At 43.2% G+C, this 72,089-nt stretch overlaps 2 protein-coding genes across 3 annotated transcripts in view; both read left to right on the top strand.

Annotated features, from left to right (window-relative positions):
• LOC106593452 (intersectin-2) overlaps positions 1-38,891 on the top strand; it is an 82,961-nt gene extending 44,070 nt beyond the window's left edge. The window contains exons 16-27 of the mRNA XM_045695265.2: positions 13,735-13,815; positions 14,795-14,934; positions 20,523-20,727; positions 20,818-20,966; positions 21,504-21,599; positions 22,311-22,366; positions 22,603-22,769; positions 26,081-26,114; positions 26,378-26,499; positions 26,948-27,044; positions 34,464-34,642; positions 35,095-38,891. Coding sequence (XP_045551221.2) covers positions 13,735-13,815; positions 14,795-14,934; positions 20,523-20,727; positions 20,818-20,966; positions 21,504-21,599; positions 22,311-22,366; positions 22,603-22,769; positions 26,081-26,114; positions 26,378-26,499; positions 26,948-27,044; positions 34,464-34,549 — 1,233 coding nt within the window. The 3' untranslated portion in view covers positions 34,550-34,642; positions 35,095-38,891. The remainder of the gene's footprint in view (positions 1-13,734; positions 13,816-14,794; positions 14,935-20,522; positions 20,728-20,817; positions 20,967-21,503; positions 21,600-22,310; positions 22,367-22,602; positions 22,770-26,080; positions 26,115-26,377; positions 26,500-26,947; positions 27,045-34,463; positions 34,643-35,094) is intronic.
• Positions 38,892-42,475: 3,584 nt separating this feature from the next.
• On the top strand, positions 42,476-47,660 carry LOC106570990 (uncharacterized). Of its 2 annotated transcripts, none has more exons than XM_014143608.3 (2): positions 42,476-42,660; positions 45,509-47,660. In XM_014143608.3, exons 1-2 carry the CDS (start codon positions 42,597-42,599, stop codon positions 45,979-45,981), a joined length of 537 nt encoding a protein of 178 aa, XP_013999083.1. In that variant the 5' UTR covers positions 42,476-42,596; the 3' UTR covers positions 45,982-47,660. The 2 variants fall into 2 exon arrangements, with proteins under 2 accessions (XP_013999083.1, XP_013999081.1); XM_014143606.3 differs by having other exon boundaries at positions 42,476-42,753.
• The last annotated feature ends 24,429 nt before the right edge of the window (positions 47,661-72,089 follow it).

Genomic DNA, 72,089 nt, shown 5'->3' with positions numbered 1-72,089 from the left:
AGTGCTATAGGCGTCACCTCAGACCCTGATTCGATTCCAGACTGTATCACAACCGGCCGTGATTGGGAGTCCCATCGGGCGGCTCACAATTGGCCCAGCGTCATCCAGGTTTGGCCAGGGTAGGCGGTCATTGTAAATAAGAATTTGTTCATAACTGACTTGCCTAGTTAAATAAAGGTTAAATACATTAAAAGTGACTATGGATAGATAATAAACAGCAAGTAGCAGCAGTGTAAAAACAAAGGGGTGTGTCAATGTAAATAGTCCGGGTGGCCATTTGATTATCTGTTCAGCAGTCTTATGGCTTGGGGGTAGAAGCTGTTAAGGAGCCTTTTGGACCTAGACTTGGCGGTCCGGGTACTGCTTGCCGTGCGGTAGCAGAGGGAACAGTCTATGAATAGGGTGGCTGGAGTCTGACACTGTTTTGGGCCTTCCTCTGACACCGCCTAGTATATAGGTCCTGGATGGCAGGAAGCTTGGCCCCAGGAAGCTTGTACTGGGCCATTTGGACTACCCTCTGTAAGGCCTCACAGTCGGATACCAGGCGGTGATGCAACTGGTCAAGATGCTCTCGATGGTGCAGCTGTAGAACTTTTTGAGGATCAGGGGACCCATGCCAAATCTTTTCAGTCTCCTGAGAGGGAAAATGCGTTGTCGTGCCCGACTGTCTTGGTGTGTTTGGATCATGATCTCTACAGAGAGATCTACAGAGAGATCATGTCGTGGAAAATTGTCTTAAGAATAACACTTTTTACAAGAACTTGTAAATTCAATATAGACTTTAATACAGAGTAATAAAGCCGAGCCGGTCCGCGGACAACAACTGCCTTCCTTAGGCCCCGGCTCTGCTTTTATGCATATACAATTCATAGGTCCATCCTTTATGTAAATGAAGTAAAACCCCCTATGCGTTCTGCCACCATTTTCTTTCAACCCAATGGATAACGCCCTCATCTGCTTTTAGCTCTAACATTGTAGTGGCTGGATAACGCCCATATCTGCTTTTAGCTCTAACATAGTAGGGGCTAGACTCTCCTCATATGGATATGAAAATAATGCATGCATTGCAGGCTTACGCTTGGCATATATTTAGTCATGGCCGTACATACAGCTTGCCTGGCCGTTCCATGGTTCCTACTTGGGGATGTATGGCCACCTGTTTTCTCCACTCAGGGTCACTGTCAGTCTCCTCTTTCGCTAGCTAATGTATTTCTATTTTTCTTCCCTCAGCACGTCTACCTTTCTCCCACAATCACAGATCTACAGAGAGATCACCAACATCATGATGTGGACACCAAGGAACTTGAAACTCTCGACCCGCTCCACTACAGCCCCGTCGATATGAATGGGTGCATGTTAGGCACTCCTTTTCCTGTAGTCTACGATCAGCTACTTTTTCTTGCTCATTTTGAGGGAGATTATATTATGTTGTCCTGGCATTACATTGCCAGGTCTCTGACCTCCTCCCCATAGGCCGTCTCATCGTTGTCGGTGATCAGGCCTACCACTGTTGTGTCGTCAGTAAACTTAATGATGGTGTTGGAGTCATGCTTGGCCACGCAGGCGGTGGGTGAACAGGGAGTACAGGAGGGGACTAAGCACACACCCCTGAGGGGCCCCTGTGTTGAGGATCAGTGTGGCAGATGTGTTGTTGCCTACCCTTACCACCTGGGGGCGGCCCGTCAGGAAGTCAAGGATCTAGTTGCAGAGGGAGGTGTTTAGTCCCAGGGTCCTTAGCTTACTGATGAGCTTTGTGGGCACAATGGTGTTGAACGCTGAGCTGTAGTCAATGAACAACATTCTTACATACGTACAGTTGGAAGTCGGACGTTTACATACACTTAGGTTGGAGTCATTTAAACTAGTTTTTCAACCACTCCACAAATGTATTGTTAACAAACTATACTTTTGGCAAGTCGGTTAAGACATTACTTTGTGCATGGCACAAGTAATTTTTCCAACAAATGTTTAGAGACAGATTATTTCACTTATAATTCACTGTATCACAATTCCAGTGGGTCAGAAGTTGACATACACTAAGTTGACTTTGCCTTTAAACAACTTGGAAAATTCCAGGAAATGATTTCATGGCTTTAGAAGCTTCTGATAGGCTAATTGACATCATTTGAGTCAATTGGAGGTGTGCCTGTGGATGTATTTCAAGGCCTACCTTCAGACTCAGTGGCTCTTCGCTTGATATCATGGGAAAATCATAAGAAATCAGCCAAGACCTCAGAATTTTTTTTGTAGATCTCCTCAAATCTGGTTCAGCAATTTCCAAATGTTCATCTGTACAAACAATAGTACGCAAGTATAAACACCATGGGACCACGCAGCCGTCATACCGCTCAGGAAGGAGACACGTTCTGTCTCCTAGAGATGAACGTACCTTGGTGCGAAAAGTGCAAATCAATCCCAGAAGAACAGCAAAGGAATTTGTGAAGATGCTGGTGGAAATGAGTACAATAGTATCTATATCCACAGTAAAATGAGTCCTATATCGACATAACCTGAAAGGCCGCTCAGCAAGGAAGAATCCATTGCCCCAAAACTTCCATAAAAAAGCCAGACTATTGTTTGCAACTGCACATGGGGACAAAGATCGTACTTGTGGAGAAATGTCCTCTGGTCTGATGAAACAAAAATAGAACTGTTTGGCCATAATGACCATTGTTATGTTTGGAGGAACAAGGGGGAGGCTTGCAAGCCGAAGAACACCATCCCAACCGTGAAGCATGGGGGTGGCAGCATCATGTTGTGGAAGTGTTTTGCTGCAGGAGGGACTGGTGCACTTCACAAAATAGATGGCATCATGAGGATGGAAAATTGTGTAGATATATTGAAACAACGTCTCAAGACATCAGTCAGGAAGTTAAAGCTTGGTCGCAAATGGGTCTTCCAAATGGACAATGACCCCAAGCATACTTCCAAAGTTGTTGCAAAATGGCTTAAGGACAACAAAGGAAAGGTATTGGAGTGGCCATCACAAAGCCCTGACCTCAATCCTATAGAAAATGTGTGGGCAGAACTGAAAAAGCGTGTGTGAGCAAGGAGGCCTACAAACCTGACTCAGTTACAGCAGCTCTGTCAGAAGGAATGGGCAAAAATTCACCCAACTTATGGAAGCTTGTGGAAGGCTACCTGAAAAGTTTGACCCAAGTTTAACAATTTAAAGGCAATGCTACCAAATACTAATTGAGTGTATGTAAACTTCTGACGCACTGGGAATGTGATTAAATAAATAAAAGCTGAAATAAATCATTCTGTCGACTATTATTCTGACATTTCACATTCTTCAAATAATGTGGTGATCCTAACTGACCTAAAACAGGGAATTTATACTAGGATTAAATGTCAGGAATTGTGAAAAAGGAGTTTAAATGTATTTGGCTAAGGTGTATGTAAACTTCCGACTTCAACTGTAGGTGTTCCATTTGTCCAGGTGGGAAAGGGCAGTGTGATTGGGTCATCTGTGGATCTGTTGGGGCAGGAACTTTTCTTTCTTGGGCACAGGGACTATGGTGGTCTGCTTGAAACATGTTGGTATTACAGACTCAGTCAGGGAGAGGTTGAAAATGTCAGTGAAGACACTTGCCAGTTGGTCCGCTCATGCTCTGAGTACACGTCCTGGTAATCCGTCTGGCCCAGCGGCTTTGTGAATGTTGACCTGTTTAAAGGTCTTGCTCACATTGGCTACGGAGAGAGTGATCACACAGTCGTCCGTAACAGCTAGTACTCTCATGCATGCTTCAGTGTTGCTTGCCTCGAAGTGAGCATAAAAGGCATTTAGCTTGTCTGGTAGGCTTGCGTCACTGGGCAGCTCACTTCTGGGTTTCCCTTTGTAGTCCTTAATAGTTTACAAGCCCTGCCACATCCGACGAGCGTCAGAGCCGATGTTGAAGTAGGATTTAGTCTTAGTTCTGTGTTGACAGTTTTCAGAAAGGATGTGGAGCTCCTTGAGTGGAATTTTCAACCTCTGACACGTTGTGTTAACAAGCTAGCTACTACTAACTCTTTCACAAAAAAGGGCATCATCATCATTTTCACAATTTCAGAATGTTATTTCTACCTCATAGTGTAGAAATATAATTTTTTTAAACTGTCAATCACATTTTTAACTGCACAGCTCCTGGATTTGGTGCTATGTAGTAAAATTTGAAATGGTGTTTTTTACATTGGATAAAAGTAGAGACTCAGAGCTACAAAATTGTATATTATACACTGCATTTGAGGAACAATGGGAAAGTAATTCTGCTTTGAAAGTGAACGTCTGGATAACATGAAAACAGCCTAACCAGCTCTGCTGGCAACAATTTCATTATGCTTTTTTGCCGACGTTTACTGACACCGGCCATATTCAACGGGTGTTGTACACTTTAGCTTAAGACATGTAGCTAGCTAGCTAGGTAAACAATGACCTTAGCTGGGTAAACAGCGTGTAACATTACACACGTCACGTCAGCTAACGAGCCAGCCAGCTAATATTAACTAGTTAAACAACAATGAACATAGTGCCAAATCCTGTCGTTACTACACTGCATGAATCTGCTGGGATCTAACCAAACAGGTTCAATGTTAGATAGCTAACATTAGGCTCTAACTGGCAATGCAAACGGTTCTGGAATATGAATAATAACGTCATACACGTAACGTTAGCTAAGGAGCCAGCCAGCTAGCTAGCTAACAGTACATTTTAGCTTGAAATGAAACCACTTTCTGTCAAAATTGGAAACGTGTAATATCTGAAATTGTAGCTAGCTAACACTAGACTATCTTACCCATATACATCATCATGCTTGATGGATGCATCTCTCTGTCACGGATGCCACAGTTGCCCTTAGTTTGAAGATGTAATCCGGAGACATGTGTTTTCTCCATCTCTTTAGCTATCACACACTAATTCCACTGATTTCAGAACTTGATCCTCCAGAAAGTGGAGAGCAACATTTATGCAGCTCCACTACATGATACATTTTTTTAAAAGCCGCGTTCGACAGGATTACCAACACAGACTGACGAGCTCAAATAGACAGAAGCCTTCTATATGGCAGACCAATCCGAATTCATCTCTCTGCATGTCCAGCCCACTCATTATCTCAGCCAGTCATGGCTGAACCAATAAGGCTCATAATTTAACAATTTTATTCATATTAACAGATGGCAAGTCTGTTATTAAGGCACATTACATTTCACATGTTCCAGAAGGCATTTCTGCCAACAAAAAAAAACATTTTTTGATAAAAATTTAAAAAACATTCAAATGGCTCTCCTGTGAAGTCGTGACTTGGGACATACTTTATTTATTTATTTATTTTATTTAACCTTTATTTAACTAGTTAAACTAGTCAGTTAAGAACACATTCTTATTTACAATGATGGCCTACCAGGGAATTGTGGGTTAACTGCCTTGTTCAGGGACAGAACGACAGATTTTTACCTTGTCAGCTCGGGGATTCGATCCAGCAACCTTTCAGTTACTGGCCCAAAGCTCTAAGCACTAGGCTACCTGCCGCCTAGTTTCCTGAAACGGGTCACAAATGGGGCATGATCTGATCTTTGATCATGATTATTAAGTTATGCCTGGATCATGGGTCATGTTATAGTCAACCTACCTGTATCAACAATACGAACAGGGTCATGTTATAGTCAACCTGCCTGGATTAACAATACCAACAGGTCATGTTGTAGTCGACCTGCCTGGATTAACAATACCAACAGGGTCATGTTATAGTCAACCTGCCTGGATCAACAATACCAACAGGGTGTCATGATTCTCTCCTGAGTGAGGATCAAATGTGCCAGACCAGCTTGGAACATGGCTGACAGATAGCCAGTCCAGCTTGGAACATGGCTGACAGATAGCCAGTCCAGCTTGGAACATGGCTGACAGATAGCCAGTCCAGCTTGGAACATGGCTGACAGATAGCCAGACCAGCTTGGAACATGGCTGACAGATTGCCAGTCCAGCTTGGAACATGGCTGACAGATAGCCAGACCAGCGTGGAACATGGCTGACAGATAGCCAGTCCTGCTTGGAACATGGCTGACAGATAGCCAGTCCAGCTTGGAACATGGCTGACAGATAGCCAGACCAGCTTGGAACGTGGCTGACAGATAGCCAGACCCACAGGAGAGGAGAGTGGGGAGAGATACTAGAGAGATACTCTTGCCGCCAAAACCGTTTTCTGAAGAAAGTGAATATGGGGACAATATTTAATAGATAAGGTAAGGGTTAGGTTAAGAATGGACCGTGGGGATCTAAAGAATAATCCTGTCATATTGCTTTTCATTTTGTGATGTCATTAAAAAACTGTGTAACGGAAAATACTGTAACTTAGGAAGGAAACATTTACATTTAAGTCATTTAGCAGACGCTCTTATCCAGAGCGACTTACAAATTGGTGCATTCACCTTATAATATCCAGTGGAACAACCACTTTACAATAGTGCATCTAAATCTTTAAGGGGGGGGTTAGAAGGATTACTTTATCCTATCCCAGGTATTCCTTGAAGAGGTGGGGTTTCAGGTGTCTCCGGAAGGTGGTGATTGACTCCGCTGTCCTGGCGTCGTGAGGGAGCTTGTTCCACCATTGGGGTGCCAGAGCAGCGAACAGTTTTGACTGGGCTGAGCGGGAACTGTGCTTCCTCAGAGGTAGGGAGGCGAGCAGGCCAGAGGTGGATGAACGGAGTGCCCTTGTTTGGGTGTAGGGCCTGATCAGAGCCTGAAGGTACGGAGGTGCCGTTCCCCTCACAGCTCCGTAGGCAAGCACCATGGTCTTGTAGCGGATGCGAGCTTCGACTGGAAGCCAGTGGAGAGAGCGGAGGAGCGGGGTGACGTGAGAGAACTTGGGAAGGTTGAACACCAGACGGGCTGCGGCGTTCTGGATGAGTTGTAGGGGTTTAATGGCACAGGCAGGGAGCCCAGCCAACAGCGAGTTGCAATAATCCAGACGGGAGATGACAAGTGCCTGGATTAGGACCTGCGCCGCTTCCTGTGTGAGGCAGGGTCGTACTCTGCGAATGTTGTAGAGCATGAACCTACATGATCGGGTCACCGCCTTGATGTTGGTGGAGAACGACAGGGTGTTGTCCAGGGTCACGCCAAGGCTCTTAGCACTCTGGGAGGAGGACACAAGGGAGTTGTCAACCGTGATGGCGAGATCATGGAACGGGCAGTCCTTCCCCGGGAGGAAGAGCAGCTCCGTCTTGCCGAGGTTCAGCTTGAGGTGGTGATCCGTCATCCACACTGATATGTCTGCCAGACATGCAGAGATGCGATTCGCCACCTGGTTGTCAGAAGGGGGAAAGGAGAAGATTAATTGTGTGTCATCTGCATAGCAATGATATGAGAGACCATGTGAGGATATGACAGAGGGAAGTGACTTAGTGTATAGCGAGAATAGGAGTGGGCCAAGAACAGAGCCCTGGGGGACACCAGTGGTGAGAGCACGTGGTGCGGAGACAGATTCTCGCCACGCCACCTGGTAGGAGCGACCTGTCAGGTAGGACGCAATCCAAGCGTGGGCGGCGCCGGAGATGCCCACGCTCGGAGAGGGTGGAGAGGAGGATCTGATGGTTCACGGTATCAAAGGCAGCAGATAGGTCTAGAAGGATGAGAGCAGAGGAGAGAGAGTTAGCTTTAGCAGTGCGGAGAGCCTCCGTGACACAGAGAAGAGCAGTCTCAGTTGAATGCCCAGTCTTGAAACCTGACTGATTAGGATCAAGAAGGTCATTCTGAGAGAGATAGCAAGAGAGCTGGCCAAGGACGGCACATTCAAGAGTTTTGGAGAGAAAGGAAAGAAGGGATACTGGTCTGTAGTTGTTGACATCGGAGGGATCGAGTGTAGGTTTTTTCAGAAGGGGTGCAACTCTCGCTCTCTTGAAGACGGAAGGGACGTAGCCAGCGGTCAAGGATGAGTTGATGAGCGAGGTGAGGTAGGGGAGAAGGTCTCCGGAAATGGTCTGGAGAAGAGAGGAGGGGATAGGGTCAAGTGGGCAGGTTGTTGGGCGGCCGGCCGTCACAAGACGCGAGATTTCATCTGGAGAGAGAGGGGAGAAAGAGGTCAAAGCACAGGGTAGGGCAGTGTGAGCAGGACCAGCAGTGTCGTTTGACTTAGCAAACGAGGATCGGATGTCGTCAACCTTCTTTTCAAAATGGTTGACGAAGTCATCCGCAGAGAGGGAGGAGGGGGGGGGGGAGGGGGAGGAGGATTCAGGAGGGAGGAGAAGGTAGCAAAGAGCTTCCTAGGGTTAGAGGCAGATGCTTGGAGTTTAGAGTGGTAGAAAGTGGCTTTAGCAGCAGAGACAGAAGAGGAAAATGTAGAGAGGAGGGAGTGAAAGGATGCCAGGTCCGCAGGGAGGCGAGTTTTCCTCCATTTCCGCTCGGCTGCCCGGAGCCCTGTTCTGTGAGCTCGCAGTGAGTCGTCGAGCCACGGAGCAGGAGGGGAGGACCGAGCCGGCCTGGAGGATAGGGGACAGAGGAAATCAAAGGATGCAGAGAGGGAGGAGAGGAGGGTTGAGGAGGCAGAATCAGGAGATAGGTTGGAGAAGGTTTGAGCAGAGGGAAGAGATGATAGGATGGAAGAGGAGAGAGTAGCGGGAGAGAGAGAGCGAAGGTTGGGACGGCGCAATACCATCCGAGTAGGGGCAGAGTGAGAAGTATTGGATGAGAGCGAGAGGGAAAAGGATACAAGGTAGTGGTCGGAGACTTGGAGGGGAGTTGCAATGAGATTAGTGGAAGAACAGCATCTAGTAAAGATGAGGTCAAGCGTATTGCCTGCCTTGTGAGTAGGGGGGGAAGGTGAGAGGGTGAGGTCGAAAGAGGAGAGGAGTGGAAAGAAGGAGGCAGAGAGGAATGAGTCGAAGGTAGACGTGGGGAGGTTAAAGTCACCCAGAACTGTGAGAGGTGAGCCATCCTCAGGAAAGGAACTTATCAAGGCGTCAAGCTCATTGATGAACTCTCCAAGGGAACCTGGAGGGCGATAAATGATAAGGATGTTAACCTCTCTAGGCTAGGCGGGACGAATTCGTCCCACCTACGTAACAGCCACTGCTATCCTGTGGCGCGATTTTCAAAACCTTAAAAATCCTATTACTTCAATTTCTCAAACATATGACTATTTTACAGCCATTTAAAGACAAGACTCTCGTTAATCTAACCACACTGTCCCATTTCAAAAAGGCTTTACAACGAAAGCAAAACATTAGATTATGTCAGCAGAGTACCAAGCCAGAAATAATCAGACACCCATTTTTCAAGCCAGCATATAATGTCACCAAAACCCAGAAGACAGCTAAATGCAGCACTCACCTTTGATGATCTTCATCAGATGACAACCCTAGGACATTATGTTATACAATACATGCATGTTTTGTTCAATCAAGTTCATATTTATATCAAAAACCAGCTTTTTACATTAGCATGTGACGTTCAGAACTAGCATACCCCCCGCAAACTTCCGGGGAATTCGCTAACATTTTACTAAATTACTCACGATAAACGTTCACAAAAAGCATAACAATTATTTTAAGAATTATAGATACAGACCTCCTCTATGCACTCGATATGTCCGATTTTAAAATAGCTTTTTGGTGAAAGCACATTTTGCAATATTCTAAGTACATAGCCCAGGCATCACGGGCTCGCTATTTAGACACCCGGCAAGTTTAGCACTCACCATAATCATATTTACTATTATAAAAGTTTGATTACCTTTTGTTGTCTTCGTCAGAATACACACCCAGGACTGCTACTTCAATAACAAATGTTGGTTTGGTCCAAAATAATCCATCGTTATATCCGAATAGCGGCGTTTTGTTCGTGCGTTCCAGACACTATCCGAAATAGTAAAGAAGTGTCGCGCGCATGGCGCAATTCGTGACAATAAAATTCTAAGTATTCCATTACCGTACTTCGAAGCATGTCAACCGCTGTTTAAAATGAATTTTTACGACATTTTTCTCGTAGAAAAGCGATAATATTCCGACAGGGAATCTCCTTTTCGGCAAACAGAGGAAAAAATCCCAAAGGCGGGGGCGGTCGGGTCACTCGCATAAGCCAGTGTCCCTTGATCGGCCACTTGAGAAAGGCGATAATGTGTTTCAGCCTGGGGCTGGAATGACGACATTCTGTTTTTTCCCGGGCTCTGAGCGCCTATGGACGACGTGGGAAGTGTCACGTTAGAGCAGAGATCCTTAGTAAATGATAGAGATGGAAAACAAGTTCAAGAAATGGTCAGACAGGCCACTTCCTGTAAAGGAATCTCTCAGGTTTTGACCTGCCATTTGAGTTCTGTTATACTCACAGACACCATTCAAACAGTTTTAGAAAATTTAAGGTGTTTTCTATCCATATGTAATAAGTATATGCATATTCTAGTTACTGGGTAGGAGTGGTAACCAGATTAAATCGGGTATGTTTTTTATCCAGCCGTGTCAATACTGCCCCCTATCCTAAACAGGTTAAGCTTGAAAGGGCTGGTAACTGTGACAGCATGGAATTCAAATGAGGAGATAGACAGATGGGTCAGGGGAGAAAGAGAGAATGTCCACTTGGGAGAGATGAGGATTCCAGTGCCACCACCCCTGCTGGCTCGATGCTCTAGGGGTATGCGAGAACACGTAGTCAGACGAGGAGAGAGCAGTAGGAGTAGCAGTGTTATCTGTGGTAATCCATGTTTCCGTCAGCGCCAGGAAGTCTAGGGACTGGAGGGTAGCATAGGCTGAGATGAACTCAGCCTTGTTGGCCGCAGACCGGCAGTTCCAGAGGCTGCCGGAGACCTGGAACTCCACGTGGGTCGTGCGCGCTGGGACCACCAGGTTAGAGTGGCAGCGGCCACGCGGTGTGGAGCGTTTGTATGGCCTGTGCAGAGGAGAGAGAACAGGGATAGACAGACACATAGTAGACAAGCTACAGAAGAGGCTACGCTAATGCAAAGGAGATTGGAATGACAAGTGGACTACACGTCTCGAATGTTCAGGAAGTTAAGCTTACGTTGCAAAAATCTTATTGACTAAAATGATACAGTACTGCTGGCTGGTGGAGTAGGCTAGCTAGCAGTGGCTGCGTTGTTGACTATGAACGTGTAGCTGGCTAGGTAACCTCAATAGTTTCAGTACTACACCTTGTCATGATACAAAGCAACTTTGTAGCTAGCTAGCTAACATAACACTAATCAAGACGTTCCTTGTAATGTATTTAGTTTCTACAATGCTGCTCGTCGGTAATAGTTGGCTGGGTTAGGAAAAATGGCGTCGCGGGGGACGGAAATAGCTGGCTAGCTAACCTCGATGGCTGGCAAGCTAACAATTATCAAGCTATGACAAAGACAACTAAGTAGCTAGCTAGGTAACACTGCACTAGTCAAATCGTTCCGTTGTAAAGTATTAGTATCTACAGTGCTGCTAGTCGGTAACGGTTGGCTAGCTGGCAGTGGGTTAATGATGACTAGGTGTGTTGACTAAGTCAGGCGCCGCGTCGCGGCTGGCTAGCTCGCGGCTGGCTAGCTCACCTCGATAATACTCAAACTCAAACTACACAATTATCTTAGATACAGAGACAGCAAAGACAACTATGTAGCTGGGTAACTAACACTAACACCACACTAATCAAGTCGTTACGTTGTAATGTAATAGTTTCTGCAGTGCTGCTAGTCGGTAGAAGTTGGCTAGCTAGCAGCAGTGATGACTAGCTAGCTAGCAGTGTTGACTACGTTAGGAGGACGAAGATAGCTAGCCTCGATAATTACTCAATTACTCTAAACTACACAATTATCTTTGATACAAAGACGGCTATGTAGCTAGCTAAGAAGAATTGCTCAGATCAAACAAATCAAGCCGTTGTAATGTAGTGAAGTGTAATATTACCTGTGGAGCGAAGCGTGGTGCGACTGCTCGCTCCAAACCGGAAACACATTCTAGCTGTCAAGTTTCCATCCAATAGGATGTTAATACGATATGAAGAACGATGAAACTATTTGTGTTAAGATATGAATGTGATTTTGGTTTTCTAATGAGATGATGGTTTTTCATGTCTGTTGCACATGAACTAAGCCCATGCCCCTAATGAGGTCAGACGAGCATGTCAGTGTGATGGAACTGCCTTTCCGACCAGAGTGATTAAAACGACTCGCTAAGAATTAATAATATCAGATCAGAAAGTGTGGAGCGGTGGCTACAGTGCTGAAAATGGTGAGACCAGTACATTAACGGAATTGCTACTGGCGTGTAAAGTGGTCGGGAGCCCTGAATAATCAACCATTGAGACCAGCAGACGGACAGCATGAGCTGAACGTTACGAATGGTTGAAACTCTAAGACTCAACACGAGGTGAGAAGATAACCTCCACTATGAGACCAGAAAGATTCAGTCTGCAGCTGTACCATGTAAAAGTGGTCGTAGAACTTTGACTAAAAGACACAAGGTGGGAAGGAAGAAATCCCATCTCAGACAATCACCGGTGAATCTGAGTAGCTGAACACCTCCACTACCAGGGAAGCTCTACAACTAAGAAGGACATTGTGACCTCTGGTGGACAAGCCGAGCCTGACACCGAAGCCGAGCCTGACACCGAAGCCGAGCCTGACACCGAAGGGTGAACTACAACTACCCGTCCCCATAGAAGGGTTGATTGGTTCAACAGAGAGACGACAAACAAAGACATTACAAGTAAATAGCAGGTGGGAGGCAGGATAAGTAGCTAACTAGCTAACTATCGCTAGGATACCAGTAGACGATGTACCTCGCCCCCCTCCTCTCGGGCACTGCAGATAGAGGAATGCCCACATGCAGGAACGCCTCAAATTGCAATCACACACTATTGTCCCTGGAGTGCACCCTGACAGACACTCAGAACCGCTACTCTGAGCAGATGGGCCTGGTGGGGCTCCAGAGCACGATGACTAGTCTGAAGGACCAGCTCTCCCAGCTCCACGGCACCATCACCCACAACAAGCAGGACTATGACGGGCTGCTAGACCTTAAGACCCGCCTGGAGACGGAGATCTCAGAGTCCATGAGGCTGTTGGATGGAGAGGAAGGACCACAGCACCAACCAACTGGTTACCAAGACAATCAACAAGATGACCGCCGTGATCCGTCAGATCATTGATGGAACTGCCGTCAACAGACGAAAACACGAAGAAGAAAAAAACATCTCCCTTGTATTGTCCTCAGAATATGATCCTAATAATGACTAGTGAAAAACATGCTCCTTCCTTCCTTCCTTCCTTCCTTCCTTCCTTCCTTCCTTCCTTCCTTCCTTCCTTCCTTCCTTCCTTCCTTCCTTCCTTCCTTCCTTCCTTCCTTCCTTCCTTCCTTCCTTCCTTCCTTCCTTCCTTCCTTCCTTTATTTCGCTGCTTGTAGATTCCTTTAACTGTTCTTTTTCTCCCTCTTCTTTCTTTCTACACATCCTTTCCGTCCCTCCCTCCCTCCCTCCCTCTTCCCTCTCTCTCCCCTCCCTCATCTCACCTCCCTCATGCCCTCCCTCTCTCCCCTCCGTCCATCTCCCCTCTCTCCCCTCCCTCCCTCTCCCCTCCCTCCGTCTCCCCTCCCTCTCTCTCTCCCCTCTCCCTCCCTCCCTCCCTCCGTCCTCCCTCCCTCTCCCCTCTCTCCCCTCCCTCCCTCTCTCTCCCTCTCTCTCTCTCCTCCCTCCATCCGTCTCCCCTCCCTCCGTCTCCCCTCTCTCTCTCCCCTCCCTCCCTCCGTCTCCCCTCTCCCTCCCTCCCTCCTCCCTAGTCAGTCGATATGGATGACTGTGTTCTACAGTCTCTTCTCTCCCTGCTGGGCTGTCTCAGTCAACTCTTCCTCCTCATCAAGGTTATTCTTCTCTCCTTTTGTCCCTCCATCTGCATATTTCTGTTTATCGTTCGTTTCCTACATTAGACAACTTCTCTTCTTTTTCCTTGCTTTTCATAGTGATTCTTCATTATTATATCAGTCCCTCATAGTGATTCTTCATTATTATATCAGTCCCTCATAGTGATTATTCATTATTATATCAGTCCCTCATAGTGATTCTTCATTATTATATCAGTCCCTCATCAGTCCCTCATAGTGATTCTTCATTATTATATCAGTCCCTCATCAGTCCCTCATAGTGATAGTATTACTAATGTATTCTTTGCTTAGTTTTTGTTTACATTTCATTTCCATGTTGAGTTATAATACACACTGGTGGTTGTGTTGTGGTTGTGTTGTGGATATGTTGTGTTTGTATGGTGGTTGTGGTTGTGTTGTGGTTGTATGGTGGTTGTGTTGTGGGTGTGTTGTATTGTGCTTGTGTTGTGGTTGTGTTGTGGTTATGTTTGTATTGTGCTTGTGTTGTGGTTGTGTTGTGTTTGTATGGTGGTAGTGTTGTGGTGGTTGTGTTGTGTTGTGTTGTGGTTGTGTTGTGTTTGTATGGTGGTTGGGTTGTGGTTGTGTTTGTATTGTGGTTGGGTTGTGGTTGTGTTGTTTTGTGGTTGTGTTTGTATGGTGGTTGTGTTGTGTTTTGGTTGTGTTGTGTTTGTATGGTGGTTGTGTTGTGGTTTGGTTGTGGATGTGTTGTGTTTGTGTTGTGGTTTGGTTGTGTTGTGGATGTGTTGTGTTTGTATGGTGGTTGTGTTGTCCCCCGTGTAGCTTAGCGTTTGCAACACCAGGGTAGTGGCTCGATTCCCACGGGGGACGAGTATGTAATCACTACTGTAAGTCGCTCTAGATGAGAGAGTGGCTGCTAAATGACTAACATGTGAATGTTGTGGATGTATGATGGTTGTGTGATGGTGTTAAGGTTATTGTTGTATGATGGTTATGTTAGGACCTGAGGGAGCGGCAGGGGAAGCAGCAGGCTGTTGTAGAGGACCTCTGCCGGGTCAAGGAGCTGAAACTGAGAGAGATGGAGAGAGGGAGAGAGGAGGAAAGAGAGAGGAAGAGGAGGGGGGATGAAGAGACTGCCAGGTGAGTCAAGGACGCACACACTGAATGCACACACTGACCATTGTATAGTTCTTCATTTGGTCGTCAGTTTTTTTATTGTTTTTATTTAACTAGGCAAGTCAGTTAAGAACAAATTCTTATTTTCAATGACTGCCTACCGGGGAACAGTGGGTTAACTGCCTTGTTCAGGGGGCAGAACGACAGAGTTTTACCTTGTCAGCTCAGGGATTTGATCTTGCAACCTTTCGGTTACTAGTCCAATGCTCTAACCACTAGGCTACCTGCCGCCTCGTCAGTAAACGCAGCAATGATCTGTATTACCAAACAGCTCTAATTTTGTTTCATTGGTCTACAGAATATTTTCCCCAGGATTTATATAGATATGTATTTGAGAAGTTCAATCAAGCTTTCTAGTGTCTCCTTCAGCAGTGGGGTGTTTCTATGTTTACCAATGACCAAATGATGCATTCAAGGAAAAGAACACCCTCACTACAATCAATAATGGGGGAGGATCGATAGTGCTGTGGGGTTGCTCTTCTGCCTCTGGTACTGGGACCATGAAATCAGCAGATTATCAAGGTGTTTTGGAGTGAAATGTTCAACTCAGTGTCCGAAAACTTTCTCTTTGTTGAAGGTTGTGGGTCTTCCAGGAGGACAACGCTTGTGGACTTCAATGCACAACACATCAGCTGTACGCGACCAGTCAAAAAAAATAAAATTCCAAGCTGAACCTTCATACCATAACCGCTACACACAGCCTACATCGTCACCGTATTACCTAACGTCATAGTCAATATCAAATCAAATTTTATTGGTCACATACACATGGTTAGCAGATGTTATTGCGAGTTAAGCAAAATAGCTAATACAGTGCATTCGGGAAAGTATTCAGACCCCTTGACGTTTCCACATTTTGTTACGTTACAGTCTTATTCTAAAATGGATTAAATAAATACCCAAAAAAATCCTCATCAATCTACACACAATATAATGGCAAAGCAAAAAACAGGTTTTAATTTTTTTCCCCCTAATGTATTAAACATTAAATACAAAAGAACCTTACTTAAACAACTATTCAGACCCTTTGCTATGAGACTCTAAATTCTGCTCAGGTGCATCCTGTTTCCATTGATCATCCTTGAGATGTTTCTACAACTTGATTGGAGTCCACTGGTGGTAAATTCAATTGATTGGACATGATTTTGACAAGCACACACCTGTCTATATAAGGTCACACAGTTGACAGTGCATGTCAGAGCAAAAACCAAGCCATGCGGTCGAAGTAATTGTTCGTAGTTCTCTGATACAGGATTGTGTTGTGTCACAGATCTGGGGAAGGGCACCAAAACATAATTCTTAAATTTAAGAAGTTTGGAACCACCCAGACTCTTCCTGGAGCTGGCAGCCCGGCCAAACTGAGCAATCGGAGAGAAGGGCCTTAGTCAGGGAGGTGACCAAGAACACGATGGTCACTCTGACAGAGCTCCAGTGTTCCTCTGTGGAGTTGGGTGAACCTTCCAGAAGGACAACCATCTCTGCAGCACTGCACCAATCAGGTCTTTATGGTAGAGTGGCCAGACGGAAGCCACTCCTCAGTAAAAGGCACATGACAGCCCGCTTGGAGTTTGCCAAAAGGCCCCTAAAGACTCTGTCTGATGAAACCAAGATTAAACTCTTTGACCTGAATGCCAAGGGTCACGTCTGGAGGAATCCTGGCGCCATCCCTACGGTGAAGCATGGTGGTGGCAGCACTTGCCAGGATCGAGGCAAAGCTAAACAGAGCAAAGTACAGAGAGATCCTTGATGAAAATCTGCTATAGAGTGCTCAGGACTTCAGACTGGGGCAAAGGTTCACCTTCCAACAGGACAATGACCCTAAGCACACAGCCAAGACAACACAGGAGTGGCTTCAGGACAAGTCTCTGAATGTCCTTGAGTGGCCCAGCCAGAGCCCGGACTTGACCCCGATCTAACATCTCTGGAGAGACCTGAAAATAGCTGTGCAGCAATACTCCACATCCAACCTGACAGAGCTTGAGAGGATCCTCAGAAAAGAATGTGAGAAACTCCCCAAATACAGATGTGCCAAGCTTGTAGCGTCATACCCAAGAAGACTCGAGGCTGTAATTGCTGCCAAAGGTGCTTCCACAAAGTACTGAGTAAAGGGTCTGAATACTTATCTAAATGTGGTATTTCAGTTTTTTTATACATTTGCAAACATTTCTTAAAAGCTGTTATGGGGTATTGTGTGTAGATTGATGAGGAACAATAAACAATTTAATACATTTTAGAATAAGGCTGTAACGTAAATACCTTCCAAATGCACTGTAGCACTAACACATTAGTAAATCATGCGGTACAGTTAGCAAGCACTTTAGCAGTTACACCGTCGGGCCCCAGTGGCAATAAATTAATAAGACCAAAAGCTTACCTTGACTTGGAAGAGTTCCAGTGTTGGATAGCCATAGCCAGCTAGCTAACATACAGTGGGGGAAAAAAGTATTTCATCCCCTGCTGATTTTGTACGTTTGCCCACTGACAAAGAAAGGATCAGTCTATAATTTTAATGGTAGGTTTATTTGAACAGTGAGAGACAGAATAACAACAAAAATATCCAGAAAACGCATGTCAAAAATGTTATAAATTGATTTGCATTTTAATGAGGGAAATAAGTATTTGACCCCCTCTCAATCAGAAAGATTTCTGGCTCCCAGGTGTCTTTTATACAGGTAACGAGCTGAGATTAGGAGCACACTCTTAAAGGGAGTGCTCATAACTGCAGCTTGTTACCTGTAAAAAAGACACCTGTCCACAGAAGCAATCAATCAATCAGATTCCAAACTCTCCACCATGGCCAAGACCAAAAAACTCTCCAAGGATGTCAGGGACAAGATTGTAGACCTACACAAGGCTGGAATGGGCTACAAGACCATCGCCAAGCAGCTTGGTGAGAAGGTGACAACATTTGGTAAGATTATTCGCAAATGGAAGAAACACAAAAGAACTGTCAATATCCCTCGGCCTGGGGCTCCATGCAAGATCTCACCTCGTGGAGTTGCAATGATCATGAGAACAGTGAGGAATCAGCCCAGAACTACACGGGAGGATCTTGTCAATGATCTCAAGGCAGCTGGGACCATAGTCACCAAGAAAACAATTGGTAACACACTACACCGTGAAGGACTGAAATCGTGCAGCGCCCGCAAGGTCCCCCTGCTCAAGAATACATATACAGGCCCATCTGAAGTCTGCCAATGAACATCTGAATGACTCAGAGGACAACTGGTGAAAGTGTTGTGGTCAGATGAGACCAAAATGGAGCTCTTTGACATCAACTCAACTCGCCGTGTTTGGAGGAGGAGGAATGCTGCCTATGACCCCAAGAACACCATCTCCACCGTCAAACATGGAGGTGGAAACATTATGCTTTGGGGGTGTTTTTCTGCTAAGGGGACAGAACAACTTCACCGCATCAAAGGGACGATGGACGGGGCCATGTCCCGTCAAATCTTGGGTGAGAACCTCCTTCCTTCAGCCAGGGCATTGAAAATGGGTCGTGGTTGGGGATTCCAGCATGACAATGACCCAAAACACACGGCCAAGGCAATAAAGGAGTGGCTCAAGAAGAAGCACATTAAGGTCCTGGAGTGGCCTAGCCAGTCTCCAGACCTTAATCCCATAGACAATCTGTGGAGGGGGCTGAAGGTTCGAGTTGCCAAACATCAGCCTCGAAACCTTAATGACTTGGAGAAGATCTGCAAAGAGGAGTGGGAGAAAATCCCTCCTGAGATGTGTGCAAACCTGGTGGCCAACTACAAGAAACGTCTGACCTCTGTGATTGCCAACAAGGGTTTTGCCACCAAGTACTAAGTCATGTTTTGCAGAGGGGTCAAATACTTATTTCCCTCATTAAAATGCAAATCATTTTATAATATTTTTGACATGAGTTTTTCGGGATTTTTTTGTTGTTATTCTGTCTCTCACTGTTCAAATAAACCTACTATTAAAATTATAGACTGATCATTTCTTTGTAAGTGGGCAAACGTACAAAATCAGCAGGGGATCAAATACTTTTTTCCCCCACTGTAGCATCCCTCTCTGTTTTAGCCAGGTGTTTCCGTATGCTAAACTAACTAGCTAAGTAAGTGAAAGTGAAAAAAATTATACAAAATATAGCTAGTTCTCTCTCTTGCTTCTCCTTCATTTTTGAGGAAATGTATTTGTTCAAAACTGTTCAACTATTGTCCTTCTCCCTCTTTGAGTCAACTACTTGCCACGTTTTACTCACTGCAGCGCTACCTAGTTGTAGCTTATGCTTTCAGTACTAGATTCATTCTCTGATCCTTTGATTGGGTGGACAATTGTCAGTTCATGCTGCAAGAGCTCTGATAGGTTGGAGGACATCCTCCGGAAGTTGTCATAATTACTGTGTAAGTCTATGGAAGGGGGTGAGAACCAAGAGCCTCCTAGGTTTTGTATTGAAGTCAATGTACCCAGAGGAGGACGGAAGCTAGCTGTCCTCCAGCTACACCATGGTGCTACCCTACAGAGTGCCGTTAAGGCTACTGTAGACCATTGCAAAACAGTTTTAATAAATTATTTGGTGACGTGAACATATTTAGTATATACAGTACAGTTGTAGAATAATAGTGAAGACATCAAAACTTTAAAGTAATCCATATGGTATCATGTAGTAACCAAAAAAACAGTGTTAAACAAATCAAAATATATTTTTGATTTTAGATTCTTCAAAGTAGTTACCCTTTGCCTTGATGACAGCTTTGCACACACTTGGCATTCTCTCAGCCAGCTTCATGAGGTAGTCACCTAGAATGCATTTCAAATAACAGGTGTGCCTTGTTAAAAGTACATTTGTGGAATTTCTTTGAGCCAATTAGCTGTGTTGTGACAAGTTAGTGTTGGTATACTGAAGATAGCCCTATTTCCATATGTGTTATTTCATAGTTTTGATGTCTTCACTATTATTGTACAATGTAGGAAATAGTAACAATTAAGAAAAATCCTTGAATGAGTAGGTGTGTCCAAACTTTTGACTGGTACTGTACATTTATTTTATTTTTTCGTGATATCCAATTAATTTTTTTGTGATATCCAATTGCAATGCTCTGCAATTGATCTGGAGAGGCGAAGGTCAAGTCGTGTCCTCCGAAACATAACCCGCCACGCTTCTTAACACACGACCGCTTAACACCGGAAGCCAGCTGCACCAATGTGTCGGAGGAAACACCGCTCAACTGACGACCGCAGTCAGCTTGCAGGCACCCGGCCCGCCACAAGGAGTCGCTAGAGCGTGATGAGCTAAGCCCCCCCCACCCACAACTCCTAACCCGGACGACCCTGGGCCAATTCTGCGCAGCCCTATGGGACTCCCGGTCACAGCCAGTTATCACACAGCCTGGGTTCAAACCCGGGTCTGTAGTGACTCCTCAAGCACAGTGATGCAGTGCCTTAGACCACTGCGCCACTCGAGAGGCTGTATATTTAGTATAGTTAACTAATGTTTTTGCTGAGGAATCCTCCCCTTCCTCTTCTGAGGAGCTTCCACTGATACTCAGTGAACACGGTGTCTGTGTGTGTCCTCTCATCAGACAAGCCAAGCTGGAGGGAGAGAGGAGAGAGGAGGAGGAGGAGGAGGGGAGGAGGAGGCGAGTTGAGCCGCAGGAGAGAGGAGGTGGCCAGCATCCGGTGCTGAATGCAAAGAGGTTATTACCCCTGACCTCCTGCAGAGCCCTGTACCCCTTCACCGCACGCAACGCTGACGAGCTCAGCCTGGACGCTGACTGTTTCATAGAGGTACACACAGACACACACACACACTCGAACACAAACGTGTTAATGTGAACTCCCAATGACACCACTTCAACTCCGTTTCCCATGATGCAGGTAGATGATGAGATGGTGGGGGAGCCTGGTTGGCTGTGTGGTAGTTACCGTGGGAACAGGGGCTGGTTCCCCCAGAGCTATGCTGAGAGATGTACCAACCCCCTTGCCCTATTACCCCCTTCCTGTCCAACACTACCACCCAGCCCGGGGTAAGAGAATGGACGCATCACAACATTCAGTGAGTCCCAAATGGCAGCCTATTCTCTATTTTAGTGCACTACTCTTGACCGGGACCCATTGGGTTCCACATTAGGGTGCCATTTGGGGACTCAGCCTGTCTCATGTATTCTATAGGTCTCATCTCCTATAGAGATAGATAAAAAGTCTGTATCATATTTGCATTTGTGACAGCATGGGCAGCAACATTGAGGCTATCTTTCATTTGTTCATGATTAACCTCCACCTGGAGTCCTGAACCAAATCCTGTGTCATTTATGTCTTGTGGTCACGAGATGGTGGCAGTGGTATATCTTAAAGCCATTTACAAACCAGATAACCCGATTTGAAGAAGCAGCCAATGCTCTGATCATTGGCTGATAGTGCCCATCCCATAGGAATTCCCACCCAGTTGACTACTTTAAAACGGTGGAAGCCTTCAAAGTGCATGTCCTAAAACGGGTTCTATCCATCTAGAGTCCTCTAGATGTCTCGTGTGTCTTAATCTTTCCTAACTTCCTGTTACTCAGACTTCCTGACGGAGAGATTACAGGGGCAGGATGGAACCCCGCTCCCAGCGTCACCTCCGTCAAAGACTCCTCCCAGGAAAACAACACACACACTGAGTAATGATAAACACTCACTTTTAGAGACACAAATTACAAACATGCACAAGAAAGCATACATATAGTTTGCATGTACACTAAGAGTGTGTGTGTTGTCTACAGGTCTATATATTACACTGAGAGTGTTGTCTACAGGTCTATATACTACACTGAGAGTGTTATCTATATACTACACTGAGAGTGTTATCTATATACTACACTGAGAGTGTTATCTATATACTACACTGAGAGTGTTGTCTACAGGTCTATATACTACACTGCGAGTGTTGTCTACAGGTCTACATACTACACTGAGAGTGTTATCTATATACTACACTGAGAGTGTTATCTATATACTACACTGAGAGTGTTGTCTACAGGTCTATATACTACACTGCGAGTGTTGTCTACAGGTCTACATACTACACTGAGAGTGTTATCTATATACTACACTGAGAGTGTTGTCTACAGGTCTACATACTACACTGAGAGTGTTGTCTATATACTACACTGAGAGTATTATCGACCGGTCTATATACTACACTGAGAGTGTTGTCTATATACTAAACAGAGTGTTGTCTACAGGTCTATGTACTACACTGAGAGTGTTAGCTATATACTACACTGAGAGTGTTATCTACAGGTCTATATACTACACTGAGAGTGTTATCTATATACTACACTGAGGGTGTTATCTATATACTACACTAAGAGTGTATGTGTTGTCTACAGACCTATGTACACCGCTGTTGAAGAGTTGGAGAGCCCAGATCCCAGCCAGCTAGAAGGTGAATGTGTCTCTTTATCCGTCATTCACTTTCAGCCAGGGTGAGTCCCAAATGCTCTGGTCAAAAGTAGTGCGCTATATAGGGAATAGTGTGTCATTTGGTACTCACACCAGTAAAAGGTTGCTGTTTGGTTATTTTATTCTACACCACGTTGTGGTTATGCTTGTCCATTTTAATTTCTCCTTCCAATCAGAAGTTCTGTTGTTTGCTCACCAAGCTGTGTTCTGTCCAATCAGAGTTTGTGGCCCTGTACACCTATGAGAGCCCGGAGGCGGTCGACCTGACGTTCTCTGAGGGGGACGTAGTCATGGTAACAGAGCAGGAGGGGGAGTGGTGGAGGGGGTGCATTGGAAACCGGACCGGAGTGTTCCCTTCCAGCTACATCAAACCCGTGGAACCAGAGGTTAGTATCCCTGACCCTTGACCCTTGACACCTGACCAGTGTTGGGGTAAGTTACTTTTGAAAGTAACTCGTTAGGTTTCAACGTTACTGCAGTTAAAAGTAACTTGTTACATTACATAATTTCTTACTGTGGAAAGTAACTCGTTAGTCATTACATTACTTTTGCGTTACCCCCCCAAAAAACTGAAAACCCTCTGAAATGCCTTGGTCATTGTTATGCCCAGTAGAGGGTGCATACCACCTTAGAATGGCTTGGCTACCACTCCTACTTAGTACTCGCGGGATATTCAAAGTGGAACGTTCTGCTAAGCACCTAAAGATGTGGCCCACTGTCAGCAACACTGATGTCATCGGACGTCACGGGAGAGCTCCAGACTGACGTCTCTGTCATCGGACATCATGGGAGAGCTCCAGACTAACGTCTCTGTCATCAGACATCATGGGAGAGCTCCAGACTGACGTCTCTATCATCGGACATCATGGGAGAGCTCCAGACTGACGTCTCTGTCATCGGACATCATGGGAGAGCTCCAGACTGACGTCTCTGTCATTGGACATCATGGGAGAGCTCCAGACTGACGTCTCTGTCATCGGACATCATGGGAGAGCTCCAGACTGACCTCTGTCATCACGGGAGAGCTCCAGACTGATCTTTGTCATCATGGGAGAGCTCCAGACTGATCTCTGTCAGATGTCCTAATGGTTGTTTGTTGTTTCAGGAAATTGAACTATAAACAATGTATTTTTTTTATCGCGTTATTATTTTTCCTTTTGTAGTTCAGCAGCCTATATTCAAGTGTAACTGTTCCACAAAACGCGTGAAGGAGAAAAGGTATACACATTATGATAATAAAAGACAGATGAATGAATAGCAGCATGTCGACATGTTCTGATCAAAGTCCATATTCAACTATCGAAATGCATCAAAAAACTAAAATTCTATCTCGATAAATCCAACGCATCAAAGGAACATTGTCCATAAATCAAAACCAACATTTAGGCAGCTTTATGAAACCAAATATACATTTTAAAACCACTAAATACATTAAGTCACAACAATCCCGACATGAAATAGCGACATGAAAATGTAAATAACCTACGCATTAAACTGCTGACCACGAATGCAAACTGTCATATAAATCCTAAACTTAATGCATTGAAATAAATGTCATGAAATCAAAGGATTTACTTACAATCATCAAAGACGCATACAGGTTAATGTAGTTCTCTCGGGGTGACAGGTTTAGCCGGACAGAAATCAAGATGTTGCTGTTTTGGAGCGGAAGCGTCATCATCCTCGGGATCAATGACAGTTGGTTGGCGTAGGTCTTTCTCCACCAGTCTTGTGGAGCTGTGCTTGGCTTGGTTGGCGTAGGTCTTTCTCCACCAGTCTTGTGGAGCTGTGCTTGGCTTGGTTGGCGTAGGTCTTTCTCCACCAGTCTTGTGGAGCTGTGCTTGGCTTGGTTGGCGTAGGTCTTTCTCCATCAGTCTTGTGGAGCTGTGCTTGGCTTGGCTTTCGTAGGTCTTTCTCCAGCAGTCTTGTGGAGCTGTGCTTGGCTTGGTTGGCGTAGGTCTTTCTCCACCAGTCTTGTGGAGCTGTGCTTGGCTTGGTTGGCGTCGGTCTTTCTCCACCAGCCTTGTGGAGCTGTGCTTGGCTTGGTTGGCGTAGGTCTTTCTCCACCAGCCTTGTGGAGCTGTGCTTGGCTTGGTTGGCGTAGGTCTTTCTCCACCAGTCTTGTGGAGCTGTGCTTGGCTTGGTTGGCGTAGGTCTTTCTCCACCAGTCTTGTGGAGCTGTGCTTGGCTTGGCTTTTGTTGGTCTTTCTCCACCAGTCTTATGGAGCTGTGCTTGGCTTGGTTGGCGTAGGTCTTTATCCACCAGTCTTGTGGAGCTGTGCTTGGCTTGGTTGGCGTAGGTCTTTCTCCACCAGTCTTGTGGAGCTGTGCTTGGCTTGGTTGGCGTAGGTCTTTCTCCACCAGTCTTGTGGAGCCGTGCTTGGCTTGGCTGGCGTAGGTCTTTCTCCACCAGTCTTGTGGAGCTGTGCTTGGCTTGGCTTTCGTAGGTCTTTCTCCACCAGTCTTGTGGAGCTGTGCTTGGCTTGGTTGGCGTAGGTCTTTCTCCACCAGTCTTGTGGAGCTTTGCTTGGCTTGGTTGGCATAGGTCTTTCTCCACCAGTCTTGTGGAGCTGTGCTTGGCTTGGTTGGCGTAGGTCTTTCTCCACCAGTCTTGTGGAGCTGTGCTTGGCTTGGCTTTTGTAGGTCTTTCTCCACCAGTCTTGTGGAGCTGTGCTTGGCTTGGCTTTCGTAGGTCTTTCTCCACCAGTCTTGTGGAGCTGTGCTTGGCTTGGTTTTCGTAGGTCTTTCTCCACCAGTCTTGTGGAGCTGTGCTTGGCTTGGCTTTCGTAGGTCTTTCTCCACCAGTCTTGTGGAGCTGTGCTTGGCTTGGTTGGCGTAGGTCTTTCTCCATCAGTCTTGTGGAGCTGTGCTTGGCTTGAAGGTGCTTCTTGATATTTGAAGTTGAGTTCTTCTCAGTTGACAGGTGTTTATCCCCGAAGCTCAGTTTGCATTTTATTATTATGTGTTTTTCCTCCTTTTTCTTCTATCCATTCTAAATAATGTGAATACTTCCACGATATAAAGCCTGTTGGCTCTGCCATCTTGCTAGCTAGCTAGCTAGCTTCCTGCCACAACGTTCTTGAAGAAACAGGAAGTGTGTGAATTTTTATTTGGCAGAAATAAAAATAAAAGTTACAATTTCCTTATTTGAAAAAGTAACTAAGCATCTGTTTACTTAAATTGAAAAACTAACACGTTAAGTTACTTGTTACAACAACAAAAAGTAATTTGAGTACTTTATAACGCGTTACCCCCAACACTGCCTCTATCTCTAACTCATTCAACCAGAGGAGAGGAGAGAGAACAGGACTAAGAGGACTCACATCAGGTTGCAAAAGTCCCAGTTGGAAGATTCTGGATTTTCTGCTTATTCCCTCTCGATTCTGGGAATCTTCCAACCGGATATCTGGAAAAACCCTGGGGAATTTAAACAACAACAGCCCTACAGATGAACAATAACTTTACAGTACTTCCTAAATTCATGAGGAGTACTCCGGCTGGGGAAAAATGTTATTGGGCGTACAGCAACCAACAAAGTTTGAGAACCAGTGATACAGAGAACAGTACTAAGACAAGAGGTTTCAGTCACTTTACAGTCTGTCACCGTTGTTGTGATGTAATACTGTGTTACAACAATGCAACAATGTGTTATGGAGAGTTGTTATTTAGTTTCCTTTGTATGGCTTTGTGTTTCCAGATCACTAGGCCTGGAGCTGCTTCCAAGAAACCTGGTAAGGACACACACGAATACACACACACACACACACACACACACACACACACACACACACACACACACACACACACACACACACACACACACACGAATACACACACACACACACACACACACACACACACACACACACACACACACACACATTTAAAAGCCGTGCTACAGCCTAGTAGTTATAGTGGCATCGTTTCAGACTGATTTCAAGTGTGTGTCAGTAGATGTCTGAACCTCCAACCTGTCTCTGTGATTGGTCGATAGAGATCGCCCAGGCTGTCATGGCCGCAGTCGCCCTGACTACAGAGCAGCTAAGTCTGTCACCGGGGCAACTGATCGTGGTCCATGCCAAGAACTCCTCCGGCTGGTGGCTTGGGGAATTGCAGGTCAGCTGACATCATAACATCTACTCTGGGGGTAAAAGGTTCCCCTCGGTTCTCTCCCCAATCCTAACCTTAATGTAAAACTGACCCCAGATCTGCGTCCAGGCAACTTCACCTTACACCCTATGGATGTTGTGTGTGTGTGTAACTAAGACTGCCTTTACACAGGCAGTGCAATTCTGATATTTTACCCAATAATAGGCATAAGATCTGAATGGTCAAAAGACAAATGAGTAACTAAAAAAAATATATCAGAATTGGCTGTGTAAATGCACAGGATTGGGCCGCTTTCTTGTCCAGGAGAAAGAGATGTCAAACTCAATGCGACTTCCTGGTTAAATGAAAGAACACCAGAATACAGGAGTAGTAGATGTGTGTGTGTGTGGCTTCCTGGTTAAATGAAAGAACACCAGAATACAGGAGTAGTAGATGTGTGTGTTCTGTCCTCCAGGTTCGAGGGAAGAGGCAACAAACAGGCTGGTTCCGCTCCTCTCATGTTAAACTGCTCCCTCCCACCAGCAGCAAGACTACCCCTGCACCTGTCCCAGGTAACAACCTACCTGACTGGTCTGGTCAGATTACTGGCTGATCTATACTCAATATTTCTACCTGACTGGTCTGGTCAGAATACTGGCTGATCTATACTAAATATTTCTACCTGACTGGTCTGGTCAGAATACTGGCTGATCTATACTAAATATTTCTACCTGACTGGTCTGGTCAGAATACTGGCTGATCTATACTCAATATTTCTACCTCACTGGTCTGGTCAGAATACTGGCTGATCTATACTAAATATTTCTACCTGACTGGTCTGGTCAGAGTACTGGCTGATCTATACTCAATATTTCTATCTGACTGGTCTGGTCAGAATACTGGCTGATCTATACTAAATATTTCTACCTGACTGGTCTGATCAGAATAATGGCTGATCTATACTCAATATTTCTATCTGACTGGTCTGGTCAGAATATTGGCTGATCTATACTCAATATTTCTACCTGACTGGTCTGGTCAGAATACTGGCTGATCTATACTCAATATTTCTACCTGACTGGTCTGGTCAGAATACTGGCTGATCTATACTCAATATTTCTGACTGGTCTGGTCAGAATACTGGCTGATCTATACTCAATATTTCTACCTGACTGGTCTTGTCAGAATACTGGCTGATCTATACTCAATATTTCTATCTGACTGGTCTGGTCAGAATACTGGCTGATCTATACTCAATATTTTTATCTGACTGGTCTGGTCAGAATACTGGCTGATCTATACTCAATATTTCTACATGACTGGTCTGGTCAGAATACTGGCTGATCTATACTAAATATTTCTACCTGACAGGTCTGGTCAGAATACTGGCTGATCTATACTGACTGGTCTGGTCAGAATACTGACTGATCTATACTAAATATTTCTACCTGACTGGTCTTGTCAGAATACTGGCTGATCTATACTAAATATTTCTACCTGACCGGTCTGGTCAGAATACTGGCTGATCTATACTAAATATTTCTACCTGACCGGTCTGGTCAGAATACTGGCTGATCTATACTCAATATTTCTACCTGACTGGTCTGGTCAGAATACTGGCTGATCTATACTCAATATTTTTACCTGACTGGTCTGGTCAGAATACTGGCTAATCTATACTAAATATTTCTACCTGTCTGGTCAGAATACTGGCTGATCTATACTAATTATTTCTACCTGACCGGTCTGGTCAGAATGCTGGCTGATCTATTCTAAATATTTCTACCTGCCCCATCTACACCATGGTTGGGGTCAGTTCCAGTCAATTCAGAAAGTAAACCGAATTGCAATTCTACATTTTCCTCATTAAAAAGTAATGGAACAGAATCAGAGTTGGAATGTCATTGTACTTTCTGAATTGACAAGAAGCACATCTGATACGTCTCTATCTGAGGGGTGTCAACCCTCTATAACAGGGATGTCAACCATCCTCACTCTGTAGCCTCTACCCACTATACCCCACTATGCACCTAAATACACACTATGCCTCTATATACCCCTCTATAGCCTCTATACCCCACTATACCCCTCTATACCCCTCTATAGTCTCTACACCCCACTATACCCCTCTATAGCCTCTATACCCACTATACCCCTCTATAACAGGGATGTCAACCATCCTCACTCTATAGCCTCTACCCACTATACCCACTATGCACCTATATACACACTATGCCTCTATATACCCCTCTATAGCCTCTATACCCCACTATACCCCTCTATAGCATCTACACCCCTCTATACCCCTCTATACCCCTCTATACCCCACCATACCCCTCTATACATCTCTATAGCCTCTATACCCCTCTATACCCCACTATACCCACTATACCCCTCTATACCCCACTATACCCCTTTATAGCCACTATATCCCTCTATAGCCTCTATAGCCTCTGTACCCACTATACCCCTCTATAGTCTCTACACCCCTCTATACCCCTCTATACCCCTCTATAGCCTCTATACCCCACTATACCCCTCTATACCTCTCTATAGCCTCTATACCCCTCTATACCCCACTATACCCCTCTATACCCCACTATACCCCTCTATACCCCTCTATAGCCTATACACCCCTCTATACCCCACTATACCCCTCTATACCCCACTATAGCCACTATATCCCTCTATAGCCTCTATACCCCTCAATAGCCCACTATACCCCTCTATAGCCTCTGTACCCACTATACCCCTCTATATCCCTCTATAGCCTCTACACCCCTCTATACCCACTATACCCTCTATAGCCACTATATCCCTCCATAGCCTCTATACCCCTCTATAGCCCACTATAACCCTCTATAGCCTCTGTACCCACTATACCCCTCTATAGCTTCTATAGCCCTCTATAGCCACTATACCCCTCTATACCCCTCTATAGCCTCTACACCCCTCTATAGCCTCTATACCCCTCTATAGCCCACTATACCCCTCTATAGCCTCTATACCCCACTATAGCCTATACACCCCTCTATATCCCACTATACCCCTCTATACCCCACTATACCCCTCTATAGCCACTATACCCCTCTATACCCCTCTATAGCCCACTATACCCCTCTATAGCCTCTGTACCCACTATACCCCTCTATAGTCTCTATACCCCTCTATAGCCACTATACGCCACTATAACCCTCTATAGCCTGTATACCCACTTTACCCCTCTATACCCACTATAACCCTCTATAGCCTATATACCCACTATCCCCTTCTATACACACTTTACCCCTCTATACCTGTAACAGCTGTCTTCAGAAACGGACCAAAATGCAGTGGAGTTAGTGTTCAACATGATTTAATAAACGGAACACTATGCAATTTACAAAAACAAGAAAAACTGACAGTCAACACAGTCCTGTCAGGTGCAACCACAATGACAAGAACAATTACCCACAACCCCAAAGAAAAACACACTCCTATATAGGACTCCCAATCAAAGGCAACTCAACACACCTGCCTTCAATTGGGAGTCCTAATCACCAACAACCATTCACACACACACAAAAACCCTGTCACATCCTGACCAAAACTAACCCAATTGCTCCCTCTGCTGGTCAGGATGTGACAGTACCCCCCCCTCAAGGTGCAGACCCCGTAATGCACCTTACAAAAAGAAAACACAACAAAAAATCCCCAATACCCCAACAAAACCAATAAACAATAACCCCTAAACAATAAGGGAGGGAAGGGAGGGTGGCTGCCGTCAACGACGGCACTGTGCTACACCCTCCCTCCCCAACCCACCTATCCTGGAGGTGGCTCAGGTGCGGGACGTAAACCTTGCTCCACCTTCGGCGTCGTCCACTTTGGTGGTGCCGATAGCTGCGCCGGGCAGATGGGCCACTCGAGCTGACCCTGGCAGACGGACCACTCGGGCTGGGCCGGAGGACAGGCGGGCCACTCGGGCTGGGCCGGAGGACAGGCGGGCCACTCGGGCTGGGCCGGAGGACAAGTGGGCCACTCGGGATGGGCCGGAGGACAGGCGGGCCACTCGGGATGGGCCGGAGGACAGGCGGGCCACTCTGGCAGATCCGGCACGGCGGGCCACTCTGGCAGATCCGGCTCAGGATTCACCAGGCTGGGGAGACATAAAGGAGGCCTGGCTCTGGGCGCAGGCCCTGGACTCACCAGTCTGGGAAGACCCGCTGGAGGCCTGGTTTGAGGAGGTGGCACAGGAGAGACCAGGGTGGAGAGACCCACTGGAGAACTGGTCCGTGGAGGAGACACGGGCTTGACCAGGATAGGGAGACCCACTGGAGGACTGGTCCGTGGAGGAGACACGGGCTTGACCAGGATAGGGAGATCCACTGGAGGACTGGTCTGTGGAGAAGGCACGGGCTTGACCAGGATGGGAAGACATGCAGGAGGCCTGGTTCTGGGCGTAGGCACAGGACGTGCAGGGCTGGGAAGACATGCAGGAGGCCTGTTTCTGGGCGCAGGCACAGTCTTTACCAGACAACCAGCACGTACCTCAGGACGAGTATGGAGAGCTGCCTCAGGTGACATCATTCCCACGACACGCTCATTAGGGCGAATGCCGTACTTAATGCACCACACTAGCAGCTCTCTCATCTCTCTCTCCTTTAATTTACCCATTAACTCTGTCACCGTCTCTGCCTCGTACCCCTCGCTCACCTCCCATGTCAGCCCGACTGGCTCTGGTTCCGACCTCCGCTTCACCGACTGTCCCGTGTGCCCCCCCCAAAAAAATTATTGGGGCTGCCTCTCGCGCTTGTTGTGCTCTCTCTCCTCGTAATAGCGCCTCTCCGCTCTCGCCGCTTCAATCTCCCACTGCGGGAGGCGATAATCCCCAGCCTGAGTCCATGGTCCCTCTCCGTCCAGGATTTGTTCCCAAGTCCATTGGTCCATAACGCTGTACTCCTGCTGCTCCTTCCTCCTCCGCCGCTTGGTCCTGGTTTGGTCGGTAATTCTGTAACAGCTGTCTTCAGAAACGGACCAAAATGCGGCGGAGTTAGTGTTCAACATGATTTAATAAACGGAACACTATGCAATTTACAAAAACAAGAAAAACTGACAGTCAACACAGTCCTGTCAGGTGCAACCACAATGACAAGAACAATTACCCACAACCCCAAAGAAAAACACACACTCCTATATAGGACTCCCAATCAAAGGCAACTCAACACACCTGCCTTCAATTGGGAGTCCTAATCACCAACAACCATTCACACACACACAAAAACCCTGTCACATCCTGACCAAAACTAATCCAATTGCTTCCTCTGCTGGTCAGGATGTGACAATACCCCTCTTTACCCACTATAACCCTCTATAGCCTATATACCCACTATACCCTTCTTTACCCACTTTACCCCTCTACAGTGAGGGAAAAAAGTATTTGATCCCCTGCTGATTTTGTACGTTTGCCCACTGACAAAGAAATGATCAGTCTATAATTTTAATGGTAGGTTTATTTGAACAGTGAGAGACAGAAAAACAACAAAAAAATCCAGAAAAACCCATGTCAAAAATGTTATAAATTGATTAGCATTTTAATGAGGGAAATCTAAATATCCACTATACCCATCTATACCCCTCAATAGCCTATATACCCACTACACCCCTCTATATCCACTATTGCCCTCTATACCCCTCTATACCCACTATACCCCCTCCATACCCCTCTATACCCACTAAACCCCTTTATACCCTTCTATACCCTTCTATAACCTATATAGCCTATATACCCACTACACCCCTCTATATCCACCATACACCTATATACCCCTCTATACCCACTAAACCCTCTCTATACCATTCTATACCCTTCTATAACCTATATAGCCTCTATACTCACTATACCCCTCTATAACCGATATAGCCTTTATACCCACTACAACCCTCTATATCCACTATACCCATCTATAGCCTCTTTACCCCTCTATACCCACTATACCCCTCTATAGCCTATATACTCACTACAACCCTCTATACCCCTCTATACCCACTATACCCCTCTATAGCCTATACACTCACTACAACCCTCTATACCCCCTCTATACCCCTCTATTGCCTATATACCCACTACACCCCTCTATATCCACTATACCCCCTCTATACCCCTCTATAGTCTATATACCCACTACACCCCTCTATATCCACTATTGCCCTCTATACCCCTCTATACCCACTGTACCCCCTCTATACCACTATACCCACTGTACCCCCTCTATACCCCTATACCCCCCTCTATACCCCTTTATTCCCCTCCATACCCACTATTCCCCTCTGTGCCCCACTATATCCCACTACACCCCTCAATTTGTATTTATTATGGATCCCCATTAGTTCCTGCCAAGGCAGCAGCTACTCTTCCTGGGGTTTATTATGGATCCCCATTAGTTCCTGCCAAGGCAGCAGCTACTCTTCCTGGGGTTTATTATGGATCCCCATTAGTTCCTGCCAAGGCAGCAGCTACTCTTCCTGGGGTTTATTATGAATCCCCATTAGTTCCTGCCAAGGCAGCAGCTACTCTTCCTGGGGTTTATTATGGATCCCCATTAGTTCCTGTCAAGGCAGCAGCTACTCTTCCTGGGGTTTATTATGGATCCCCATTAGTTCCTGCCAAGGCAGCAGCTACTCTTCCTGGGGTTTATTTTGGATCCCCATTAGTTCCTGCCAAGGCATCTGCTACTCTTCCTGGGGTTTATTATAGATCCCCATTAGTTCCTGCCAAGGCAGCAGCTACTCTTCCTGGGGTTTATTATAGATCCCCATTAGTTCCTGCCAAGGCAGCAGCTACTCTTCCTGGGGTTTATTATGGATCCCCATTAGTTCCTGCCAAGGCAGCAGCTACTCTTCCTGAGGTTTATTATGGATCCCCATTAGTTCCTGCCAAGGCAGCAGCTACTCTTCCTGGGGTTTATTATGGATCCCCATTAGTTCCTGCCAAGGCAGCAGCTACTCTTCCTGGGGTTTATTATGGATCCCCATTAGTTCCTGCCAAGGCAGCAGCTACTCTTCCTGGGGTTTATTATGGATCCCCATTAGTTCCTGCCAAGGCAGCAGCTACTATTCCTGGGGTTTATTATGGATCCCCATTAGTTCCTGCCAAGGCAGCAGCTACTGTTTTGCTCTATTCCCTTTATTTTTATCCTATAAACCTCCCTAGTCCTTGCCGATGACAATCATACCCATAACATGATGCAGCCACCACCATGCTTGAAAATATAAAGAGTGGTACTCAGTGATGTGTTGGAATTGCCCCAAACATAACGCTTTGTATTCAGGACAAAGTTAATTTTTTGGCCACATTTTTAGCAGTTTTCTTTTAGTGACTTATTACAAACATAATGTTTTTATTCTGTACAGGCTTCCTTATTTTCAATCTGTCATTTAGGTTAGTATTGTGGAGTAACTACAATGTTGTTTATCCATTCTCAGTTTTCTCCTATCACAACCATTAAACTCTGTAACTGTTTTAAAGTCACCATTGGCCTCTTGATGAAATCCCTGAGCAGTTTCCTTCCTCTCTGGCAACTGAGTTAGGAAAGGCACCTGTATCTTTGTAGTGACTGGATGTATTGATACACCATCCAGTGTAATTAATAAATTCACCATGCTCAAAGGGATATTCAATGTCTGCTTTTTTGTTTTACTCATCTACCAATTCCATACAACTTATTATGCGACTTGTTAAGCAAATATTTACTCCTGAACTTATTTAGGCTTGTCATAACAAAGGAGTTGAATTCTTATTGACTCAGCTTTTCATTTTGAATTAATTTGTTGACATTTCTAAAACATGGTGTGAATACTTTCTGAGGGCTCTGTAAACCCTCTATATCCAACTGTGTTTCCAGTGGAAGTTATTTTTTTAACGGAACAAAGCAGAGTTCTACTCATTTTTTTATTCTATTTCACTGATGTCCCTAACTCCTCCTCCTGTATCTCTGATCCCATTGTGCCAGGTCATCGCCAGGTACAACTACACAGCAGCCAATCAGGACTTGATGAGCTTCTCCAAAGGTCAGCTGATCAACGTTCTGGACAATGACAACCCTGATTGGTGGATAGGTCAACGGGGTCACGGGGCTGTTGCCAACCAATTATGTCACCATGACCACTGAGTCCGACCCCATGCAGTAATGTGAGTCCACAACTCTTCCTCCTCTTTCTACTCCCCCTCCTCCTCCTCCTCCCCCCTCCCCCCTCCACCTACCAGTCCTCTTCCTCTTCCCCTTCATCCTCCTCTGTATTCATTGATGCAGAGCAGTGGTTCTCTGTCGACAAGAGGGAGCACTGTTGCCTTAATAAAGGCCCCATTTAATGAAACAAGAATGATTATATAGGCATATTCAAATTAGTGACAAAAATGTTTCCAAGCAGGTTTGTATTGTTAATAGGTATTTGATATAGAAGTCTTTCCGGTCAGGAAAAGTTCACAGATAGGAATATTAAACTACATTAATGACTGCTGTCTCTCCCTCTCTCTCTCTCTCTCTCTCTCTCTCTCTCTCTCTCTCTCTCTCTCTCTCTCCATTCACCTCTCCTCTCCTCTCTCACTCCCCCTCTCCTCTTCTACGTTGCATCTCTTTGTAGGACAGTAACGCTGGCACCTTGTCCTCTCCCTCCTATTAATCTACTTCTTCTCTGAGCCAATCCTGGAAACCCGACTTCCTCATCTGCCAGCGAGACCCTCCTCCTCTTCTTCCTCCTCCTCTTCCTCCACTCTCTGCTTCGATCTCCTTTAGGATGCTTTCTGATCGTCTATCTTCACTCTTTATTTCTCTCTCCTCTATCATAACAAGTTCTCTCTCTCCTCTATCATAACCTGTTCTCTCTCCTCTATCATAACTTGTTCTCTCTCTCCTCTATCATAATGTGTTCTCTCTCTCTCCTCTATCATAACTAGTTCTCTCTCTCCTCTATCATAACTAGTTCTCTCTCTCCTCTATCATAACTAGTTCTCTCTCTCCTCTATCATAACATGTTCAATCTCTCCTCTATCATAACGTGTTCTCTCTCTCCTCTATCATAACTAGTTCTCTCTCTCCTCTATCATAACATGTTCTCTCTCTCCTCTATCATAACGTGTTCTCTCTCTCCTCTATCATAACGTGTTCTCTCTCCTCTATCATAACATGTTCTCTCTCTCCTCTATCATAACGTGTTCTCTCTCTCCTCTATCATAACGTGTTCTCTCTCTCCTCTATCATAACGTGTTCTCTCTCCTCTATCATAACATGTTCTCTCTCTCTCCTCTATCATAACGTGTTCTCTCTCCTCTATCATAACGTGTTCTCTCTATCATAACGTGTTCTCTCTCTCTTCTATCATAACTTGTTCTCTCTCCTCTATCATAACGTGTTCTCTCTCCTCTATCATAACTAGTTCTCTCTCCTCTATCATAACTTGTTCTCTCTCCTCTATCATAACTTGTTCTCTCTCTCCTCTATCATAGCTAGTTCTCTTTCCTCTATCATAACGTGTTCTCTCTCTCCTCTATCATAACGTGTTCTCTCTCCTCTATCATAACATGTTCTCTCTCTCTCCTCTATCATAACGTGTTCTCTCTCCTCTATCATAACGTGTTCTCTCTATCATAACGTGTTCTCTCTCTCTTCTATCATAACTTGTTCTCTCTCCTCTATCATAACGTGTTCTCTCTCCTCTATCATAACTAGTTCTCTCTCCTCTATCATAACTTGTTCTCTCTCCTCTATCATAACTTGTTCTCTCTCTCCTCTATCATAGCTAGTTCTCTTTCCTCTATCATAACGTGTTCTCTCTCTCCTCTATCATAACGTGTTCTCTCTCCTCTATCATATCTAGTTCTCTCTCTCCTCTATCATATCTAGTTCTCTCTCTCCTCTATCATAACTAGTTCTCTCTCCTCTATCATAACGTGTTCTCTCTCTCCTCTATCATAACTAGTTCTCTCTCTCCTCTATCATAACTAGTTATCTCTCCTCTATCATAACGTGTTCTCTCCCTCCTATTTCTCTGCTATCTCTACCTGGCTGTTCTTATCTACTCTACCAAGGGAGAAAGGTAGATACATGACCTATGTTGACTATGATCTCCTGTTCCTCTGAAATGATGTCAAAATCATGGTTTAAATTTATTTAGACTAGAATATAAAAATGTATACGTCTTATAGGAAATCTCTGAGAATTTGCTACTCTAGTAGTTTGATGTTGTATACAACAATTGACATAATATGTACTAAATAAAAGTCATTTCGTTTTGTAAGATTAGGCTTTACACACCTGTATGGCTGTATGGATTACATGCACAGGGTCATTCATACTAATGCACTAGCGACTAGACAGTAATCACAATGTGGCTAATTCATCCGGACAGACCCTACCTCATCTGGACCGACCCTAACTCATCTGGACCGACCCTACCTCATCCGGACCGACCCTACCTCATCTGGACAGACCCTACCTCATCTGGACAGACCCTACCTCATCTGGACAGACCCTACCTCATCCGGACAGACCCTACCTCATCCGGACAGACCCTACTTCATCTGGACAGACCTTAACTCATCTGGACCGACCCTAACTCATCTGGACCGACCCTACCTCATCTGGACAGACCCTACCTCATCTGGACAGACCCTAACTCATCTGGACCGACCCTACCTCATCCGGACCGACCCTAACTCATCTGGACCGACCCTAACTCATCTGGACCGACCCTAACTCATCCGGACAGACCCTACCTCATCCGGACAGACCCTAACTCATCTGGACCGACCCTACCTCATCTGGACAGACCCTACCTCATCTGGACCCTAACTCATCTGGACCGACCCTACCTCATCCGGACCGACCCTACCTCATCTGGACAGACCCTACCTCATCTGGACAGACCCTAACTCATCCGGACCGACCCTACCTCATCTGGACAGACCCTAACTCATCCGGACCGACCCTACCTCATCCAGACCGACCCTACCTCATCTGGACCGACCCTGCCTCATCTGGACCGACCCTACCTCATCTGGACAGACCCTAACTCATCTGCACCGACCCTAACTCATCTGGACAGACCCTAACTCATGCAGACCAACCCTACAGGATAAACCTAGTCCAGGACTAAAAATAAAGCTCAATGGAGATTCTCTATTGAAAGCACCTTTTAGTCCAGGACTAGGCTTAATCTTTGCCTGGGAAACTGGCCCTTAGTGATAATATAACCTGAACCTAGTTTCTCTATCTGCTGCTGTCACACTACTAACTAACACACACACTGGTTCAATACTGTCACCAGCAACATGACACAGCTCTCTGTCTCTTTCTGTATGGTGTGTCGCGTTAGTTCCTCACTCACTCGTATGCAATCAGCTGGGGTTCTCGCCACGATCAAAGGTGCTTCACATTACTTTAGCCTAGTGTTAGCCTAGCATTTAACCTAGCATTACATGTGCTATGCTACTTTAGCATCACATGTGCTATACTTTAACCTAGCGTTACCATTTCTAGTGCTATACTTTAGCCTAGTGTTAGCTATGCTTTATCAGATTGTTAACGTCACCTTGGCTTTGCTTTAGCTTACTTTAGCCTAGTGTTAGCATCACCAGTGCTATACTTAGGTATTGTGCTAACATGTGCAATACTTTAGCATATAACTAGCATCAGATGAGCTATACTATAGCCCAGAACTAGCATCACATGTTGTATACTTTAACCTAGTGTTAGCATCACCAGTGCTATGCTTTAGCCTAGTGTCAGCAACACCAGTGCTATGCTTTAGCCTAGTGTTAGCATCACCAGTGCTATGCTTTAGTCTAGTGTTAGCATCACCAGTGCTATGCTTTAGCCTAGTGTTAGCATCACCAGTGCTATGCTTTAGCCTAGTGTTAGCAACACCAGTGCTATGCTTTAGCCTAGTGTTAGCATTACCAGTGCTATGCTTTAGCCTAGTGTTAGCATCACCAGTGCTATGCTTTAGTCTAGTGTTAGCATCACCAGTGCTATGCTTTAGCCTAGTGTTAGCAACACCAGTGCTATGCTTTAGCCTAGTGTTAGCATCACCAGTGCTATGCTTTAGCCTAGTGTTAGCATCACCAGTGTTATGCTTTAGCCTAGTGTTAGCAACACCAGTGCTATGCTTTAGCCTAGTGTTAGCATCACCAGTGCTATGCTTTAGCCTAGTGTTAGCATTACCAGTGCTATGCTTTAGCCTAGTGTTAGCATCACCTGTGCTATGCTTTAGTCTAGTGTTAGCATTACCAGTGCTATGCTTTAGCCTAGTGTTAGCATTACCAGTGCTATACATCCAGTATATTGTGTAGAAGTGTTCAGACAATGTGCCTAACTCTGCTCTGTCAATTATGTACATAGCCTACAGTAACATGGAGCTGAGAATAAACTGGTTATCACTGGGTCCTGGGTCTGCTTTTCTTATGGACGCACACACGCAGTCACACACGCAGTCACACACGCAGTCACACACGCAGTCACACACACAGAGGTATACCAACTGCTCCGCCCATAACCCCAGGACTCACCAGAGGGTGGTGCGGTCTGCCCGACGCATCACAAGGGGCACACTGCCTGCCCTCCAAGGACACCTACACCACCCGATGTCACAGGAAGGCCAAAAAGATCATCAAGGACAACAACCACCCGAGCCACTGCCTGTTCACCCCGCTATCATCCAGAAGGCGAGGTCAGTACAGGTGCATCAAAGCTGGAACCGAGAGACTGAAAAACAGCTTCTATCTCATGGACATTAGACTGTTAAATAGCCATCACTAGCACATTAGAGACTGCTGCCCTCTATACATAGACATGGAATCACTGGTCACTTTAATAATGTTTACATTCTGCTTTACTCATCTCATATTCTACTCTACTGTATTTTAGTCAATGCCACTCCGACATTGCTCATCCTAATATTTATATATTTCTTAACTCCATTCTTTTACTTTAGATTCGTGAGTGTTGTTGTGAATTGTTAGATATTACTGTACTGTTGGAGCTGGAAACACAAGCATTTAGTTAGATATTACTGCACTGTTGGAGCTGGGAACACAAGCATTTAGTTAGATATTACTGCACTGTTGGAGCTAGGAACACAAGCATTTAGTTAGATATTACTGTACTGTTGGAGCTGGGAACACAAGCATTTAGTTAGATATTACTGTACTGTTGGAGCTGGGAACACAAGCATTTAGTTAGATATTACTGCACTGTTGGAGCTAGGAACACAAGCATTTAGTTAGATATTACTGTACTGTTGGAGCTGGGAACACAATCATTTAGTTAGATATTACTGTTGGAGCTGGGAACACAAGCATTTAGTTAGATATTACTGTACTGTTGGAGCTGGGAACACAAGCATTTAGTTAGATATTACTGCATTGTTGGAGCTAGGAACGCAAGCATTTAGTTAGATATTACTGTACTGTTGGAGCTGGGAACACAAGCATTTAGTTAGATATTACTGTTGGAGCTGGGAACACAAGCATTTAGTTAGATATTACTGTACTGTTGGAGCTAGGAACACAAGCATTTAGTTAGATATTACTGTACTGTTGGAGCTAGGAACACAAGCATTTAGTTAGATATTACTTTTGGAGCTGGGAACACAAGCATTTAGTTAGATATTACTGCACTGTTGGAGCTGGGAACACAAGCATTTAGTTAGATATTACTGTACTGTTGGAGCTGGGAACACAATCATTTAGTTAGATATTACTGTTGGAGCTGGGAACACAAGCATTTAGTTAGATATTACTGTACTGTTGGAGCTGGGAACACAAGCATTTAGTTAGATATTACTGCACTGTTGGAGCTAGGAACACAAGCATTTAGTTAGATATTACTGTACTGTTGGAGCTGGGAACACAAGCATTTAGTTAGATATTACTGTTGGAGCTGGGAACACAAGCATTTAGTTAGATATTACTGTACTGTTGGAGCTAGGAACACAAGCATTTAGTTAGATATTACTGTACTGTTGGAGCTAGGAACACAAGCATTTAGTTAGATATTACTGTTGGAGCTGGGAACACAAGCATTTAGTTAGATATTACTGCACTGTTGGAGCTGGGAACACAAGCATTTAGTTAGATACTACTGTACTGTTGGAGCTGGGAACACAAGCATTTAGTTAGATACTACTGCACTGTTGGAGCTGGGAACACAAGCATTTCACAATGCCCGCAATAACATCTGCTAAATATGTGTATGTGATCAATAACATTTGATTTGACACACAATGTCTCACACACACACACACACACACAGTAACACACACACACAGTCACACAAACACAGACACACACAGTAACACACGCACAGTCACACAATCACACAGTCACACACACATGGGCAGAACAGCAGAAAGTGGATCAGCAGCATGTCCGGTGAACAGGTCAGGTTTCCAGGAAGTCTTTAAGTAGCACTGACTCCTGCTCAGAATATAGCTACTGTACGTAGCTAATACATTTCAGCACCAACTGGTAGATTTAAAAACACTCTGATCTTGTAGATTATTTAGGCACATTTTAGGAAAATATGTATAAATCATTAAAAAAAACAGGTTGGGGAGAATTTATACACTAAATATATTGATGTATCCAAAAATACAGCGGTTTGATTCATACTGTAAATTGCCATATTCAAGATCAATCCATGAAATATTGGACGGTGGGGAAAAGAGTGTACAATAGAGGTTAAACAATAGTCCTGTACACCTGATCCTCACTAATCATGGAACTGTATGACAACGGTCATGAACAATTTACAAGGACGTGAGAGAGGAAAGAAAGGGACACGATAACGGAATGATGTAAAAATGTAAACTACAAATGGAAGAAAAAAAAACTAACACTAAAGTGGCAGTTATAAATATATGTGGATATTACTGATGGTGGCTAATATTTAACATGATACAAACTGTGAGGGACCCCAATACACGTCATGTTGCTATGCTTTTCAGTTTGCTTCCATATGACTGGTTTCACATTAATCTCCAGAGATTAGTATTTACAATGTACAATGTATTTACATTCCCGTCTCCAAAAGGATTACTGATTTACCTAAACTATTGTCAATGTATAAATGACCGTTCATGGACAATGCTGTTATTTATATCAGAAAAAAATAAAGCAAATGTTTTTTTTCCACTTTGAACTGTAAAGTACGCTCGACTTTATTCATGTTTTCTTCACGCATAAACGTGGTGGAATTAAATCAAGGTCAGAATACGCCATCTCTGGTAGACAAAACTCTCTGCCGCAATTTAATTTCTTACATCTCCACCCCGAACGAATAGCTGGTAAATAGAATGCTATTCTCATGCTTAAATTCAAGGTCAGAATAGGCATAGAGAGAGAAAAGTACATTTAAAAAAAAAAGGGAATTATGTTCCGTTTATGCACGTTTAAATCAGGTCGACATTTGACCCAATGCTCCTCTGGGCACCTGCCACAGCTCTCTGTCTGTCTAATTACAGCTACAGTTAGTTAGTCAGTTAGCACACCTACTGTCTCTCTCTGCCGTGGTAGCTTAGAGCTAGGACGCCACATCATACTGAGGTTTAGCCGGATGAGATGGTACCGCCACACCAAGGTCACATTAGTATCATACTGGATAGTAGGTGATCGATCTGTTGAACCAAGCTGTGCCAAGATTATGAAATGTATGTTATGTGAATCAGAGGAGGATGGAGCAAAAATACACATCTTTTGTTTTGTAGGGAATTTAAATCTTCTGATTCAGAATATAGAATTATCATAGTAATGGCATGATTTGTTTTAATAAGAGCGATTGAAATCCGAAATCATATTTTATTTTATAAAACAATTAATAAAAACATGGATTGTTCTCCATCCAAACCTGATTCAGAATATATAATTTTCATAATCATGTTAAGCTTGGTTCAAGAGCTATTGAGGAGAAAACCGAATCCATCGAATATCCAATATACAACTACGTTTACCTTGATCAGGAAGCGCACTTTGCCGTGTCGTGCGATGCCCATAGACTATCACACAGAGCCTCCTTATTGCATCAGGCATCGTCCACTCCGCAGAGAGAGAGAGAGAGAGAGAGAGAGAGAGGACAGCTAGACTACATGTCATGGACTGGTGGACTACCCTGGCTGCGAGTATAGCCTTCCTCTGGCTGCTGTGTTATATCGACGGTAAGAGAACCTGGTTAGCAGAGGTATGGGAGCTTTCTTCGTCAAGGGAACGGTGCAGTACTGGCAAGCGCACTGGTCTTCCTCCTAATTGCGGTATGATTACAGCTTTCATTACCTTTGTTATAAATCGTTTAATTCATTTAACCATAGCAACAACAAGAACAATATACCACCATACCTGGCTAGAGTAGTGTTATAACAGGTGGAGGACCCAGCTAGAATAGTGTTATAACAGGTGGTGGACCCAGCTAGAGTAGTGTTATAACAGGTGGAGGACCCAGCTAGAGTAGTTTTATAACAGGTGGTGGACCCAGCTAGAATAGTGTTATAACAGGTGGTGGACCCAGCTAGAGTAGTGTTATAACAGGTGGAGGACCCAGCTAGAGTAGTGTTATAACAGGTGGTGGACCCAGCTAGAGTAGTGATATAACAGGTGGTGGACCCAGCCAGAATAGTGTTATAACAGGTGGTGGACCCAGCTAGAGTAGTGTTATAACAGGTGGAGGACCCAGCTAGAGTACTGTTATAACAGGTGGAGGACCCAGCTAGAGTAGTGTTATAACAGGTGGTGGACCCAGCTAGAGTAGTGTTATAACAGGTGGAGGACCTAGCTAGAGTAGTGTTATAACAGGTGGAGGACCCAGCTAGAGTAGTGTTATAACAGGTGGAGGAACCAGCTAGAGTAGTGTTATAACAGGTGGTGGACCCAGCTAGAATAGTGTTATAACAGGTGGAGGACCCAGCTAGAGTACTGTTATAACAGGTGGTGGACCCAGCTAGAGTAGTGATATAAAAGGTGGAAGACCCAGCTAGAGTACTGTTATAACAGGTGGAGGACCCAGCTAGAGTAGTGTTATAACAGGTGGAGGACCCAGCTAGAGTACTGTTATAACAGGTGGTGGACCCAGCTAGAGTAGTGTTATAACAGGTGTTGGACCCAGCTAGAGTAATGTTATAACAGGTGGTGGACCCAGCTACAGTAGTGTAATAACAGGTGGAGGACCAAGCTAGAGTAGTGTTATAACAGGTGGTGGACCCAGCTAGAGTAGTGTTATAACAGGTGGTGGACCCAGCTAGAATAGTGTTATAACAGGTGGAGGACCCAGCTAGAGTACTGTTATAACAGGTGGTGGACCCAGCTAGAGTAGTGATATAAAAGGTGGAAGACCCAGCTAGAGTACTGTTATAACAGGTGGAGGACCCAGCTAGAGTAGTGTTATAACAGGTGGAGGACCCAGCTAGAGTACTGTTATAACAGGTGGTGGACCCAGCTAGAGTAGTGTTATAACAGGTGTTGGACCCAGCTAGAGTAATGTTATAACAGGTGGTGGACCCAGCTACAGTAGTGTTATAACAGGTGGAGGACCAAGCTAGAGTAGTGTTATAACAGGTGGTGGACCCATCTAGAGTAGTGTTATAACAGGTGGTGGACCCAGCTAGAGTAGTGTTATAACAGGTGGAGGACCCAGCTAGAGTACTGTTATAACAGGTGGTGGACCCAGCTAGAGTAGTGTTATAACAGGTGATGGACCCAGCTAGGGTAGTGTTATAACAGGTGGAGGACCCAGCTAGAGTAGTGTTATAACAGGTGGTGGACCCAGCTAGAGTAGTGTTATAACAGGTGATGGACCCAGCTAGGGTAGTGTTATGACAGGTGGAGGACCTAGCTAGAGTTGTGTTATAACAGGTGGAGGACCCAGCTAGAGTAGTGTTATAACAGGTGGTGGACCCAGCTAGAGTACTGTTATAACAGGTGGAGGACCCAGCTAGAGTAGTGTTATAACAGGTGGAGGACCCAGCTGTAATCTATAGGTCCCTACACTGCCCCAGCTGTAATCTACAGGTCCTTACACTGCCTCAACTGTAATCTATAGGTCCCTACACTGCCTCAAGGAGGGTTAAATGTCACTTTTCAATATAGATTACAGCAGGGGCAGTGTAGGGACCTATAGATTACAGCTGGGGCAGTGTAGGGACCTATAGATTACAGCTGGGGCAGTGTAGGGACCTATAGATTACAGCTGGGGCAGTGTAGGGACCTATAGATTACAGCTGGGGCAGTGTAGGGACCTATAGATTACAGCTGGGGCAGTGTAGGGACCTATTGATTACAGCTGGGGCAGTGTAGGGACCTATAGATTACAGCTGGGGCAGTGTAGGGACCTATAGATTACAGCTGCACTACTTTAGTCTAGGGCCCATAACCACCCTATTCCCTACATAGTGCACTACTTTAGATCAGGGCCCATAACCACCCTATTCCCTACATAGTGCACTACTTTAGATCAGGGCCCATAACCACCCTATTCCCTACATAGTGCACTACTTTAAATCAGGGCCCATAACCACCCTATTCCCTACATAGTGCACTACTTTAGATCAGGGCCCATAACCACCCTATTCCCTACATAGTGCACTACTTTAGATCAGGGTCCAGTACCACTCTATTCCCTACATAGTGCACTACTTTATATCAGGGCCCATAACCACCCTATTCCCTACATAGTGCACTACTTTCTTCCAGGGCCCATAACCACCCTATTCCCTACATAGTGCACTTCGTTTGACCAGACCCCTGTACGTCAAAAAGTTGGGAACTATATCGGGAATAGGCTGCCATTTGGGACGCAACCAATGCCTGTCTGTCTGGCAGTCTGTCTGGCAGTCTGTCTGTATGCCCTGCAGTCTGTCTGTCAGTCTGGTAGTGAAATCAGGTGAGAGACGTCAGCCTTAATCAAAGCAGATGAATTAATCCGATGTTAAACAGTGTTTGTAGCCTAAAGCCTCCTGACTCTAAGCAGCTGACCTGGTTAGTAACCGGTGGTTACCCTTTATCTCCTGTCTCCAGGCAACGCCGTCCTGGAGCTGCGGCTCCTCCTCCACGCCCTCACCAAAGCAGCGTGCCACCTGTACCTAGCCGTGCTCCCACTGCGCCGCGCCACACTGCACCTTGCCCGCTTTGTCTGTTACCTGGTAAACCATGGCCCCGCCTCCGCTGGCCGGGCGTCTCCTCTTTTCCTCGAGGGGGTGTGTGTGATATGTGAAGCGGTACCGGACCTGCTGGGAGCCGGGCTCAGTCTGTGTGCAGTAGTATGTCACATCCTACAGGGGGCACTGTTCCTGCTGGCCGCCACGGTGAGGTCGGTCCAGGTGAGTGTTCTGGCCCAGGTGGACGGGGAGAAGGAGAGATGGGAGAAGGAGCAGCATCAGGCGCGGCAGGACGAGAGGAGACAGAACTCCAGGGTGGTGGAATACCTTTCTGTGTTCTGTCAAGACCCCATCAGTTCACTACGACTCAAAGTGGACATGATCAATAGATAACGGCACCGTCTGTCTGTCTGTCTGTCTGTCTGTCTGTCTGTCTGTCTGTCTGTCTGTCTGTCTGTCTGTCTGTCTGTCTGTCTGTCTGTCTGTCTGTCTGTCAAGGTGGACATGATCAATAGATAACATCACTGTCTGTCTGTCTGTCAGCGTTGGGCTCAATTCAGACTTGAGTTAAGAATACTTCAAATTCCAATTCAATTCTTGAATTTGAATTGAAGTTGTAAACAGGATACAGAATTGAATTTGAATTGAAGTTGTAAACAAGATACAGAATTGAATTTGAATTGAAGTTGTAAACAGGATACAGAATTGAATTTGAATTGAAGTTGTAAACAGGATACAGAATTGAAATTTGAATGAAAGGAAATAGAATTGAATTCAGTGAAATGCAAATGCCTCTTGTATTGTATATTAGCTGTAGTCTATACAAATATGTATCTAAATATCACGTAAAACATGTTATTATATACAGTGAGGGGAAAAGTATTTGATCCCCTGCTGATTTTGTTCGTTTGCCCACTGACAAAGAAATGATCATTCTATAATTTTAATGGTAGGTTTATTTGAACAGTGAGAGACAGAATAACAACATAAAAATCCAGAAAAACTCATGTCAAAAATGTTATAAATTGATTTGCATTTTAATGAGGGAAATAAGTATTTGACCCCCTCTCAATCAGAAAGATTTCTGGCTCCCAGGTCTCTTTTATACAGGTAACGAGCTGAGATTAGGAGCACACTCTTAAAGGGAGTGCTCCTAACTGCAGCTTGTTACCTGTATAAAAGACACCTGTCCACAGAAGCAATCAATCAATCAGATTCCAAACTCTCCACCATGGCCAAGACCAAAGAGCTCTCCAAGGATGTCAGGGACAAGATTGTAGACCTACACAAGGCTACAAGGATGAGCTACAAGACCATCGCCAAGCAGCTTGGTGAGAAGGTGACAACAGTTGGTGCGATTATTGGCAAATGGAACAAACACAAAATAAATGTCAATCTCCCTCGGCCTGGGGCTCCATGCAAGATCTCACCTCGTGGAGTTGCAATGATCATGAGAACGGTGAGGAATCAGCCCAGAACTACATGGGAGGATCTTGTCAATGATCTCAAGGCAGCTGGGACCATAGTCACCAAGAAAACAATTGGTAACACACTACGCCGTGAAGTTCTGAAATCCTGCAGCGCCCGCAAGGTCCCCCTGCTCAAGAAAGCACATATACATGCTCGTCTGAAGTTTGTTAATGAACATCTGAATGATTCAGAGGACAACTGGGTGAAAGTGTTGTGGTCAGATGAGACCAAAATGGAGCTCTTTGGCATCAACTCAACTCGCCGTGTTTGGAGGAGGAGGAATGCTGACCCCAAGATCACCATCCCCACCGTCAAACATGGAGGTGGAAACATTATGCTTTGGGGGTGTTTTTTCTGCTAAGAGGACAGGACAACTTCACCGCATCAAAGGGATGATGGACGGGGCCATGTACCGTCAAATCTTGGGTGAGAACCTCCTTCTCTCAGCCAGGGCATTGAAAATGGGTCGTGGTTGGGGATTCCAGCATGACAATGACCCAAAACACATGGCCAAGGCAACAAAGGAGTGGCTCAAGAAAAAGCACATTAAGGTCCTGGAGTGGCCTAGCCAGTCTCCAGACCTTAATCCCATAGAAAATCTGTGGAGGGAGCTGAAGGTTCGAGTTGCCAAACGTCAGCCTCGAAACCTTAATGACTTGGAGAAGATCTGCAAAGAGGAGTGGGACACAATCCCTCCTGAGATGTGTGCAAACCTGGTGGCCAACTACAAGAAACGTCTGACCTCTGTGACTGCCAACAAGGGTTTTGCCACCAAGTACTAAGTCATGTTTTGCAGAGGGGTCAAATACCTATTTCCCTCATTAAAATGCAAATCATTTTATAACATTTTTGACATGCGTTTTTCTGGATTTTTTTGTTGTTATTCTGTCTCTCACTGTTCAAATAAACCTACCATTAAAATTATAGACTGATCATTTCTTTGTCAGTGGGCAAACGTACAAAATCAGCAGGGGATCAAATACTTTTTTCCCTCACTGTACATGCCTAGTGACAAATATATATATTTACAAAACATTAGTTTCACCCCTTTTTGCCCTCAGAACAGCCTCAATTTGTCGGGGCTCTACAAGGTATCAAATGTGTTCATCGGGGATGCTTCCCACAGTTGTGTCAAGTTTGCTCAATGTCATTTGCGAGGTGGGCCAGTCTTGATACACACAGGAAACTGTTGAGCTTGAAAAACCCAGCAGCGTTGCAGTTCTTGACAGAAACCGGTGTGCCTGGAACCTACTACCATACCCCGTTCAAAGAAACGTAAATCTTTTGTCTTGCCCATTCACCCTCTGAATGGCAGACATACACAATCCATGTCTCAGTTGTCTCAAGGCTTAAAAATCCTTCTTTAACCTGTCTCCTCCCCTTCATCTACACTGATTCAAGTGGATTTAACAGGGATCATAGCTTCACCTGGATTCACCTGGTCAATCTATTTCATGGAAAAAGCCTGGTGTTCCTAATGTTTGTGCACTCCATGTATATTGTAAATGCTAAGTGGCAGAGTAATTGTCCCATAAGTTTTAAATGAGGTGTTTACATTGGTATTGTTTGTAAACATTGAAATAAAAGCCTACTATTTAGTTCAGTTTTTAAGTTCTAATGGGGATGATCAGTAGTCCAGAGGTCAGGGCGATCAGTAGTCCTGAGGTCAGGGCGATCAGTAGTCCTGAGGTCAGGCCGATCACTAGTCCTGAGGTCAGGGTGATCAGTAGTTCAGAGGTCATGAGACATTCCACAGTATTTGATATTCTCCAACAATCAATGGTGCAAAGATTTTTGGGATATAATGTAAACTCAATCACGGATTGTGGCTTTAGAATATAAAAACACAATATATTACTGAACTAAAATATAAACGCAACATGTAAAGCGTTGGTCCCATGTTTTGTGAGCTGAAATAAAATATCCCAGAAATAAAATATCCCAGAATTTTTTGATGCTCACAAAAAGCTTATTCTTCTCAAATTTTGTGCACACATTTTTTTACATCCCTGTTAGTGAATATTTATTCTTTGCCAAGATACTCCATCCACCTGGCAGGTGTGGCATATCAAGAAGCTGATTAAACAGCATGATCTTTACACAGGTGCACCTTGTGTTGGGGAAAATAAAAGGCCACTCTAAAATGTGCAGTTTTGTCACACAACACAATGCCACAGATGTCTCAGGTTTTGAGGGTGCGTGCAATTGGCGTGCTGACCACAGGAATGTCCACCAGAGCTGCTGCAAGATCATTTTATATTAATTTCTCTACCACAAGCCGCCGGCAAAAATGTTTTAGAGAATTTGGCAGTACGTCCAACTGGCCTCACAACCACAGACCACGTGTAACCACGCCAGCACAGGACCTCCACATCCGGCTTCTTCACCTGCGGGATCATCTGAGATCAGACAGCTGATGAAACTGAGGAATATTTCTCTGTAATAAAGCCCTTTTGTGTGGAAAAACTCATTCAGATTGGTTAGACCTGGCTCCCCAGTGGGTGGGCCTATGCCTACCCATGGCTGCGTCCAGTCATGTGAAATCCATAGATTATGCCTTAATTTATTTATTTCAAGTGACTGATTTCCTTCTATGATCTGTAACTCAGTAAAATCGTTGAAATTGTTGCGTTTTCTATTTTGGTTCAGTATACGAGGTAGGTTCTTATATAACTGCATTGTTTCCAGATAAAATAGAATTGTCTATTCTAAGCATTACGGTTAAGAGTAGATAAACATTGTTACCAGATAAAATATAATTGTCTATTCTAAGCATTACGGTTAAGAGTAGATAAACATTGTTTCCAGATAAAATATAATTGTCTATTCTAAGCATTACGGTTAAGAGTAGATAAACATTATTTCCAGATAAAATAGAATTGTCTATTCTAAGCATTACGGTTAAGAGTAGATAAACATTGTTTCCAGATAAAATATAATTGTCTATTCTAAGCATTACGGTTAAGAGTAGATTAACATTGTTTCCAGAGAAACCTGATATATTCTGGGGTGTCTGGAAGGGTGACCAATGAAACAGTCATGTTCTATGACTGAGGGGGAATATATTTTTTGTTTTTGACATGGATTACATTCTACTTCCTGTTGGCTCAAACTCAAATTCTACATCTTGTGGGGTGTGGCCAGTTCATTTTGAATTTAAACTCATGAGATGAATCAGAGTCTAATCCAGAATTATGAATTGAGCCCAACCCTGGTGTGTGTGTGTGTGTGTCTCCGTCATTCATTCATTCATTCATTCATTCATTCAACTGTCCAGACAGACAGACAATCCCACACCATGGATCATTGAGCTCCTTCAACATGTAATCTGGCACATTTATGCCTTTCTACTCATTTCTACATTGCCAGAGCCTTTCTTCACTGTAGCTTGGGGATTGTTATGCTAATTGACTTGGACTATAAAGGGTTTAGGGGCCAGTTCAGATCAGGTTGCCATCTGACTGAGACACAGCAACAACAGCAGGGCTCAGCTCTGGAGTGGAGGGTACTGTCTGTTACTCTGTTAATGTTATTGTCTGTTACTGTCTGTTAATGTCTGTTAATGTTACTCTCTGTTAATGTCTGTTACTGTCTGTTAATGTTACTCTCTGTTACTGTCTGTTGTCAGTGACTGTCACTCTCTAATACTGACTGTTACAGTCATTTAATGTCTGTTACTGTCTGTTTCTGTATGTTACTGTCTGTTGTTATCTGTTACTGGACACGATGACCAGCATCTCCATGCTACGTAAGGAAGAGGGGAAGCCAACATTTAAAATGAGGGAACATTCTTTGCTATAATTTACATCTTGAAATAAAAAAACTGGAAATGAATGTCTAACATATTCCAAAATCAAATGATGCATCTCTGATATGTTCTTGCATTTATCATATTGATTAATTGGTATGATGAATTACATTGAAATCTTGTTGAACTAAACCCACTCAGATAGTGTTATGACTCAGTGGTTAGTCTGCCATCTAGTGGCCTTCAGCAGAAATGTCCAGAGTCCACGCACTCATTCACTTCACTGATTCCACTTGATCCTATCACTAGATTTAGGAGATGGTTACTGAAGTCATACTAAGACTAGGGTTTATTTTACAGATGAGCCCTGCGTAAATACAACAAACACATACAAATCAAATGTTATTGGTCACGTACACATGGTTAGCAGATGTTATTGGTCACATGGTTAGCAGATGTTATTGGTCACATGGTTAGCAGATGTTATTGGTCACATGGTTAGCAGATGTTATTGCAAGTGTAGTGAAATGCTTCTAGATCAGACAGTGCAGTAATATCTAACAACAAAACCTAATATCTAACAGGTAATATCTAACAATTCCACAACAACCTAATGTCAAAACAATTTCAAAACAAAACCTAAAAAACACAATCTAGTGAAGGAATGGGATGAGAATATATAAGTATATAATATATGGATGAGCAGTGACAAAGCGGCTAAGATACAATAGATAGTAAAGAATAGATAGGATACAGTATATATACACTAAGATACAATAGATAGTAAAAAATAGATAGGATACAGTATATATACACTAAGATACAATAGATGAGTAGGAACGAATCACGATCGAGGGAGGTACAGTACATACACTACCGTTCAAAAGTTTGGGGTCACTTAGAAATGTCCTTGTTTTTGAAAGAAAAACATTTTTTTTTGTCCATAAAAATAACATCAAATTGATCGGATATACAGTGTAGACTTTGTTAATGTAGCAATGTTATCGGGTAGACAATGTTATCGGGTAGACAATGTTATTGGGTAGACAATGTTATTGTCTACCCGGAGGCTACCCCGGAACATATCCCAGCCCACGTGATCAAATCAATCTTGAAGAGTGGAATCCAATTGGTCAGTCCAGCGTTGGATAGACCTAAGCACGGGCGCTTCGTGTTTTAGTTTCTGCCTATAGGAGGGGAGCAAAAGGATGGAGTCATGGCCAGATTTGCCAAAAGGAGGGCAGGCAGGGCCTTGTATGCATCGCAGAAGTTAGATTAGCAGTGGTAGTGTGTTACTCGCTTGTGTACTGCAATCGATATGCTGATAGAATTTAGGTAGCCTTGTTCTCAGATTAGCTTTGTTAAAATCCCCAACTACAATAAATGCAGCCTCAGGATATATGGTTTCCAGTTTGCTCAATGGTGAATTGTGAGGAATTCTAGTTGAAGTGAACAAAAGGACTTTCAGTTCCTGCCTGTTGTTACAATTACACCATGAGTCATTAATCATGAAACATACACCCCGCCCTTCTTCTTAACCAGAGAGATGTTTGTTCCTGTCGGCGCGATGCACTGAAAATCCCGTTGGCTGTACGGACTCCGACATCATGTCCCCAGCTAACCATGTCTCTGTGAAACAGAGTATGTTACAATCCCGGATATCTCTTTGGAAAGCAACTCTTTTCCTAATTTCGTTGACTTTGTTAACTAGGGACTGGACATTAGCGAGTAATATACTCAGAAGCGGTGGGTGGTGTGCGCACATCCGAAGCCTCACTAGAAGACCACTCCGGCACCCTCTCCTCCGACGGCGTTGTTTTGGGTCGGCCTCTCGAATCAGTTCAAATGCCCTGGGAGGTGCAGACAAAGGATCCGTTTTGGGAAAGTCGTATTCCTGATCGTAGTGGTCGTTGTGCTGGTAAGTTGACGTCTCTCTGATATCCAATAGCTCTTCCCGGCTGTATGTAATAACACTTAAGGTTTTCTGGGCTAACAATGTAAGAAATAATACGTAAAAAACCAAAATACTGCACAGTTTCCTAAGGACTAGAAGCAAAGCTGCCATCTTGATCAGCACCATACTAAGAAAAACAGACACATTTAACAAGATAGAAGTCTCTGATCATTACTCTGAAATGACTAAAGGGGACCAGAACATCTCATTTCAGAGAACTCTGGAAGTTGATCAAAAAACAACTAAAAGCAGCATTAACCAACTCTGTGGAGACCGAAGGGGCCAGTGTTATCCAAGCCTGAGACTGGGTTATCCAAGTCAGTGTTATCCAAGCCTGAGACCGGGTTATCCAAGCCAGTGTTATCCAAGCCTGAGACCGGGTTATCCAAGCCAGTGTTATCCAAGCCTGAGAACGGGTTATCCAAGCCTGAGACCGGGTTATCCAAGCCTGAGACCGGCTTATCCAAGCCTGAGACCGGGTTATCCAAGCCAGTGTTATCGAAGCCTGAGACCGGGGTTGGTCATTTTTAAGTCTAAAGAAAATGCTGCTCTCACCTTACATACAAAGAGGAGCAACCCACTTTTTTGATACAAAACAAAAACTGGTGAGTTTAATAATCATCACAAGTAATAAACCTAAGGGCCCAATAGTGAGTTCTAGAATCATCACCAGTAATAAACCTAAGGGCCCAATGGTGAGTTCTAGAACCATCATCAGTAATAAACCTAAGGGCCCAATGGTGAGTTCTAGAACCATCACCAGTAATAAACCTAAGGGCCCAATGGTGAGTTCTAGAACCATCATCAGTAATAAACCTAAGGGCCCAATGGTGAGTTCTAGAACCATCATCAGTAATAAAACTAAGGGCCCAATGGTGAGTTCTAGAACCATCATCAGTAATAAAACTAAGGGCCCAATGGTGAGTTCTAGAACCATCACCAGTAATAAAACTAAGGGCCCAATGGTGAGTTCTAGAACCATCATCAGTAATAAAACTAAGGGCCCAATGGTGAGTTCTAGAACCATCATCAGTAATAAAACTAAGGGTCCAATGGTGAGTTCTAGAACCATCATCAGCAATAAACCTAAGGGTCCAATGGTGAGTTCTAGAACCAGCACAGGTGTAACAGCTGTCGTAGAGAGGGGACCAAAGCGTAGCGTGTTGATTGCTCATGATGATATTTATTATAACTCAAAATACTAAAGACAAAATAACAAAGAGAACCACGAACGCGCACAGTTCTGTCAGGTACATAGACTAAACAGAATACAACTACCCACAAACACAGGTGGAAAATAAAATAAAAAATTAATATGATCTCCAATTAGAGACAACGAGCACCAGCTGCCTCTAATTGGAGATCATCCCCAAAAAACATAGAAATAGAAAACTAGAACTAAACATAGATATAGAAAACATAGAAAAACACAAAACACCCCCTGTCACACCCTGACCAACTCTACCATAGAATATAACATCTTACTATGGTCATGACGTGACAACAGGTAATAAACCTAAGGGAACAATGGTGAGTTCTAGAACCATCACCAGTAATAATCCTAAGGGTCCAATGGTGAGCTCTAGAACCATCACCAGTAATAAACTAAGGGCCCAATGGTGTTCTAGAACCATCACCAGTAATAAACTAAGGGCCCAATGGTGAGTTCTAGAACCATCACCAGTAATAAACTAAGGGCCCAATGGTGAGTTCTAGAACCATCATCAGTAATAAACTAAGGGCCCAATGGTGAGTTCTAGAACCATCACCAGTAATAAACCTAAGGGAACAATGGTGAGTTCTAGAACCATCACTAGTAATAAACCTAAGGGCCCAATGGTGAGTTCTAGAACCATCATCAGTAATAAACCTAAGGGCCCAATAGTGAGTTCTACAACCATCATCAGTAATAAACTAAGGGCACAGTGGAAATCAGAATCTAGTGGTTTAATTGTAGATGCTGCTGCATGCATATATATCATTTCCCCAGAATCTAAAATAGACATGAATGTGGCCTGGACAATATCCTTCCTATTAAGTAAAGTCAGACATACTTTGTTTCTGTAAAAGAAACCAATCTTGAACTTTAACTTCTTCACCAGCTCAGTGACATGTTTTTCATCAAGCCAAATACCAAGGTATTTGTAGGAAGGAACTTGCTCAAAATGTGTACTGTTCAAGCTAGTCATTACAAATTCATTTACATCTGGGTTATGGGACCTAGAAAAATAATGCATTTTGTTATGTTTGCATTTAACACTAAATCTGCAGGGCTTGAAAATATACATTACCAATGTTATTCATATAGATTGTAAACAGTAGTGGGTCGAGTGTCAAACCTGGGGCACCCTTTTATGTAACTCAAGGAAGTCAGATGTGACCCCATCTACCTTGATGGCCTGAGTTCTGTCATTGAGGTAATTATGATACCATCAACATACCTCAGTACCCAACCCTATAGAGGACAGCTAATTCAACAGAATAACATGGTCTACAGTACCCTATAGAGAACAGCTAATTCAACAGAATAACATGGTCTACAGTACCCTATAGAGAACAGCTAATTCAACAGAATAACATGGTCTACATTACCCTATCAGGACAGCTAATTCAACAGAATAACATGGTCTACAGTAACCTATAGAGGACAGCTAATTCAACAGAATAACATGGTCTACAGTACCCTATAGAGGACAGCTAATTCAACAGAATAACATGGTCTACATTACCCTATCAGGACAGCTAATTCAACAGAATAACATGGTCTACAGTACCCTATAGAGGACAGTTAATTCAACAGAATAACATGGTCTACAGTACCCTATAGAGGACAGCTAATTAAACAGAATAACATGGTCTACAGTACCCTATAGAGGACAGCTAATTCAACAGAATAACATGGTCTACAGTACCCTGTAGAGGACAGATAATTCAACAGAATAACATGGACTACAGTACCCAACCCTATAGAGGACAGCTAATTCAACAGAATAACATGGTCTACAGTACCCTATAGAGGACAGCTAATTCAACAGAATAACATGGTCTACAGTACCCTGTAGAGGACAGCTAATTCAACAGAATAACACGGTCTACAGTACCCTATAGAGGACAGCTAATTCAACAGAATAACATGGTCTACAGTACCCTATAGAGGACAGCTAATTCAACAGAATAACATGGTCTACAGTACCCAACCCTATAGAGGACAACTTATTCAACAGAATAACATGGTCTACAGTACCCTATAGAGGACAGCTAATTCAACAGAATAACATGGTCTACAGTACCCAACCCTATAGAGGACAACTTATTCAACAGAATAACATGGTCTACAGTACCCTATAGAGGACAGCTAATTCAACAGAATAACATGGTCTAGAGTACCCTATAGAGGACTGCATATTCAACAGAATAACATGGTCTACAGTACCCAACCCTAGATAGGACAGCTAATTCAAAAGAATAACATGGTCTACAGTACCCTATAGAGGACAGCTAATTCAACATAATAACATGGTCTACATTACCCTATCAGGACAGCTAATTCAACAGAATAACATGGTCTATATTACCCTATAGAGGACAGCTAATTCAACAGAATAACATGGTCTACAGTACCCTATAGAGGACAGCTAATTCAACAGAATAACATGTTCTACATTACCCTATCAGGACAGCTAATTCAACAGAATAACATGGTCTACTTTACCCTATAGAGGATAGCTAATTCAACAGAATAACACGGTCTACAGTACCCTATAGAGGACAGCTAATTCAACAGAATAACATGGTCTACAGTACCCTATAGAGGACAGCTAATTCAACAGAATAACATGGGCTACATTATCCTATGGAGGACAGCTAATTCAACAGAATAACTGGGTCTACATTACCCTATCAGGACTGCATATTCAACAGAATAACATGGGCTACAGTACCCTATAGAGGACAGCTAATTCAACAGAATAACATGGTCTACAGTACCCTATAGAGGACAGCTAATTCAACAGAATAACATGGTCTACAGTACCCTATAGAGGACAGCTAATTCAACAGAATAACATGGTCTACAGTACCCAACCCTATAGAGGACAGCTTATTCAACAGAATAACATGGTCTACAGTACCCTATAGAGGACAGCTAATTCAACAGAATAACATGGTCTACAGTACCCTATAGAGGACAGCTAATTCAACAGAATAACATTGTCTACATTACCCTATAGAGGACAGCTAATTCAACAGAATAACATGGTCTACAGTACCCTATAGAGGATAGCTTATTCAACAGAATAACATGGTCTACAGTACCCTGTAGAGGACGGCTAATTCAACAGAATAACATGGTCTACAGTACCCTATAGAGGACAGCTAATTGAACAGAATGACATGGTCTACAGTACCCTATAGAGGACAGCTAATTCAACAGAATAACATTGTCTACATTACCCTATAGAGGACAGCTAATTCAACAGAATAACATGGTCTACAGTAACCTATAGAGGATAGCTTATTCAACAGAATAACATGGTCTACAGTACCCTATAGAGGACAGCTAATTCAACAGAATAACATGGTCTACAGTACCCTATATAGGACAGTTAATTCAACAGAATAACATGGTCTACAGTACCCAACCCTATAGAGGACAGCTAATTCAACAGAATAACATTGTCTACAGTACCCTATAGAGGACAGTTAATTCAACAGAATAACATGGTCTACAGTACCCAACCCTTTAGAGGACAGCTAATTCAACAGAATAACATGGTCTACAGTACCCAACCCTATAGAGGACAGCTAATTCAACAGAATTACATGGTCTTCAGTACCCAACCCTATAGAGGACAGCTAATTCAACAGAATTACATGGTCTACAGTACCCTATAGAGGACAGCTAATTCAACAGAATAACATGGTCTACAGTACCCTATAGAGGACAGCTAATTCAACAGAATAACATGGGCTACATTATCCTATGGAGGACAGCTAATTCAACAGAATAACTTGGTCTACATTACCCTATCAGGACTGCATATTCAACAGAATAACATGGGCTACAGTACCCTATAGAGGACAGCTAATTCAACAGAATAACATGGTCTACAGTACCCTATAGAGGACAGCTAATTCAACAGAATAACATGGTCTACAGTACCCTGTAGAGGACGGCTAATTCAACAGAATAACATGGTCTACAGTACCCTATAGAGGACAGCTAATTGAACAGAATGACATGGTCTACAGTACCCTATAGAGGACAGCTAATTCAACAGAATAACATTGTCTACATTACCCTATAGAGGACAGCTAATTCAACAGAATAACATGGTCTACAGTACCCTATAGAGGATAGCTTATTCAACAGAATAACATGGTCTACAGTACCCTATAGAGGACAGCTAATTCAACAGAATAACATGGTCTACAGTACCCTATAGAGGACAGCTTATTCAACAGAATAACATGGGCTACAGTACCCTATAGAGGATAGCTTATTCAACAGAATAACATGGTCTACAGTACCCTATAGAGGACAGCTAATTCAACAGAATTACATGGTCTTCAGTACCCAACCCTATAGAGGACTGCATATTCAACAGAATAACATGGTCTACATTACCCTATAGAGGACAGCTAATTCAACAGAATAACTTGGTCTACATTACCCTATCAGGACTGCATATTCAACAGAATAACATGGGCTACAGTACCCTATAGAGGACAGCTAATTCAACAGAATAACATGGTCTACAGTACCCTATAGAGGACAGCTAATTCAACAGAATAACATGGTCTACAGTACCCAACCCTAGATAGGACAGCTAATTCAACAGAATAACATGGTCTACAGTACCCTATCAGGACAGCTAATTCAAAAGAATAACATGGACTACAGTACCCAACCCTATAGAGGACAGCTAATTCAACAGAATAACATGGTCTACATTACCCTATCAGGATAGCTAATTCAACAGAATAACATGGTCTACAGTACCCTATAGAGGACAGCTAATTCAACATAATAACATGGTCTACATTACCCTATCAGGACAGCTAATTCAACAGAATAACATGGTCTACTTTACCCTATAGAGGATAGCTAATTCAACAGAATGACACGATCTACAGTACCCTATAGAGGACAGCTAATTCAACAGAATAACATGGTCTACAGTACCCTATAGAGGACAGCTAATTCAACAGAATAACATGGGCTACATTATCCTATGGAGGACAGCTAATTCAACAGAATAACTTGGTCTACATTACCCTATCAGGACTGCATATTCAACAGAATAACATGGGCTACAGTACCCTATAGAGGACAGCTAATTGAACAGAATGACATGGTCTACAGTACCCTATAGAGGACAGCTAATTCAACAGAATAACATTGTCTACATTACCCTATAGAGGACAGCTAATTCAACAGAATAACATGGTCTACAGTACCCTATAGAGGATAGCTTATTCAACAGAATAACATGGTCTACAGTACCCTATAGAGGACAGCTAATTCAACAGAATAAAATGGTCTACAGTACCCAACCCTATAGAGGACAGCTAATTCAACAGAATAACATGGTCTACAGTACCAAACCCTATAGAGGACAGCTAATTCAACAGAATAACATGGTCTACAGTACCCAACCCTATAGAGGACAGCTAATTCAACAGAATTACATGGTCTTCAGTACCCAACCCTATAGAGGACTGCATATTCAACAGAATAACATGGTCTACATTACCCTATAGAGGACAGCTAATTCAACAGAATACCTTGGTCTACATTACCCTATCAGGACTGCATATTCAACAGAATAACATGGGCTACAGTACCCTATAGAGGACAGCTAATTCAACAGAATAACATGGTCTACAGTACCCTATAGAGGACAGCTAATTCAACAGAATAACATGGTCTACAGTACCCAACACTATAGAGGACAGCTAATTCAACAGAATTACATGGTCTTCAGTACCCAACCCTATAGAGGACTGCATATTCAACAGAATAACATGGTCTACATTACCCTATAGAGGACAGCTAATTCAACAGAATAACATGGTCTACAGTACCCTATAGAGGACAGCTAATTCAACAGAATAACATGGTCTACAGTACCCTGTAGAGGACGGCTAATTCAACAGAATAACATGGTCTACAGTACCCTATAGAGGACAGCTAATTGAACAGAATGACATGGTCTACAGTACCCTATAGAGGACAGCTAATTCAACAGAATAACATTGTCTACATTACCCTATAGAGGACAGCTAATTCAACAGAATAACATGGTCTACAGTACCCTATAGAGGATAGCTTATTCAACAGAATAACATGGTCTACAGTACCCTATAGAGGACAGCTAATTCAACAGAATAAAATGGTCTACAGTACCCTATAGAGGACAGCTAATTCAACAGAATAACATGGTCTACAGTACCAAACCCTATAGAGGACAGCTAATTCAACAGAATAACATGGTCTACAGTACCCAACCCTATAGAGGACAGCTAATTCAACAGAATTACATGGTCTTCAGTACCCAACCCTATAGAGGACTGCATATTCAACAGAATAACATGGTCTACATTACCCTATAGAGGACAGCTAATTCAACAGAATAACTTGGTCTACATTACCCTATCAGGACTGCATATTCAACAGAATAACATGGGCTACAGTACCCTATAGAGGACAGCTAATTCAACAGAATAACATGGTCTACAGTACCCTATAGAGGACAGCTAATTCAACAGAATAACATGGTCTACAGTACCCAACACTATAGAGGACTGCATATTCAACAGAATAACATGGTCTACATTACCCTATAGAGGACAGCTAATTCAACAGAATAACATGGTCTACTTTACCCTATAGAGGACAGCTAATTCAACAGAATAACATGGTCTACAGTACCCTATAGAGGACAGCTAATTCAACAGAATAACATGGTCTTCAGTACCCAACCCTATAGAGGACTGCATATTCAACAGAATAACATGGTCTACATTACCCTATAGAGGACAGCTAATTCAACAGAATAACATGGTCTACTTTACCCTATAGAGGACAGCTAATTCAACAGAATAACATGGTCTACAGTACCCTATAGAGGACAGCTAATTCAACAGAATAACATGGTCTACAGTACCCTATAGAGGACAGCTTATTCAACAGAATAACATGGTCTACAGTACCCTATAGAGGACAGCTAATTCAACAGAATAAAATGGTCTACATTACCCAACCCTATAGAGGACAGCTAATTCAACAGAATTACATGGTCTTCAGTACCCAACCCTATAGAGGACAGCTAATTCAACAGAATTACATGGTCTACAGTACCCTATAGAGGACAGCTAATTCAACAGAATAAAATGGTCTACATTACCCTATAGAGGACAGCTAATTCAACAGAATAACATGGTCTACAGTACCCTATAGAGGACAGCTAATTCAGAATAACATGGTCTACATTACCCAACCCTATAGAGGACAGCTAATTCAACAGAATAACATGGACTACAGTACCCAACCCTATAGAGGACAGCTAATTCAACAGAATAACATGGTCTACAGTACCCTATAGAGGACGGCTAATTCAACAGAATAACATGGTCTACAGTGTTATAACCCTATCAGGATAGCTAATTCAACAGAATAACATGGTCTACAGTACCCTGTAGAGGACAGCTAATTCAACAGAATAACACGGTCTACAGTACCCTATAGAGGACAGCTAATTCAACAGAATAACATGGTCTACAGTACCCTATAGAGAACAGCTAATTCAACAGAATAACATGGTCTACAGTACCCAACCCTATAGAGGACAGCTTATTCAACAGAATAACATGGTCTACAGTACCCTATAGAGGACATCTAATTCAACAGAATAACATGGTCTACAGTACCCTATAGAGGACGGCTAATTCAACAGAATAACATGGTCTACAGTACCCTATAGAGGACAGCTAATTGAACAGAATGACATGGTCTACAGTACCCTATAGAGGACAGCTAATTCAACAGAATAACATTGTCTACATTACCCTATAGAGGACAGCTAATTCAACAGAATAACATGGTCTACAGTACCCTATAGAGGATAGCTTATTCAACAGAATAACATGGTCTACAGTACCCTATAGATGACAGCTAATTCAACAGAATAAAATGGTCTACAGTACCCAACCCTATAGAGGACAGCTAATTCAACAGAATAACATGGTCTACAGTACCAAACCCTATAGAGGACAGCTAATTCAACAGAATAACATGGTCTACAGTACCCAACCCTATAGAGGACAGCTAATTCAACAGAATTACATGGTCTTCAGTACCCAACCCTATAGAGGACTGCATATTCAACAGAATAACATGGTCTACATTACCCTATAGAGGACAGCTAATTCAACAGAATAACTTGGTCTACATTACCCTATCAGGACTGCATATTCAACAGAATAACATGGGCTACAGTACCCTATAGAGGACAGCTAATTCAACAGAATAACATGGTCTACAGAACCCTATAGAGGACAGCTAATTCAACAGAATAACATGGTCTACAGTACCCAACACTATAGAGGACAGCTAATTCAACAGAATTACATGGTCTTCAGTACCCAACCCTATAGAGGACTGCATATTCAACAGAATAACATGGTCTACATTACCCTATAGAGGACAGCTAATTCAACAGAATAACATGGTCTACTTTACCCTATAGAGGACAGCTAATTCAACAGAATAACATGGTCTACAGTACCCTATAGAGGACAGCTAATTCAACAGAATAACATGGTCTACAGTACCCTATAGAGGACAGCTTATTCAACAGAATAACATGGTCTACAGTACCCTATAGAGGACAGCTAATTCAACAGAATAAAATGGTCTACATTACCCAACCCTATAGAGGACAGCTAATTCAACAGAATTACATGGTCTTCAGTACCCAACCCTATAGAGGACAGCTAATTCAACAGAATTACATGGTCTACAGTACCCTATAGAGGACAGCTAATTCAACAGAATAAAATGGTCTACATTACCCTATAGAGGACAGCTAATTCAACAGAATAACATGGTCTACAGTACCCTATAGAGGACAGCTAATTCAGAATAACATGGTCTACATTACCCAACCCTATAGAGGACAGCTAATTCAACAGAATAACATGGACTACAGTACCCAACCCTATAGAGGACAGCTAATTCAACAGAATAACATGGTCTACAGTACCCTATAGAGGACAGCTAATTCAACAGAATAACATGGTCTACAGTACCCTGTAGAGGACAGCTAATTCAACAGAATAACACGGTCTACAGTACCCTATAGAGGACAGCTAATTCAACAGAATAACATGGTCTACAGTACCCTATAGAGAACAGCTAATTCAACAGAATAACATGGTCTACAGTACCCAACCCTATAGAGGACAGCTTATTCAAAAGAATAACATGGTCTACAGTACCCTATAGAGGACAGCTAATTCAACAGAATAACATGGTCTAGAGTACCCTATAGAGGACTGCATATTCAACAGAATAACATGGTCTACAGTACCCAACCCTAGATAGGACAGCTAATTCAACAGAATAACATGGTCTACAGTACCCTATCAGGACAGCTAATTCAAAAGAATAACATGGACTACAGTACCCCCCTATAGAGGACAGCTAATTCAACAGAATAACATGGTCTACAGTACCCTATAGAGGACAGCTAATTCAACAGAATAACATGGTCTACAGTACCCTATAGAGGACAGCTAATTCAACAGAATAACATGGTCTACAGTACCCTATAGAGGACAGCTAATTCAACAGAATAACATGGTCTACAGTACCCAACCCTATAGAGGACAGCTTATTCAACAGAATAACATGGTCTACAGTACCCTATAGAGGACAGCTAATTCAACAGAATAACATGGTCTAGAGTACCCTATAGAGGACTGCATATTCAACAGAATAACATGGTCTACAGTACCCAACCCTAGATAGGACAGCTAATTCAACAGAATAACATGGTCTACAGTACCCTATCAGGACAGCTAATTCAAAAGAATAACATGGACTACAGTACCCAACCCTATAGAGGACAGCTAATTCAACAGAATAAAATGGTCTACATTACCCTATCAGGATAGCTAATTCAACAGAATAACATGGTCTACAGTACCCTATAGAGGACAGCTAATTCAACATAATAACATGGTCTACATTACCCTATCAGGACAGCTAATTCAACAGAATAACATGGTCTACTTTACCCTATAGAGGATAGCTAATTCAACAGAATAACACGGTCTACAGTACCCTATAGAGGACAGCTAATTCAACAGAATAACATGGTCTACAGTACCCTATAGAGGACAGCTAATTCAACAGAATAACATGGGCTACATTATCCTATGGAGGACAGCTAATTCAACAGAATAACTTGGTCTACATTACCCTATCAGGACTGCATATTCAACAGAATAACATGGGCTACAGTACCCTATAGAGGACAGCTAACTCAACAGAATAACATGGTCTACAGTACCCTATAGAGGACAGCTAATTCAACAGAATAACATGGTCTACAGTACCCTGTAGAGGACGGCTAATTCAACAGAATAACATGGTCTACAGTACCCTATAGAGGACAGCTAATTGAACAGAATGACATGGTCTACAGTACCCTATAGAGGACAGCTAATTAAACAGAATAACATGGTCTACAGTACCCTATAGAGGACAGCTAATTCAACAGAATAACATGGGCTACATTATCCTATGGAGGACAGCTAATTCAACAGAATAACTTGGTCTACATTACCCTATCAGGACTGCATATTCAACAGAATAACATGGGCTACAGTACCCTATAGAGGACAGCTAACTCAACAGAATAACATGGTCTACAGTACCCTATAGAGGACAGCTAATTCAACAGAATAACATGGTCTACAGTACCCTGTAGAGGACGGCTAATTCAACAGAATAACATGGTCTACAGTACCCTATAGAGGACAGCTAATTGAACAGAATGACATGGTCTACAGTACCCTATAGAGGACAGCTAATTCAACAGAATAACATTGTCTACATTACCCTATAGAGGACAGCTAATTCAACAGAATAACATGGTCTACAGTACCCTATAGAGGATAGCTTATTCAACAGAATAACATGGTCTACAGTACCCTATAGAGGACAGCTAATTCAACAGAATAACATGGTCTACAGTACCCTATAGAGGACAGCTTATTCAACAGAATAACATGGTCTACAGTACCCTATAGAGGACAGCTAATTCAACAGAATAAAATGGTCTACAGTACCCAACCCTATAGAGGACAGCTAATTCAACAGAATAACATGGTCTACAGTACCCAACCCTATAGAGGACAGCTAATTCAACAGAATTACATGGTCTTCAGTACCCAACCCTATAGAGGACTGCATATTCAACAGAATAACATGGTCTACATTACCCTATAGAGGACAGCTAATTCAACAGAATAACTTGGTCTACATTACCCTATCAGGACTGCATATTCAACAGAATAACATGGGCTACAGTACCCTATAGAGGACAGCTAATTCAACAGAATAACATGGTCTACAGTACCCTATAGAGGACAGCTAATTCAACAGAATAACATGGTCTACAGTACCCTGTAGAGGACGGCTAATTCAACAGAATAACATGGTCTACAGTACCCTATAGAGGACAGCTAATTCAACAGAATAACATGGTCTACAGTACCCTATGAGGACAGCTAATTCAACAGAATAACATGGTCTACAGTACCCTATAGAGGACAGCTAATTCAACAGAATAACATGGTCTACAGTACCCTATAGAGGACAGCTAATTCAACAGAATAACATGGTCTACAGTACCCTATAGAGGACAGCTAATTCAACAGAATAACATGGTCTACAGTACCCTATAGAGGACAGCTAATTCAACAGAATAACATGGTCTACATTACCCTATCAGGATAGCTAATTCAACAGAATAACATGGTCTACAGTACCCTATAGAGGACAGCTAATTCAACATAATAACATGGTCTACATTACCCTATCAGGACAGCTAATTCAACAGAATAACATGGTCTACTTTACCCTATAGAGGATAGCTAATTCAACAGAATAACACGGTCTACAGTACCCTATAGAGGACAGCTAATTCAACAGAATAACATGGTCTACAGTACCCTATAGAGGACAGCTAATTCAACAGAATAACATGGGCTACATTATCCTATGGAGGACAGCTAATTCAACAGAATAACTTGGTCTACATTACCCTATCAGGACTGCATATTCAACAGAATAACATGGGCTACAGTACCCTATAGAGGACAGCTAATTCAACAGAATAACATGGTCTACAGTACCCTATAGAGGACAGCTAATTCAACAGAATAACATGGTCTACAGTACCCTGTAGAGGACGGCTAATTCAACAGAATAACATGGTCTACAGTACCCTATAGAGGACAGCTAATTGAACAGAATGACATGGTCTACAGTACCCTATAGAGGACAGCTAATTCAACAGAATAACATTGTCTACATTACCCTATAGAGGACAGCTAATTCAACAGAATAACATGGTCTACAGTACCCTATAGAGGATAGCTTATTCAACAGAATAACATGGTCTACAGTACCCTATAGAGGACAGCTAATTCAACAGAATAACATGGTCTACAGTACCCTATAGAGGACAGCTAATTCAACAGAATAACATGGTCTACAGTACCCTATAGAGGACAGCTAATTCAACAGAATAACATGGTCTACAGTACCCAACCCTATAGAGGACAGCTAATTCAACAGAATAACATGGTCTACAGTACCCTATAGAGGACAGCTAATTCAACAGAATAACATGGTCTACAGTACCCTATAGAGGACAGCTAATTCAACAGAATAACATGGTCTAAGTACCCTATAGAGGACGCATATTCAACAGAATAACATGGTCTACAGTACCCAACCCTAGATAGGACAGCTAATTCAACAGAATAACATGGTCTACAGTACCCTATCAGGACAGCTAATTCAAAAGAATAACATGGACTACAGTACCCAACCCTATAGAGGACAGCTAATTCAACAGAATAACATGGTCTACATTACCCTATCAGGATAGCTAATTCAACAGAATAACATGGTCTACAGTACCCTATAGAGGACAGCTAATTCAACATAATAACATGGTCTACATTACCCTATCAGGACAGCTAATTCAACAGAATAACATGGTCTACTTTACCCTATAGAGGATAGCTAATTCAACAGAATAACACGGTCTACAGTACCCTATAGAGGACAGCTAATTCAACAGAATAACATGGTCTACAGTACCCTATAGAGGACAGCTAATTCAACAGAATAACATGGTCTACAGTACCCTATAGAGGACAGCTAATTCAACAGAATAACATGGTCTACAGTACCCAACCCTATAGAGGACAGCTTATTCAACAGAATAACATGGTCTACAGTACCCTATAGAGGACAGCTAATTCAACAGAATAACATGGTCTAGAGTACCCTATAGAGGACTGCATATTCAACAGAATAACATGGTCTACAGTACCCAACCCTAGATAGGACAGCTAATTCAACAGAATAACATGGTCTACAGTACCCTATCAGGACAGCTAATTCAAAAGAATAACATGGACTACAGTACCCAACCCTATAGAGGACAGCTAACCCTATACGAGGCACTACCCCGGCAGCTATTCAACAGAATAACATGGTCTACAGCCTTACGTCGGGCTACTACCGGAGGACAGCTAATTCAACAGAATAACTTGGTCTACATTACCCTATCAGGACTGCATATTCAACAGAATAACATGGGCTACAGTACCCTATAGAGGACAGCTAATTCAACAGAATAACATGGTCTACAGTACCCTATAGAGGACAGCTAATTCAACAGAATAACATGGTCTACAGTACCCTGTAGAGGACGGCTAATTCAACAGAATAACATGGTCTACAGTACCCTATAGAGGACAGCTAATTGAACAGAATGACATGGTCTACAGTACCCTATAGAGGACAGCTAATTCAACAGAATAACATTGTCTACATTACCCTATAGAGGACAGCTAATTCAACAGAATAACATGGTCTACAGTACCCTATAGAGGATAGCTTATTCAACAGAATAACATGGTCTACAGTACCCTATAGAGGACAGCTAATTCAACAGAATAACATGGTCTACAGTACCCTATAGAGGACAGCTTATTCAACAGAATAACATGGTCTACAGTACCCTATAGAGGACAGCTAATTCAACAGAATAAAATGGTCTACAGTACCCAACCCTATAGAGGACAGCTAATTCAACAGAATAACATGGTCTACAGTACCCAACCCTATAGAGGACAGCTAATTCAACAGAATTACATGGTCTTCAGTACCCAACCCTATAGAGGACTGCATATTCAACAGAATAACATGGTCTACATTACCCTATAGAGGACAGCTAATTCAACAGAATAACTTGGTCTACATTACCCTATCAGGACTGCATATTCAACAGAATAACATGGGCTACAGTACCCTATAGAGGACAGCTAATTCAACAGAATAACATGGTCTACAGTACCCTATAGAGGACAGCTAATTCAACAGAATAACATGGTCTACAGTACCCTGTAGAGGACGGCTAATTCAACAGAATAACATGGTGTACAGTACCCAACCCTAGATAGGACAGCTAATTCAACAGAATAACATGGTCTACAGTACCCTATCAGGACAGCTAATTCAAAAGAATAACATGGACTACAGTACCCAACCCTATAGAGGACAGCTAATTCAACAGAATAACATGGTCTACATTACCCTATCAGGATAGCTAATTCAACAGAATAACATGGTCTACAGTACCCTATAGAGGACAGCTAATTCAACATAATAACATGGTCTACATTACCCTATCAGGACAGCTAATTCAACAGAATAACATGGTCTACTTTACCCTATAGAGGATAGCTAATTCAACAGAATAACACGGTCTACAGTACCCTATAGAGGACAGCTAATTCAACAGAATAACATGGTCTACAGTACCCTATAGAGGACAGCTAATTCAACAGAATAACATGGGCTACATTATCCTATGGAGGACAGCTAATTCAACAGAATAACTTGGTCTACATTACCCTATCAGGACTGCATATTCAACAGAATAACATGGGCTACAGTACCCTATAGAGGACAGCTAATTCAACAGAATAACATGGTCTACAGTACCCTATAGAGGACAGCTAATTCAACAGAATAACATGGTCTACAGTACCCTGTAGAGGACGGCTAATTCAACAGAATAACATGGTCTACAGTACCCTATAGAGGACAGCTAATTGAACAGAATGACATGGTCTACAGTACCCTATAGAGGACAGCTAATTCAACAGAATAACATTGTCTACATTACCCTATAGAGGACAGCTAATTCAACAGAATAACATGGTCTACAGTACCCTATAGAGGATAGCTTATTCAACAGAATAACATGGTCTACAGTACCCTATAGAGGACAGCTAATTCAACAGAATAACATGGTCTACAGTACCCTATAGAGGACAGCTTATTCAACAGAATAACATGGTCTACAGTACCCTATAGAGGACAGCTAATTCAACAGAATAAAATGGTCTACAGTACCCAACCCTATAGAGGACAGCTAATTCAACAGAATAACATGGTCTACAGTACCCAACCCTATAGAGGACAGCTAATTCAACAGAATTACATGGTCTTCAGTACCCAACCCTATAGAGGACTGCATATTCAACAGAATAACATGGTCTACATTACCCTATAGAGGACAGCTAATTCAACAGAATAACTTGGTCTACATTACCCTATCAGGACTGCATATTCAACAGAATAACATGGGCTACAGTACCCTATAGAGGACAGCTAATTCAACAGAATAACATGGTCTACAGTACCCTATAGAGGACAGCTAATTCAACAGAATAACATGGTCTACAGTACCCTGTAGAGGACGGCTAATTCAACAGAATAACATGGTCTACAGTACTCTATAGAGGACAGCTAATTGAACAGAATGACATGGTCTACAGTACCCTATAGAGGACAGCTAATTCAACAGAATAACATTGTCTACATTACCCTATAGAGGACAGCTAATTCAACAGAATAACATGGTCTACAGTACCCTATAGAGGATAGCTTATTCAACAGAATAACATGGTCTACAGTACCCTATAGAGGACAGCTAATTCAACAGAATAACATGGTCTACAGTACCCAACCCTATAGAGGACAGCTAATTCAACAGAATTACATGGTCTTCAGTACCCAACCCTATAGAGGACTGCATATTCAACAGAATAACATGGTCTACATTACCCTATAGAGGACAGCTAATTCAACAGAATAACATGGTCTACTTTACCCTATAGAGGACAGCTAATTCAACAGAATAACATGGTCTACAGTACCCTATAGAGGACAGCTAATTCAACAGAATAACATGGTCTACAGTACCCTATAGAGGACAGCTTATTCAACAGAATAACATGGTCTACAGTACCCTATAGAGGACAGCTAATTCAACAGAATAAAATGGTCTACATTACCCAACCCTATAGAGGACAGCTAATTCAACAGAATTACATGGTCTTCAGTACCCAACCCTATAGAGGACAGCTAATTCAACAGAATTACATGGTCTACAGTACCCTATAGAGGACAGCTAATTCAACAGAATAAAATGGTCTACATTACCCTATAGAGGACAGCTAATTCAACAGAATAACATGGTCTACAGTACCCTATAGGGACAGCTAATTCAGAATAACATGGTCTACAGTACCCAACCCTATAGAGGACAGCTTATTCAACAGAATAACATGGTCTACAGTACCCTATAGAGGACAGCTAATTCAACAGAATAACATGGTCTAGAGTACCCTATAGAGGACTGCATATTCAACAGAATAACATGGTCTACAGTACCCAACCCTAGATAGGACAGCTAATTCAACAGAATAACATGGTCTACAGTACCCTATCAGGACAGCTAATTCAAAAGAATAACATGGACTACAGTACCCAACCCTATAGAGGACAGCTAATTCAACAGAATAACATGGTCTACAGTACCCTATAGAGGACAGCTAATTCAACAGAATAACATGGTCTACAGTACCCTGTAGAGGACGGCTAATTCAACAGAATAACATGGTCTACAGTACTCTATAGAGGACAGCTAATTGAACAGAATGACATGGTCTACAGTACCCTATAGAGGACAGCTAATTCAACAGAATAACATTGTCTACATTACCCTATAGAGGACAGCTAATTCAACAGAATAACATGGTCTACAGTACCCTATAGAGGATAGCTTATTCAACAGAATAACATGGTCTACAGTACCCTATAGAGGACAGCTAATTCAACAGAATAACATGGTCTACAGTACCCTATAGAGGACAGCTTATTCAACAGAATAACATGGTCTACAGTACCCTATAGAGGACAGCTAATTCAACAGAATAACATGGTCTACAGTACCCAACCCTATAGAGGACAGCTAATTCAACAGAATTACATGGTCTTCAGTACCCAACCCTATAGAGGACTGCATATTCAACAGAATAACATGGTCTACATTACCCTATAGAGGACAGCTAATTCAACAGAATAACATGGTCTACTTTACCCTATAGAGGACAGCTAATTCAACAGAATAACATGGTCTACAGTACCCTATAGAGGACAGCTAATTCAGAATAACATGGTCTACATTACCCTATAGAGGACAGCTTATTCAACAGAATAACATGGGCTACAGTACCCTATAGAGGACAGCTAATTCAACAGAATAACATGGTCTACAGTACCCTATAGAGGACAGCTAATTCAACAGAATAACATGGTCTACAGTACCCTGTAGAGGACGGCTAATTCAACAGAATAACATGGTCTACAGTACCCTATAGAGGACAGCTAATTCAACAGAATGACATGGTCTACAGTACCCTATAGAGGACAGCTAATTCAACAGAATAACATGGTCTACATTACCCTATAGAGGACAGCTAATTCAACAGAATAACATGGTCTACAGTACCCTATAGAGGACAGCTAATTCAACAGAATAACATGGTCTACAGTACCCTATAGAGGACAGCTAATTCAACAGAATAACATGGTCTACAGTACCCTATAGAGGACAGCTAATTCAACAGAATAACATGGTCTACAGTACCCTATAGAGGACAGCTAAT

Source organism: Salmo salar, chromosome 15 (assembly GCF_965601325.2).
Source record: "Salmo salar chromosome 15, fSalSal1, whole genome shotgun sequence".
Lineage (NCBI taxonomy): Eukaryota > Metazoa > Chordata > Actinopteri > Salmoniformes > Salmonidae > Salmo > Salmo salar.
Note: the sequence above shows the minus strand (reverse complement) of the source record. Positions and strands in the feature narration are given on the sequence as shown.

Excerpts from the sequence above, each read along its gene's own strand:
- LOC106570990 (XM_014143606.3), top strand. The coding sequence starts at position 42,597 with ATGGACTGGTGGACTACCCTGGCTGCGAGTATAGCCTTCCTCTGGCTG. Across the intron at positions 42,754-45,508 it reads TGGTCTTCCTCCTAATTGCG|GCAACGCCGTCCTGGAGCTG; the intron begins GTATGATTACAG and ends TCCTGTCTCCAG.